This window comes from Schistocerca cancellata, chromosome 3 (genome assembly GCF_023864275.1).
Source record: "Schistocerca cancellata isolate TAMUIC-IGC-003103 chromosome 3, iqSchCanc2.1, whole genome shotgun sequence".
Taxonomy (NCBI): domain Eukaryota; kingdom Metazoa; phylum Arthropoda; class Insecta; order Orthoptera; family Acrididae; genus Schistocerca; species Schistocerca cancellata.
The window spans coordinates 757,483,449-757,555,537 of record NC_064628.1 but is presented as its reverse complement, the minus strand read 5'-3'; positions in this window follow the sequence as shown (position 1 = coordinate 757,555,537).

The following is a 72,089-nucleotide window of genomic DNA, read 5'->3' as shown; positions in this document are numbered from 1 at the left end:
TCTAGTAGACATTAACAAATGATTTTCAACATGTAATAAGATAACTGAGATGCAACGTAAAGTTCAAACATGTCCGGGTAAACTGTTCCAGTAAAAGTACGCTTCAATAACTATGTTGTGAATTAAGCCACACCACACAGTCACTTTCGGGCTACCACTTATCCGCTTCACCACGGTATGTGGGTTCTCCGACCCCTCGTTTGGGTTTGGACAGTATGACGGTTTACCTTCCCGGAGATGTAAGAAATGAGTTCATAGGAGAAACAAACTTTATTAATGCAGTCATTGTCCACATCGATTCGTTCCAACATGTTCCTAGAAAACTCGGCACATGTAGGTGTATCGTCTGGCTGCCAAACTTTCAGGATCTACACTTTATATGCACGCAAATGCAGCCGCTTGTGTAAAATCTTCACCACAACCCCCTGAGGTATGTTTGTTTTCCTAGTGTCATCACTAACTCGAGTCCACAGCTTCTTGCCTTGTCACCAATACTCAGTCTCTTTAAGCTTCTCGTACCATCCTTTGATGCTCTTCACATCTGAGGGGGTCACGACCATAGACACTTGGAAACTGTCGGTGAGCTGAGATGGGAGACGGTGTGTCATGAAGCCACAAAACACACTGCGCTTTCTCATGCATAGATGCCACTGTCACAGCTGCTCTTCTAAATTGCGCTACCCGTAAAAAGAAAGTAAAGAAATCAGAGTGCATACAGTAGTGTATCCATAAAAAAAATTCATGACTTAAGCTACCAAAAAACCGCACAGATATGTGGAAGCGTAGGAATATACATAAAAACTGTTAGTTACGTTATCATTTGCTATAAACCTCATTACAGTATCTAACATAGACCCTTATTAATAAAATTTTGTAGCTACTTAAGACTATATACTCACTCTGTACAATGTGTTCCTCATGAGTTCGTGAGAAGTATGTACTAAAAAGGCTGCAGGGCAAATATGCAGATTATCGCCTCAGTCAACTTGTAAGTCCAAGAAACAAAGAAAATTTCGTAAGAGCGGGGGTATCAGAGACGTATGGTAAAATACGCGCCGACAATACAGACGATAGATCCAAATGTAATGTAGAGCTACTAGACCCGTTGAAAGAAATGATGGCGTAGGTAGCACAGAATATGCCTTAAGTGTCAAGAAAGCTCAGAGTCATGCGACAAGTCGAACACCAACTTTATTAACACCAACATTGTAAACGACACGGTATTGAAAGAAGAAACGAAAGAGTTCTCCTTTGTAGGAAGTAAGATCATTCGGGATGGCCGAAGCAAGGAAGATATCAGAAGTAGGCTGGCAGATGCTAAGAAAGCTTACATCGACAGAAGAACTCTATTGACATCAGACACTGATATGAAATCCGGAAAGAAAGAAGTTTCTCGGAGTATACGTTTGGAGCACAGCATTCTGTGAAACTGAGGCGAGGATGGTTGGAAACACGCAGAATAAACTTATAAGCTTGCCACTCATTTTGAAACTGTAGCTGCAAGCATTGATACAGAATTATGAAGCCGTTTTCTTCCCCGGAATATACTCCTAGACACTGAATATGACGCACTGATAACGCAATCTGATTTCGAAGGTTGGGTCTGGAGGTTGTGAAGCTTACGCAAAGCACAATTAAAGGGAGGGGAAGGTTACTCGTAAGTAACAAACTGAGCATTGAAATAGAACATTAAATGCAAACCTCATACCACAAGGCGACAAAACGTGTTAAAATTGCATCTTATAACGTATATACGTGTAGGACAAATTTTTTTGTCATCTCTTCCAAACACTATCCAACAACCTGAAAACAGTGAGCTTGTGGGGTGAACCCAAAAATGTACGATGACACCACTTCCTCCGCTACATAATTCATAGAACTACTTCAGTGATACTGTCCGTACCTGGATTGCTGAAATTTTTGTTGCGGAAGATAAACTGTAAGCACGCGTAGCGTAGCCCCTGAACAAATTACGATAGAAGTGAATGGAGGAAGTTTTGCAGGAAACTAATATTAAGTATTCTAACATGGAGCTGAGTTACACTTGATACGATTTGCGGCCAAAGGAAGCTCAAATGTGTGAAAAATCTAATATAATACGTAAATGTATCTGATACATAACATCAAACATCATGTTTAAAGACAAACATCAAATCAGAATATTAACATGCTCTCCGAATAGAACGGCAGAAAATACGAAAAATAAATTTACAGACTGGTGCAAAATAGTCTTGCAAGTTAAGAGAACATATTTGTAAGTCATTTGAATTTGCAAATGGTTCTCACGGACGGATACCGATCACTACGTTTTGTGATGCAATCGGAAACGAGAGTAAAGGCACAACATCAACAACAAGTCGTAATGCGAAACGTAACGGCAAAGGAATACTATTATACCCAGCTCCAAACCTCCCGAAGTTAAAAATCATGTCAGTGCAATCCGTATGCTCGCAGTCCATGCAGTATCATTGCGTTTAAAAGTTGCTAGTCGAATTCACCCATATCAAATACACAAGGCAAGAATCTGAGACACTTCTGCTCTGATGTACTGCCCGGGTCGATATACAGGAAACAAATGCTTTGTATTTCAATCTGAATGAGGCGACCAACCGAACTATGCGAACCCAGTGCTCTGATTGCCTGGCACCTGTCAAATCTCTAGCTTTGCTTCAACTGATACATGCTCTTTCCTGCTTGCAATGATATACCTTCTGTAAGTAGGCTGTTTAGGTTTCTGTGTTGGTAACGTCAGGTAGCGCTCTGTATGAAAATCACTAGCTGTGCTGTGTGCAGTCTGTGGCTGGTTGGCATTGTTGGAATATTCGCTATTGTAGTGTTGGGCAGTTGGATGTGAACAGCGCGTGGCGTTGCACAGTTGGAGGTGAGCCGCCAGCAGTGGTGGATGTGGGGAGAGAGATGGCAGAGTTTGAGAGCAGACGATCTGGACGTGTGTCCGTTAGAAAAAGGAAATTTGTAAGACTGGATGTCATGAACTGATATATATATTATGACTTTTGAACACTATTAAGGTAAATACATTGTTTGCTCTCTATCAAAATCTTTCATTTGCTAACTATGCCTATCAGTAGTTAGTGCCATCAGTAGTTAGTGCCTTCAGTAGTTAGCATCTTTTATTTAGCTGGCGGTATTGGCGCTCGCTGTATTACAGTAGTTTGAGTAACGAAGGTTTTTGTGAGGTAAGTGATTCATGAAAGATATAGGTTATTGTTAGTCAGGGCCATTCTTTTGTAGGGATCATTGAAAGTCAGGTTGCGTTGCACTAAAAAAATATTGTGTCAGTTTACTGTTGATCGGAATAAGTAAAGTGAGAAATATTGCTCAGCTGTTTGAGAATCAAATAACGTAGAGGTTTTCCAGCACTGTCATTTATAAATTTTTCTAAGGGGACGTTTCACTTTCCCATGGGCAGTGGCGCTTGGACGAGTGACTAAAATGAAGATTATATAACCAAATTCGCCTGGAGTTGAGCTTGTGAGATTCCTACAATAATTTATCAATAAATGAAAATGCTGAATATTCTTTTTTAAAAAACGTTCACCTCGTTAAACGTGTGCTTTAGTTATAGTTAAACGTGTGCTTTAGATATCGTATTCAACTGCTGAGAAATACTGACTGTTGGTTGGCCCCGTGTGCTGCATGTGAACAGTGTTGTGAAACATAGCTTACATCCAAGTGAAGTGGTGAATTTGAGATAAAAAAAAATTAAATTCTGAAAGAAACTAATAATGTACTGAGTGAAAATTATTTAATTGTAACTCAATACTGAAGTATGTTATGAAGGTTGCGTAACATGAAGTGCAAAGTTACACTTGAAATAGCCACGAAATAAAATACTCCTCAGCTCGGAAGAAAATAACTGTTTAATATTACCAGCACTGTTCACCATTAATTAATCCTGTTAATAAGCACAGTACCTGAAAATTCTGACTACAAAATGTTTCCTCGTACCAATGTAAAGTGAGATCTGCACTGAAATAAAGGGAACTTACCTCACGCACAGCATGTTGTTTTATGTCCGGTGTAATGACGTTCTCGAAAGCAAGTGGTAATCAGCAGATGTAGCAGCTAAAGAAAAAGTAAACTACTCTCTATAAAATTTGTTTTTTGCTTGTCGGAAACAATTTGTGGCTTCATGTGGCCTAAGGCGCCATGCACACGACAAAACACTCAAAAATTTACTGACAATGATGGAGGAGGGATTTACTTTCAAGAAGGTCATTTCTGAAAAATTAAAGCCTGATTGTTGTCAAAAGTGACTGTGCAACATAAAAAGACCCTAATTACGATATTGCCTCAATGCAAAAATTACAGACATTCCAACCAGATGCGTTAATTGTGACAAAATGAAAAGAGATCGAATTAACACTAATCATGAATATTATTAGTAATCTGAGGACAAGGATTTCCTTCAATTAACAAACAAACATTTCGTTCTTGCTCATGCATTGGTTAAACAAGTTTTCATCTCCATAATTAAGTAATCCAGCTAATTTCTCTCAGATTCAAAAATCTCAGATCTTCTGTAAAAACCCACCGCTCGCTGCTGTACCTCAAATAAGAATGCCCTAGAACTGCACAACCGACAGGCGAGCAAGCGAACCGCATATAAACACAAAGTCAAAGACCTCATTCAGTACATTACAGTAAAGATGAATTATTTACAGTGACAGAAAACATATGAAAAACTTACAATTCAGTTGAATTATTGACAATGACAGGAAACATATGAAAATGTTACATTAAAGGTGAATTATTTGCTATGACAGAAAACATATGAAAACTTTACAAGCTAAAATCAGAAATCGGTCACGTGACATCTCTCTTTGGCTATTCTGGAACCACCATATTACATTTGCTTTTTTCTTTGGTTTAAAATTATAAGTTACGTGTTGAGAGAGTGTGCCGATTCAAGGCAACGGAGTATTGAAGATTTATCACAAACACATTACATTTGCACGTGATTTGTTATAATTAAATATCAGTAATGACACATCGGCATAAAAAGCCTTGAGATGATTCTAAGATAAATGATAATAATTCTCACCTTCATCAAAGAAGTATGTTTTGCAGTAGTCGATATCACTTACATATAAGAACACGCTCTCTCAGGAATCAATTTCTTGGTTATCGTGACTTCAGTCTGGTTGAAAAAGCGAAAGATGAAATTGCTTGTTATGATGTTTTGGCCTTTTTTCCCGAATATGTCGTCGACAAGGGATATATAAGACACAAGTGTCTGGCGCAGATCGATTACTGCTGCTACAATGGCAGGTTATCAAGATTTAAGTGAGTTTGAACGTGGTGTTATAGTCGGCGCACGAGCGATGGGACACAGAATCTCCGAGGTAGCGATGAAGTGGGAATTTCCCGTACGAGTGTAACGTGAATATCAAAAATCTGGTAAAACATCAAATCTGCGACTTCGCTTCGGCCGGGAAAAGATCCTGCAAGAACGAGACCAACGACGACTGAAGATAATCGTTCAAAGTGACAGAAGTGCAAACGTCGGCTAATTGCTGCAATTTCAATGCTGGGTCATCAGCAAGTGTCAGCGTGCGAATCATTCAGCGAAACATCATTGATTTGGGCTTTCGAAGCCGAAGGCTCACTCATATGCCCTCGATGACTGCACGACACAAAGTTTTACACGTCGCTTGGGTCCGTCAACTGGACTGTTGATGACTGGAAACATGTTGCGTAGTCGGACGAGTCTCGTTTCAAATCGTATCGAGCGGATGGACGTGTACAGGTGTGGAGACAACCTCATGAATCAATGGACGCTGCTTGTCAGCATCGGACTGTTCAAGCTGGTGGAGGCTCTGTAATGGTGTGTGGCGTGTGCAGTTGCGCTGACATCGCACCCCTGATACGTCTAGATACGACTCTGACAGGTGACACGTACGTAAGCATCCTGTCTGATCACCTGCATCCATTCGTGTCCATTGTGCATTCCGGAGGATATGGGAAGTTCCAGCAGGATAATACGACATCCCACACGTCCACAATTACTACAGAGTGGCTCCAGGAACACTCATCTGAGTTTAAGCACTTCCGCTGGCCACCAAACTCTGCAGACATGTACATTTTTGAGCATATCTGGGCTGCCATGCAAAGTGCTGTTCAGAAGAGATCTCTCCCCCCTCATACTCTTACGGGCAGCCCTGCAGGATGCGTGGTGTCAATCCCCTCCATCATTACTTGAGACTTTACTCGAGCCCTTGCCACGTCGTGTTGCGGCACTTCTGCGTGCTCGCGGAGTTCCTACACGATATTCGGCAGGTGTACGGGTTTCATTGGCTCTTCAGTGTAATTAACACCACACTTATTCACAAATGCACCCACAAATATGTACTCAGAATATAGGTATTTCCAAGTTGTGCCAGACAACATCAATTAGACACAATTTCAAATCTTTTGAAATACGATCAACATCTCTTGGATGGGCACCATAGATGATATCGTTCCACCAAGCTGTACTTTAAAATTGTAATCTATTAATTTTTTAACTGTACGTTATTGACCTGTTATTATGGTTTGTTAGGTAGTTTACTGAGTTGATCATCAATATTTTTCTGGCTACACAGTTTCCTACTATTTGTTAATAAGGTCAGCTTATCGACTGTGAACGGCTTTTCATTTATGCGGTTGTATTTATGGATGCTACGGTCGAGACATATTAACAAGTTGTCAGCTGTCGAGTGTATCGAGCTGATTGCACCAAAGTTCATAGTAAGGTAAATATGATGCGAAAAATATCGTAGAATACCTAGTTTCCTGTGTACGAACTACATCTTAAAATGTAACATTGGAACCCAATATTTAAAGAGTGTATGTATCTGCCGGGTTATCAAAAAGTCAGCATAAATTTGAAAACTGAATAAATCGCGGAATAATGTAGATAGAGAGGTACAAATTGACACACATGCTTGGAATGATATGGGGTTTTATTAGAACCAAAAAAATACAAAAGTTCAAAAAATGTCCGACAGATGGCGCTTCATCTAATCAGAATAGCAATAATTAGCATAACAAAGTAAGACAAAGCAAAGATGATGTTCTTTACAGGAAATGCTCAACATGTCCACCATCATTCCTCATCAATAGCTGTAGTCGAGGAATAATGTTTTGAACAGCACTGTAAAGCATGTCCGGAGTTATGGTGAGGCACTGGCCTCGGATGTTGTCTTTCAGCATCCCTAGAGATGTCGGTCGATCACGATACACTTGCGACTTCAGGTAACCCCAAAGCCAATAATCGAGCGGACTGAGGTCTGAGGATCTGGGAGGCCAACCATGACGAAAGTGGCGCCTCAGCACACGATCATCACCAAACGACGCGCGCAAGAGATCTTTCACGCGTCCAGCAATACTTTGCTTTTTTTGTTTCTAATAAAACCCCATGTAATTCCAAGCATGTGTGTCAATTTTTACCTCTCTATCTACATTATTGCACGGTTTATTAAGTTTTCAAATTTATACTGACTTTTTGATCACCCGGTATATAATCTACAACATACTTGCCATATAGAGAAACACATGTGTGTTTATGTCAAATATATCTGTCACATAGTTAAATTAATCAAATTTAAAAATACATTAGATATGTACAAACGTTAAATAGGTATCATACTTTTCTCTTCCTGAAATTGTGTATTGCATCAATCTCACTGTATTTTATAATTTCCTCCTGTTCTCAGGGCACATCCAGTAACGGGCATTTCAGAGGCTGCTCCACAGTCTGAATTTCACCACACTCGCAATTATCAATATGTATGCAACGCCACTTGCTTTTAAGTTGTTTTGACCGCCCCAAGCCGGTAGGGAGTCGGTGCGAAGTTCTTCAGTCACACCAGTCCAGGCGAGAACACGAAGGAAGAACTACTTCGTTGACGATGTGTGTACGTCCTTGTTGGCAGAGTAACCTTATGGACTCCTCAGATAGCTGCACTTCATTTATCGAACTTCTCCCAGGTTTAAATCGAATGGACACGGTTTGAAACTTGTATACTGAGTGAAGCTTGTCATTTAACTGTTTCTTCCATTCTTTTGAGCACGGGAACGGTCTTCCGATGCCTGGTGGAGCAGTACCCGATAAATAACACAAATGATCCATTCTGGTTGGCTTCAGGCAACCAAATATCTTTCTACAGGTATCTTTAAAGACAGTGTTAGTTTTCTTGGGTGCCGAGATCTCACCGATACAGGGTTTTGGTGTTGCCCAACTATGTTGAGTAGGGGCTTATTTTCCAAGTGTGTACCATTTCAGACGGTGTTTAGTTCCTTTCCTGCCTCACTGTCGTTAAAATGTAAAGACCATACGTGGTTTTCGTGGAGGTCAAGAGATCCTTGATTAGGCCATTCTCAATTACATTGTGAGATTTTGCCTGGAATAAAATTCTCGTATTACCCGTGAAAGTAGAACATTTTGTATTTTTCTTATCAGAGTGGTCATTCGTGTACATACTGCAGCGGCCACAGCATATCGCCTTGCTGCAACCCTTGTTCTCGTTTCGCCACCTGCTTCCCTTGACTTGCAATTCGACTCCGCTACTCAGAAGTCTAAGAATCGAAAAGAAAATGGTGTCATTTTGGCTTTAGGGAAGGTAAAGTCACCAGAGAGTCAATTCTGATGTTGCGATTGATAATGGAAGCAAGACTAATGAAAAATCAAGGCATTTTCATAGGATTTGTCGACCTGGGAAAAGCGTTCGACAATATCAGATGGTACAAAGTGTTTCAAATCATGAGAAAAATAGGGGTAAGGTATAGGGAAAAACAGGTAGTATACAATATGTACAAGAGCTAAGAAGGAATATTAAGAGTTTTAAGACCAAGAACTAAGTGCTCGGATTAAAATAGTGTAAGACACGGATGTAGTCTTTCGCCCCTACTGTTCATTCTATACATCGAAGAAACAATGACGGAAACAAAAGAAAAGTTCAAGAGTGGAACTAAAATTCAAGGTGAAAGGATATCAATGACAATATTCGCTGATGATATTGCTGTCCTCAGTGAAAGTGAAGAAGAATTACAGGATGTGTTGAATGGAATAAAGTCTAACGATTACAGAATGTGGATTGAAACCAAATCGAAGGAATACGAAAGTAATTAAAGCAGCAGAAGCGAGAATAGCGAGAAATTTAATATCATGGTTGGTGATCACAAAGTAGGTGAATTTAAGAAATTCTGCTACCTAGGCAGCAAAATAAGTCAAGACGGACGGATCGAGGACGACATAAAAAGCGGACCAGCACTGGCAAAAAAGGCATTCCTAACCAAGAGAAGTCTGCTAATATAAATATAGGCCTTAATATGAGGAGGAAATTTCTGAGAACGTACGCTTGGAGAACTGCATTGTATGGTAGTGGAAGGTGGACGTGGAAAAACCGGAGAGAATAAACTTGAAATATTTGAGGTGTGATGCCACATAAGAGGAAAGGAATATATGGAAAAAACCGACATGAAGGTATAGGATGATGGGATATTTGTTAAGACATCAGGGAATAGCTCCCTTAGTAGTGGAGGGAGCTGCAGAGAGTAAAAACTGTAGAGGAAGACAGAAACCGGAATACGTCCAGCAAATGATTCAGGAAGTAGGCTGCAAGTGCTTATCTGAGATGAAGAGGTTGGCACAGGAGAGGTATTTGTGGCGGGCCGCATCAAACCAGTCAGGAGACTGTTGACTAAAAAAGATTATTTTAACTAAGTGCCGGCCGGAGTGGCCGAGCGGTTCTAGGCAATTCAGTCTGGAACCGCGCGACCACTACGGTCGCAGGTTTGAATCCTGCCTCGGGCGTGGATGTGTGTGATGTCCTTAGGTTAGTTAGGTTTAAGTAGTTCTAAGTTCTAGGGGACTGATGACCTCAGATGTTAAGTCCCATAGTGCTCAGAGCCATTTGAACCAATTTTTTTAACTAAGTGTTCTCAATTTTACAATATCGAATGCTGATGACGGGTAAACGAACACTCCAGTTTGAAGTACACTCTCAAAACCGTTCTCAGTAAAGTAAGTCAGGTTGTCAGCCTGACATACGCAGGGACTCTCTGGGCGGAAACCTACCTGCTCTTCAATTAAACAACTGCCTACATACACAGTTATTCCTCTTGCAAGTATAGTATGAGGCTAGGACAACAGTGGTAATAACAAGCCACATGAAAAAATATGCTGGGTGTAAATTTAAACGAACGCTCCCTTTTTTCCTAGTTTTTCACTTCTTTTTTCCGAAGTGATGTTATTTCTCTCTACATCTGATACAGAATTTCCAGATCAGCAATACTAGCCCAACAAGTAAGATGGGTTTCGGTGAGAGTACATCCCACGCAAGTTATCTGTCGATAATCGGCATTCGGCAGCGTCTTGGGACGCGGGGGCTCTCGTGATCACCTAGTCCGAGATATTTTACGATTACACAAAAATCCGAGCGTGATATCACGAAACTATCATTATCATTAGCATACGATTATTTGTGGCCCGCTGCCTGAGCATTTTAATGTTATGTAGATGGCTCCATCCCCCGAGGGGGCGAGTGGACGGGGTGAGGGGTGGGGGGCGCAGTCTCGTCTGGCAAATCAGACTGTCAGATACAAATAATCATCCGACCGTGGCTGGAAAGTTCGGAAAGCGCCGTAATGATCGGCTAACAACGCCGAGGGTGCCGGACGGGGTATTAAGGCATATCTGCGGCCGGAATGCAGACGAGCGCCGCTGGAGAGGAGAGGAATGGTCGTGTGTGTGTGTGGAGAGAGAGAGGGCCAGGCGTGATTTCGGTGCGCGGGCGGTGATAGCCGCTTGGATAGGCGGCGCCGCTCTTTATAATTGCTCACGCCGCGGCGCACCAACTTTTATAGTTCGCAAGCGATGCGAAACAAATGCCTCGCCTCGGGCCACCAAGACGAGCGGCCACGCCTCGGGAGCGGACCGGGAACTCCGCTGCTGCCGTCCAGCCGTCCAGCTCGCAGAACGCTGTCTTATTTCTCTACATTCCCGCCAGTCGCACACGTGTCCCCAAATGACGACTCGCCACTTCGCGCCTCGGTAAAGGTAATGGTCGGACTCAAGGCAACTTTTTTTTTTCGTACTGTGGTAGAAGTTAGTCAAACGAAGACACAGTCTGTAAACGAATCCTAGGTCGCGTTAGGCACTTTACCCACATGCTTCTTGATCACACGCAGCAGTGGAAATCAATATAAAGGTGGACTTGGGAGTCGGATAAAATGATCTTCAGTAATTAGAAGTTCAGTTTAGACGCTCCAGATGGATTTCAGTGCGGCTAGCGTGATCTGAGAACAAAGTAGCAGATAAGAATGAGCAGGAATGGTGGAAGCGTTATGATCCTGCCATCATTACGTGCAAAAGGTAAATCGCGCATTGCTTCGGTCAGTACTAGAATGAACTCTTATATGAACACTGAGACGCTAGAGACAGAATAGATTAGAATATGCAACGACCTAGAGGACGAAACTGTAATGTTCCAACAAGGTACTGCATCTGACCAGATTTCTGCACAGCAAAAAGTGGTTTCATGACCAAATACCTACTGCTTGCCGGGCCAGTGCGTAGCCTGGACTTGAGCTCTTGGAAAACCTTTGGGGAATACTTGTAAGGCGAGTTCATCCCAATGGAAGGCAATTTGAGGACGTATGTGAGTTGAAAAGAGTGATACGAATGGGCGACAATTTCGCACAAAGAGCTATAAACACTAACAAAATCAATGCTGAAAAGAAGTTTTGAGTTAATTAGGAAGAACTGAGGTTGGACAAAATACTAACAATGCAATAATACAACAGGATTGTGAGTATACCAATTTCCATCCAGGAAATGCAAGCGCCTTAATTTGATAAACGTGTTACAAAAGAAATCTCGTCATTACTATTTATTTCTTGTATGTATCTACTACTTTCATAAAAATTGTGATAAATGTGTGCTTCTGACATTGTATATTACCTTTCTAGGAGCCCTGTCTTGATATTAATTTTCACTACTTTATGACTATACAGAGCGTAGCTAAAATCGCTTTGTAGACTTTGAGGACACGTTCCTTACACCAAAATAATAAAAAAAATGTCTAGTAAACATGGGCTGTGAAAGGCATAGCTTAAGAGCTACGAGCACTTGTTCATCTCCGATAATGTGGAACACATCTTCTCTGCTGAACAAGTATTCCTAGCTCTTAAGGTACTATACGCCTTTTAGAGCTCATATTTACTACCATCATCAGATCTGCTACAAAATATTAAAAAAAAACTATTCTGAAAATGAAAAAATGAAATGATTGCCCAGGAGACCGTATCTGGGGTTGTTCGGCCACCTAGTATAAGTATTTTTATCTGACGTTATATTTTGATCTGATGTCACTTCGGTGATTTTTCTCCTATCTATTTCTTTGTCATACATCGTCAGCAGTTCGGTGAGGATGTCGGATAATACTCCTCACACATCACCGACGAGAACTTCATTCAGTTTTGTTGTTACAGGGAGAGGCCAGTCCCCTGAGCTACCGTGCCGGCGATCACTAGGCCACGAGCTGCAGACACTACTATGATAATAGAAGTTCAACTGACTGAAGACCAGTTATACAAAAAATTTAAGAATACATAAAAAATAGAATGTAAGAATATAAAAAAAGATAACATGGCTGGCAGCTGTAACGTAATATTAAAAGTATTTCGACGCAAGTATCAACGTCATTTGATCTGTACTCGCTGGTTTATAACGAGTTGTGTAACGCCATCCTATGCTTATACATATACTGGCTACAGCCGGTAGAGAGCACTGGAACCGAAGTACATAAATAATCGGTATCATAGAATCAACAGCTTAAATACAATATTCATATTCATTAATTAAAAAGTTTTCATATGGCTTAAACATTTGTCTGACATTAACACATAAAATAAATACAACGTATTCAATTAAAATCTATAATTGCATTTATTTTGTGATTTACTACATTAACTGTCATCACAACAGCTGGGAAGCCCTACTCTCTTATATAGTAACAGCCTATAACTCAAAAATTCACGAGAATACAGACTTATCCCCACACGATATCGTTTTCGGCCAGAAGATGCCGTCTCCTTTTGAGTTGTGTAAGCCCCATATAATCAGATCAAAATTTATCGAGAAGGTTGAAAAAGATGTGGTGCCAAGTTAAAAAGATTGTAGAACATGAAAGTCTTGGAAACACAGAAAATTGCCGACTTTAAAAAAGCAACATTACCGAAGAACCATGCTGCACAATGGGTGATGCTAACGAATCCCTTTTCATCAAAGGGAAAGACTGAGAAATTTGTAACATGTTACCAAAGACCCCATATACTAACAGAAATGAAATCCTTTGTTAATATTAAATTGCAGTGACTAACCCGCACCTCGGTGGAGCACCTAATTCGCGTTTCTCCTTTTGTTGTTGGTTGGTTTGGGGAAGGAGACCAGACAGCGTGGTCATCGGTCTCATCGGAGGAGGGAAGGATTGGGAAGGAAGGCGGCCGTGCCCTTTCAGAGGAACCATCCCGGCATTTGCCTGCAGTGATTTAGGGAAATCACGGAAAACCTAAATCATGATGGCCGGACGCGGGATTGAACCGTCGTCCTCCCGAATGTGAGTCCAGTGTCTAACCACTGCGCCACCCCGCTCGGTGTTTCTCCTTTTAAAGGAACGCCAGAGGCGCTGTCTCTATTTCCAACAACACTTTCAGAAGGGGTAACGGGAGTGTGTAGAAAAAGGAAAAGAAGGGTAAAATTAGACAAATAAAACAGGATACTCGTATAGTTACTCTGCCTTATAGTTACGCAGTTGGGCCACGAATGGGAATGCGCGACTGCTACGGTCGCAGGTTCGAATCCTGCTTCGTGCATGGATGTGTGTGATGTCCTTAGGTTAGTTAGATTTAAGTCGTTCTAAGTTCTAGGGGACTGATGACCTCTGAAGTTAAGTCCCATAGTGCTCAGAGCCATTTGAACCATTTGAACCACGAATGGGAATAATAAAGTGACAAAAGGACTAGTTGAGCATTTAGGGTATGGTACGACACTACCCCAGAATGAGAGGGAGAGAGAGCAGTTCCAATGCCAGGCATCGAGCTCAGGACGAAGGGGGAGAAAAACGCAGTTAGCCCGCTGTGCTACTGCGGGGTGGCAGAAGCTCACAAGGTACAACCCCTAATTAGTGAAAACATGTTCATACAACAACTGGACGTGATAATTTCAGTTCATCAGTGGACCCTGTTGTTGTCTTGTAATATTTGGGTAATGGAATACGAAATTCAGCAGTTAGAAGACACTTTTAGCAATCTGCGACTCCCATTGCAAAACCAGACAAGGTTCATCGATACGCAGGGAGCACATCAGTAGCTACAATCAGCTTTTACAATATTTCAGAGACAGGAACGTCAAACTACGGAGTCAGTCTCTCGAGTTCGACAAAAAGGGGTTCGCTAGAAACAGGTGGTCAATCCTGAAAACAGTTCTCAATACAGCTGATGAGAGGCCCAAGAAAAGATTAATGAGGCAGTATTACAGAAGGTACAAGTGGATCTAGAAGTCAACCAGCGAACAGTAGGGCGGGCAACCACAGCAAAACTTCGACATTTTTCCAAAGAAAATTCCGCACTGGCTGTATCAATGATTTTTATTAAATCTGCCACCGGTTTCGCACCACTTATCGGTGCATCCTCAGGCAATATACGCTGTTTATAACACGGTAACGTTGAACATTGCCCTGTAGCCACTCCCCACCATTCACGTCCAATATACCGTCATCTGGTGAAACCGGTAGTTAAAATTTAAAAATCCTTTTTCCTTAAATATTGTGCTGCGAAACCGGTCGCAGATTTAATAAAAATCATTGATACAGCCAGTCCAGAATTTTCTTTGGAAAAGGGTACAAGTGTATCTAGAAGTCAACCAGCGAACAGTAGACACTCAACTCACCAGTCTTAAAGAAGAAGTAGTAAACAATACTAGATTGCTACGCATCTTGGCTGCAACGCTGATGCTGCACACTCGGACTTCGGCAGACACCACTGCTCACGACTTGGGTATACTTGGAGATTGTTTGAATAATGTAGACACTCGTGTAACGACTGATACTTCGCACCCTCACTTAAGAGAACCACCGACGCAGCTGTAGAAACCACCGACTACAGATACAATGCTACACGCTGTGCGCGCTGGCTGAACATCGGTTCGTAGGGTTTCGTAAGCTTCAAGCAAAGTTGCACCGTTTGAATTAACAGCAGTGGGGGAAGATTTTTGTCGCTGCACTGTGGTATAGCTACTGTCACTGGCACACAAGAGGGTAAATGGCTGAAAATTCAAATACCATTAACTGGACACCGGATATGAGTGGTACGCCATTCATACTTATGTAGTAGCCTGTAGAACCTCCAAGACACTGTGCATTTGAAACTAGGGACGTTGCCATGCCCAGTTCTCCATGCAAGAATACTGTGCTGCTGAGCAGGACCAGTGGCCAATTACCCTATATAACTGATACGCACGTCACGAGAGTTCACCATTGTTCCATGCCCAGATATCTGCAAGGGAATGTCCTAAAGAGATGATCACAAAAACGGAATTCTTTTAAAGAGTAGGACTGCACTGGTTATACTCTGTGGCAAACACAGTGGTCGTTATTTTTACTTGTTACGAGCAAGGACGTTACAGTGGTGCACAACACGTAAAGGGACAATGCTTATTAAGTAAAGGCAACCGATGCGAAGTTTCGGGACCGATCTTCAAAGTACCCGTCACCATCGCTGTAACTATCGCCCTAAATATCGCTCATTCATTAACGTACCTACCCGATCTAGCCCTACTGAAAACCTTACTTTAATAAGACCTTACACTGGGCTCTGTTCGCCTCCGTAAATCTGATGTTAGCATTTGGCTGAGTCTGAATGGAGCACCTTCTACATCGCGTGAAGAGGTGTCGTACAGAACATCATCGCCAGTTCGTAATAGTAGGAACCACAAACTCAGCTGTCTGAATGATTTTAGCTGTAATAGGTGCTGCTTAATCCTTGTTCAAGGGAAAAGTAACCCAAATTCCAACCTTACCGACATTCAACTTACTGGTTGATTCCAGCAATAATGGTTACAACGAGGAACACTCTGACAAAGGACAGAAGCAATGATGAACCACAGACTCAGTGCTTTTGAGACGATGTAAATAGTGTAAAGAACCAAGTGTCATTGTGAGTGAAGTAGAAGGACACAAAATGTTATTCAGTGCTTATATTGCAGTCAGTTTTCCACAAAAATCCGGAGGGCCAAATTTTTCTATGAAGAAGATTGTGTAGCGGAGCAGAGCCATGCCCGTTCAGCAACTTTAGCATTAGCGGGCCGCTTCCGTACCACCGTTTCCCACGTATCAACGGCCTGAGACCCGACCAATCTTCAGGGAGTTTCCACAGTTCTACCCACTAATGCTAGACAGCCACTGGACCGCGGCCACCAACTGTGTTCTGGACATTTCAGTGCGACAGGGAAAGATGGTTCTTTTCATGGGGTCAGCTCCGGGCAGCTGCATTTAAACCTCCCCGGGACCTGTCCAGGGCCGGCGAACAGCTCGGCAGTAGTATGACTTCCAGTCTTTGCCGGTCAGCGCTGTACTGCTGACACTGCCGTCACTAGCGTCGCTGGGGCTTGTGACGTAACGAGCGCCCTGAAAATATTCTAACTTCGGAGTTGGCGTGGCCTCGTTGTGGCCTCTCGACGGACAGCGGCTCTTCGGCGGCCGCGTGATGCCGAACGTTTGCCGGGGTACATACAAGCCGACCACGTGGCTGGGAATTCCTTAGTGACGCTGTGTCGATTAAAGAGACTTGTATGCCGAGGGTGCCACAGGTGGCGGACTTCGTGAAACCATCATGGCAGACATTTCGCACTTCGTATGGAAATTAATAGTAGCCAGATGAATCGTGATACCTCAAAAAGAAACATGTACGTTACCATTATTTGTACGACGATTCTGATGGTATAATCAGATTTTCAATATCTTTATTAGTTTAAAGTTTAGTATCTGACTGTAAATTATACAAGTAACACCCAGCAACGAATTTCCAAAATCTAAACGGTTCATCCGATTTTGTCGATCGATGTGTCTTTAGAAAGCTATTACTGTAAACCTAAATTGGTATGAATTACAGGCATGTGACTTGAATAGTACATGAATTATTTGTGGTCAATGTGGCCGATTACTATTAATCGTGTAAGGCCATAAGTACTCCACAGTTACACGAAAATACGGTAGAAGCACGCTTATAAATATATTTACTCATCTATGTCTTTTTTTAAATGCGATATATACTATTCATGAAGAAATTGATCAAATATTTACTGTGTTTTAGAAAGCACAGAGACTTTAGACTATTGGCCTACCTTTTGTTCCTATTCCTTTGATATATGTTTATTTAATTTGTTTATGTATTTAATTATATGTGTTAGAGCATGTTTATGGTCCAGCTGTAGGAATATTTATTTAATTTCAAGTTATTTAAATGTAAATCCAGTATTTCTAATGTGTTTCATTATGTTTGTGAGTGTGCATTGGCTTGGAGACAGGGCAGAAGCGCTCTAGCCAATCACAGCGATCGTTCCTAAAAGGACACGTGGAGAGACTGTATGGAGGTGGGGGAGGAGAATGGAGAATCGTTTCGAGAGAGGACAGAGGGAGTTCTAAGGAGTACGGCACAGGACACGGTGAGTCATGGACAGTACAGCACGTCAGATGCACGGTCGCGGAAAAGACTGGGAGAGTGGAGCAGTTTGCGTGTGGTCGTAGATAATAGAAATATTTCGTAGTACTGACTAGTGCACTTGAGAGATTTCCGCGGCTTCTGCAGTGAAGACATAGTATGCGTTTAGAAGTGAATATCTCGCGAGCTATGTTGTTGTTCATAACTAATTACCTGAAGCAGGAATCTATTGTTTGCCTGTTATTCAACTCATATTTCATTAAACTGCTGGACGATCGACACCAATAAGTGTTTTGTAGAAATTTACCGCATTCTCAAAAGTACTTCTACTGTCGTACTTATCATTTAAAGTCGTTAAGATAGTACCTACAGATTTTATTTCATTGCAATCTTTCATTTATAAATTACTATATTGCATTAAAAATTCGCAATTACCGAGTGATAGGAACCTTCGACCATTCGATTCATGTGTATATTCATATTGTATACTGTAGACTCCGCAGTATTTGGCTTGTAATGTGGCAACTACCTATCCCAGCCGCTAGATAACGAAACCAGGCAAAACTTTTAATATTTCACCTCTGAGTCTGAGGGTATGTAGCTGAGGACACACCTCACCATTTCATTTTATTGTATTGGAAAGCCAGTGGCTCAAATGGTTCAAATGGCTCTGAGCACTATGGGACTTAACTTCTGAGGTCATCAGTCCCCTAGAACTTAGAACTACTTAAACCTAACTAACCTAAGGACGTCACACACATCCATGCCCGAGGCAGGATTCGAACTTGCGACCGTAGCGCCTAGAACCGCTCGGTCACACAGAAAGCCCATGGGATCGAACCTCTGTCTACTCCCAAATGACACAGGCAGGTCATCACTCTGCTGTCTACACGGGTATACGACGAGGGGCTCAGCAATACCCACCTCTGCCAAGGTTCCAGTGTAGGGCTCCTTCAACCTTTGTCGCTGGGAGCCAGAGGCAGCCCGCCGCATTCCCGAGGCATCACCGTCCCTCAGAAACCCCAACGACAGTGCACGGTCGGTGCTACAAATGACAAGGCTGGGATGAAGATCAACATGCCAAGAGAAATGTCTCGGTGTGTTTTCTGTGCTCGCCATCAACACTTCCAGCATCCAAGTGTAATTAATATAAACAAACAGCAGTAGAGGGTTTGTTGTGTCCACAGGCTGCCCTCTCTGCTGTACCTGCACCCATCTTCAGCGGAGAATCACTGCCCTCACCTAGGCACCCTACACACCCCGACATATTGTCAACTATATTATCAACAATGTTGGACTGTATTCTCGGGACATGGGGATGGAAAACAGATGGTGGTTCATGTGGTGCATTGCTCCTTGTCTGTAAGCTGTAGAGCGTAGAAAGGAAACAGACGAATGTGTCGACAAATGATCCTTTCTGCTAAATTTTTAAAGTGTTTACTTTGTTGTATCTGTATGTTGACATCTATGAGATTAATAGTGTAACACCATAAAACCATACTGAAATTTCTGCTTGTATGGCAGTGGTTCATATTCCCAAGATCTTCTGGCGCTGTTTACTAGAACCTTTCCATATACAAAGAATATCATCAACATATCTGTGGCGATATCCTATATGTCTCGTCAATTGTTCACTCTTGAGAAATTCTGCCTCCACGAACATTTCTGCTAGCAATGGAGATAAGGTTTGGTCAACTGCCAGACAGTGGCATACTAACATAAGTCAGTGCACCTGACACGATATATCGAGTAGGTTACTAAAAAGTGAGGTGTCAGTTTATCAGTTATTAAAAAGGGTCATACTAGTAGTAGCAGCAGTAGGAGTAGACTAGTTGCAATCTTCATGCTTAGACCACTTTCTTTGCTATTTAGTCTATTTCCAACACATTTTGCACACAATATTCGTATATACCACTGAAAACACGTACAAAAATATATCACTGTACGACCCATAATTCAGGAGATATCAAGTCATAGAGCTGTGTGATAATGAAACTGCTGGGTGAGATCGTCTAGCGACGCAAGTAAAATCTGTGTTTAAATATACGTGTGAAATATGTTAAATATATGTGAAGTATGCAGGGTGTTTCCGTAAGAATCTACAAAAATTTAACAGGACGTAGAGGATGCTCCACTGAACAATTTAGGTAGGGAACCTGGGGTCGGAGAAGCCAGCTTAAGGAGATAATAGGAATGAAATCACATTACTGTGTACGTTTTTATTCACATTAGTTACAGTTAACGGGAAATACCATCATTGGCACAATGAATGTACCCTTTGTACCGTATCTTAGAAAATACGCTGAAACTGACGGCATTCGTCCTCAATGCAAGCATGACATCGGCGAACAAGATGCTGGTGCACCCTGACAAATATTCTTGGTGTGATGCTCATGTAGCCAGGTACCTCGTTTTTTCTTTGCAATGAACCAGTCTCCCGCATTCGTCGATCGAGAAAATAGACACTCATCGTGACGGATGATGCCCGTCAGGGAATCGTTCCCTGTACAGCCTTTCAGCAGCGAGAGCACTGCAGTGTACTTCCCGGTACACAAGGTGCACGTCAGTGAGTTCTGTGAAACTGTACCGCGTTGTACTGTACGTCTCTGAATAACCCTGAGGCATGAACAGATCTGTTGTCGATTCATAGCACGTTCTGTCGTGGGGTAATGTAAGAGCAGTCTTATGGACAAGTAAAGTAAACAAAACCTGCATCATGACTTCCTAGTAACCAGGCTCGTCCTCCTTGTTCTCTTGCAGGAAATAAAGAATGTACATGTAAATAATCAGCAGAGTACGTGTAAACTTGTACAAACGTTAGTTGTAAATAATGTGGAAAACAGTAATGCTAGGCAAAGTGGCAGATAAGTTTACTTACAAATCTCCTGCTGGCTTCTCCGACCCGAGATTTCCTACCTCAAATAACTCAGTGGAGCATTCTCTATGTCCTGTTACAACCTATATGTGACATGTGCGTAAGCGAGCAAAGCCACGGTAGAAAGCTTCTCCTAAAAATCTACATCTACATCTACATACATACTCCGCAATCCACAATACGGTGCGCGGCGGAGGGTACCTCGTACCACAACTAGCGTCTTCTCTCCCTGTTCCACTCCCAAACAGAACGAGGGAAAAATGACTGCCTATATGCCTCTGTACGAGCCCTAATCTCTCTTATCTTATCTTTGCGGTCTTACCGCGAAATGGCGTCAGTAAAATTGTACTGCAGTCAGCCTCAAATGCTGGTTCTCTAAATTTCCTCAGTAGCGATCCACGAAAAGAACGCCTCCTTTCCTCCAGAGACTCCCACTCGAGTTCCTGAAGCATTTCCGTAACACTCAGGTGATGATCAAACCTACCAGTAACAAATCTAGCAGCCCGCCTCTGAATTGCTTCTATGTCCTCCCTCAATTCGACTTGATAGGGATCCCAAACGCTCGAGCAGTACTCAAGAATAGGTCATATTAGAGTTTTTTAAGCGGACTCCTTTACAGATGAACCACATCTTCCCAAAATTCTACCAATGAACCGAAGACGACTATCTGCCTTCCCCACAACTGCCATTACATGCTTGTCCCACTTCGTATCGCTCTGCAATGTTACGCCCAAATATTTAATCGATGTGACTGTGTCAAGCGCTACACTACTAATGGAGTATTCAAACATTACGGGATTCTTTTTCCTATTCATCTGCATTTCTCTATATTCAGAGTTAGCTGCCATTCTTTACAACAATCACAAATCCTGTCCAAGTCATCTTGCATCCTCCTACAGTCACTCAACAACGACACCTTCCCGTACACCACAGCATCATCAGCAGACAGCCACACATTGCTATCCACCCTATCCAAAAGATCATTTATGTAGATAGAAAACAACAGCGGACCTACCACACTTCCCTGGGGCACTCCAGGTGATACCCTCAACTCCGATGAACACCGTCGAGGACAACATACTGGGTTCAATTACTTAAGAAGTCTTCGAGCCACTCGCGTATTTGGGAACCAATCCCATATGCTCGTACCTTAGTTACGAGTCTGCAGTGGGGCACCGAGTCAAACGCTTTCCGGAAGTCAAGGAATATGGCATCCGTCTGATACCCTTCATCCATGGTTCGCAAGATATCATGTGAAAAAATGGCGAGTTGCGTTTCGCAGGAGCGATGCTTTCTAAAGCCGTGCTGCTGCATGGACAGCAACTTCTTGTCTCAAGGAAATTCATTATATTCGAACTGAGAATATGTTCGAGAATCCTGCAACAAACCGATGTTAAGGATATTGGTCCGTAATTTTGAGGATCCGTCCTTCTACCCTTCTTATATACATGCGTCACTTGCGCTTTTTTCCAGTCCCTCGGGACTTGACGTAGGGCAAGAGATTCGCGATAAATGCAAGCTAAGTAAGGAGCCAATGCAGTAAAGTACTCTCTGTAAAACCGAATTGAAATCCTATCAGGACCTGGCGATTTATTTATTTTCAACCCATTCAGCTGCTTTACAACTCCAGGAATGTCTATCACTATGTCCTCCACACGGGAATCTGTACGAGACTCAAACGGCGGTATGCTTGTACGATCCTCCTGCGTGAAAGATTTCTCAAATGCTAAATTTAAAATTTCAGCTTTCGTTTTGCTGTCTTCCGTTGCCAGGTCAGACTGATCAGCGAGTGACTGGATGGAAGCCTTCGACCCGCTTACCGATTTTACGTAAGACCATAATTTCCTTGGGTTTTCAGCAAGATCTTTTGCTAAGGTATGACGGTGGTAGTGGTTGTATGCTTCGCGCATCGCTCTTTTTACAGCAGCACGAATCTTTACTAACTCCTGGATCGACTTCAGACGAACTTGATACTTTTTTTTTATCATCAGTCTTCTGGCTGGTTTAATGCGGCCCGCCACGCATTCCTCTCCTGTGCTAACCTCTTCATCTCAGAGTAGCACTTGCAACCTACGTCCTTAATTATTTTCTGGATGTATCCGAATCTCTGTTTTTGCCCTCTACAGCTCCCTTTAGTACCATGGAAGTCATTTCCTCAAGACTTAACAGATGTCCTATCATCCTGTCCCTTCTCATTATCAGTGTTTTCCACATAGTCCTTTCCTCTCCGATTCTGCGGAGAACCTCCTCATTCCTTACCTTATCAGTCCACCTAATTTTCAACATTCGTCTGTAGCACCACATCTCAAATGTTTCGATTCTCTTCTGTTCCGGTTTTCTCACAGTCCATGTTTCACTACCATGCTGTAGTCCAGACGTTCATTCTCGGAAATTTCTTCCTCAGATTAAGGCCGATATTTGATGTTAGAAGCCTTCTCTTGGCCAGGAATGCCCTTTTTACCATTGCAGTTTTGGAGTCATTGTGCGTGTGATAGCCACGAGAGTGCTTGTGCTCCAGACCGTAACTCCAGGTGTAGGTCCATCGTGTCTAGCACTCAAGGGATTTGGTTGCAGGTCCTCGGCCTGCCTCCTTCTAGCCAACACACGGGCATCACTGGACCAGAGACAGAACCAGCTTTCATCAGAAAACATAATAGACCTCCACGCCACCCTCTAACCCAGGGCTGGCCAAACGCTGCACAGTGTGCAGACGTGCGGAAGTGCTGCACATGTGCGCACGTGTGCGACAGCGACATCTGTTATTAGACATGTGTCCTAAACGAACGGCGGCGGCTCCTCTTCCCTGTTTACGTGATACAAGCAAGAGCGGAACATACCCAGTCTCGTTTACCCCGGTGATCGTAACTTTAACAGAGAAGTACTGAGACATGGCAGGTACTGTGAAAGAGCAAAGGACGGGAGATCTATGTTCTCAGTCGTTTCGATCAAGAATCAGTGATGAAAATCTCCCGTAACTGCTTATGTTTGTCAATGAGCCATGCTTTTGTGCCCGATATTAACTATATCATTTCTCATGACCAGTGATAAACGTGTTTGGATTTATTCCTTTCATAATTAGAAATTATCGTTTACTAACTGTGCATTATTGCCTCATTCTGCTCCATGTTACATTATTTTCAGGAAAATTGGTCATTAAACCGATTGTTGTATACTTAAATTTAGGGTTTTTTTTTAATGTGTTAAGGGCTACGCTCAGCTGAAGTCGATAAAACGTAACATTCATCTAATTGTCGGTTATTACGCAGATTTCAGGCGGAACTGCTGAAAGATGTAGTGATAATGGTATTGAAATAACAGGTGATCATCGAGAGGTCTGCGGTTATCATTCTGTTCAGAGGTCAGTGAGACAGAAATTATATGGGTGTAACTGAGGGCACCGAGAATTAGTTATAGGAAACCTTGCATTGGTTTAATGTTATTTGAAATCATGACTAAGGTTCGTTGGAAGTCGGTTTTTTTTTTCTTTATTGATTTTCAATTCCCCCCCCCCCCACCCCGAAGGGGGCGGGCTGGCAGCAGCTTAGTACGCTGCTCTACAGCCTACAGACTTTTTGTTAAAAAACGGAAGAAGACAAGAAACAAGAAAAACAGGCGATAAAACGATGACTTAAAGTGTAAAATGGCGGAAAAATGCGGAAAGTTAAAACAGAAAGCAAAGGGGTTGGCAACGTTAAGAAAAGACACAGGAATCAGACGAGTAACGTAGTACACACACAATTAAAAACATGGCGACAGTCTGGTTTCTGTTCTCAAGAGATAAAAAGCACACCCAGTGACAGTACGATGGCCGTTCGCAACACTTCCCAAAAAAACACAACACGGAACACTCACTGTAAAACACTCACTGTAAAACACTGCACGAAAATGGCGGCACAAAGATGACATTCCTGAGCCAAAGGCAGATTGGGGGGGGTCCTGGAGGAGGGGGAAGAACAAGGAGGGAGGAAGGAAAAAAGAAAACGTGGGGGGGGGGGGGGGACCAAGGAGCGAGAGGACTCATAAAGGGGGAGAGGGGCAGGGCAGACGCGAGAGGGAATGAGGAGAGGCAGAGGAGGGAAATGCAAAAAGACTTGGGGGAGAGAAGGGGGCAGAGAGAGGGGAGGTGGGAAAAAGGATGGAAGGGTGGGAGAGGGAACCCGGGAAGAGGACAGAGGAAAGGAGGGGGAGTGAGGATCAGAGTTGATAGGAGGGATAAATGGAGGGAGAGAGGGCAACGTCCAGGAGGGGGAGTTGAAAGAAGCCACCTTGGGAAAGGAGATGAAGGGTGTAGAGATGGAGGGTAGGGGGGACACAACAGTGAAGACATGGCAGGGGGCGGGGATGGGAGAGGAGAGGAGCAACCAGGAGGTGAGGGGGATCAAGGCGGTGGGAGGTGTAGAGGATGCGGATATGTTCGAGGAATAGGAGCAGATGGGGGGAAAGGAATGAGATCATAGAGGATCTGCGTGGGATACAGGAGGCGTATACGGAAGGCGAGGCGGAGTGCATGACGCTCAAGGATCTGGAGGGACTGGCATAACAGAGGAGAAGTCGCTAAGTGCTCTCTTTCTTAAATACTAGATCAAAAACATTACGCGTATTTACGTGCCGTCAGTCAAGCTGCTTAATAAAAACCCACGGTTGTTAACTATATTACTTGTCTTACTGGATTAAACTGTTAACATAAAAGTAGACGTCTCAAGGAGTAGACTGTTACAGTATTTTAAATGTTTAATACGCGAAATACCTTCCCACGGTTGGCTTGCAAGCTGTGGAAAGAGCACTAGAATGCGCCGGTACAGAGTATCCCAGCAAGTGGATAAAGCGACATCTGTGCGTAGAAACATGCACTACATAAACGCTGACGGCTGCGGCGTGCACGCTGTGACCCGGAAGTTGCACATGTGCAGGTGCACCGTACGCGTGCAGAATCTCTGGCCGGCCCTGCTCTAACCACTGAAGTTGCAATTGGCAGTGGTTTGGCGTCAGTGGAACGCACGCTACAGGGCGGCTCTCTTGGAGCTGTCCTTGAAGTGGTCGATTTGAAACAGCTCATTGTCTCACTGCCATGCCAGCTACTCCTCAAATTACAGCTGCATATGCTGTATGATGCGCCAGAGCTATACGCCGAAAGGGTAGTCCTCCCTCTAGCTAGTGCCATGTGGCCGTGCGGAGACCGGGTTCCTGCGACCGTACATCTTCGCGACCCCCGCTGCCAGCCATTACGTACAGTGACTACATTCCTCCCAAGCCTTTCTGCAGTATCACGGACGGAACATTCAGCTTCTCGTAGCCCTATTACACGACCTCGTGCCAAGTGAGGTGTTGATAATGGCGTCCTTGTCGCCTTACAGGCATTCTTGACTAACATCAGCTTATCGCGTCGTATCTCAAAGGTAACTAACGTTCACGTCCGTTACAGAGTATATTAAAAGCAAACCTGATCTGCACCCTCATAATGGCGCTACTAGTGCCACTCTTATGTGACTGGTGCGAAATTTGAATAGACATCACCTTTCAGATGTACACTACTGGCAATTAAAATTGCTACACCAAGAAGAAATGCAGATGATAAACGGGTATTCATTGGACGAGCATATTATACTAGAACTGACATGTGATTACATTTTCACGCAATTTGGGTGCATAGATTCTGAGGAATCAGTTCCCAGAACAACCACCTCTGGCCGTAATAACGGCCTTGATACGCCTGGGCATTGAGTCAAACAGAGCTTGGATGGCGTGTACAGGTACAGCTGCCCATGCAGCTTCAACACGATACCACAGTTCATCAAGAGGAGTGACTGGCGTATTGTGATGAGCCAGTTGTTCGGCCACCATTGACCAGACGTTTACAATTGGTGAGAGATCTGGAGAATGTGCTATCCAGGGCAGCAGTCGAACATTTTCTGTATCCAGAAAGGCCCGTACAGGACCTGCAACATGCGGTCGTGCATTATCCTGCTGAAATGTAGGGTTTCGCAGGGATCGAATGAAGGGTAGAGCCACGGGTCGTAACACATCTGAAATGTAACGTCCACGGTTCAGAGTGCCGTCAATGCGAACAAGAGGTGACCGAGACGTATAGCCAATGTCACCCCGCACCATCACGCCGGTATGGCGATGACGATTACACGCTTCCAATGTGCGTTCACCACGGTGTCGCCAAACAGCGATGCGACCATCATGATGCTGTAAACAGCATCCGAAAAAATGACGTTTTGCCATTCGTGCACCCAGGTTCGACGTTGAGTACCCCATCGCAGGCGCTCCTGTCTGTGATGCAGCGTCAAGGGTAACCGCAGCCATGGTCTCCGAGCTGATAGGCCATGCTGCTGCAAACGTCGTCGAACTGTTCATGCAGATGGTTGTTGTCTTGCAAACGCCCCCATCTGTTGACTCAGGGATCGAGACGTGGCTGCACGATCCGTTACAGCCATGCGGATAAGATGCCTGTCATCTCGACTGCTAGTGATACGAGGCCGTTGGGATCCAGCACGGCGTTCCGCATTACCCTCCTGAACCCAGCGATTCCATATTCTGCTAACATTCATTGGATCTCGACCAACGCGAGCAGAAATGTCGCGATACGATAAACCACAATGGCGACAGGCTCCAATGCAACCTTTATCAAAGTCGGAAACGTGATGCTACGCAATTCTCCTCCTTACACGAGGCATCACAACAACGTTTCACCAGGCAACGTGCTGTTTGTGTATGAGAGATCGTTTGGAAATTTTCCTCATGTCAGCACGTCATAAGTGTCGCCACCGGCGCCAACCTTGTGTGAATGCTCTGAAAAGCTAATCATTTGCGTATAACAGCATCTTCTTCCTGTCGGTTAAATTTCGCGTCTGTAGCACGTCATCTTCGTGGTGTAGCAGTTTTAATGGCCAGTAGTGTAGAAACACGGCTACCAACTTCCGTTTAGGTCGCACAACCCGTTCTTGGTGTTGCGATTCTTTTTATTGTAGGCGTGTTTGCTGTTTCTCCGAAACAACCTGCATAACGTACGTGAATTTCAGTTTTGTTCCGTGGGTTTGGTAAGCGATAGAGACTTTACATCTAATTTCAATCGCCGCGGAGAACGTATCGCTGTGGTTAATGCTTGAAGACATTACTTGTGACGAAAACATCACAACTTCATACTTTAGATAATAGGAGTCGCAGGGGCAAAAATGATAAAGACAGAGATTACAACAAACACAACAAATAATTAAGAACGTTGGGCATAGATTCTATTCTGAGATGAAGAGAGAGGCACTGCAGAGAAAATGATAGTGGTTGGCATAAAATGAGTAAGAAGAATGATATCATTAAAGAAATGTCACTTCCAGTTTAAGAATGGTTCAAATGGCTCTGAGCACTATGGAACTCAACATCTTAGGTCATAAGTCCCCTAGAACTTAGAACTACTTAAACCTAACTAACCTAAGGACATCACACACACCCATGCCCGAGGCAGGATTCGAACCTGCGACCGTAGCAGTCCCGCCCAGTTTAAGATACACATAGTAGATTCTTAAGACGGTGCCTGCACGGGTTTCGGGCCTCGATGCATGATTCGTTGCCTACGTTTGTCTGACAACCAATAAAAGCTTCGGTGATGTCTATTGCATACTTCGGTATCTGCCATGTTGAAATGTTTCTTTAATGTGGCCGCTATTTATTATTCAGTTGCGCACCAGGGCAGTACAACATTACGTTTCAGATCACAAAACGTGCGTATAGAGAATTAATGACCTTTATCGTCACTCATGGTAACCTCTGACTGGCTGTCGCTCATTTGGTCTTCTTATTCTGCATCCAAACAAGCAGACGTCTGCAATCTGATAGTATGGTAACGAGTCTAAAGACGTGTGCGCCTCTGCGTATCTCGTGTTTAGCGCCATCATTTGGAGCTCACAGACGGAGTACATCTCTTTTACGTTCGAGAGTTGACGGAAGAGACAGGTGATAGTTCCTTGTGCTTCCTTTACATAACTGGGAAGACGTGCAGCGCAGGGCCGAACCGGTATGTCTTGTCAAGTCGTCAGAAGGCGCAAGCCACCTGTCTCATCTGTCCAACGAGGCCAGCCTTTCAGATGATGGGCGGAGTCACCAACGTTGTTCGCGGCTGATATCTTTAGTCACAGCCGGACAGTAAGCCATCAAGTTACCGTCCTGACCACCCGCTACGTCTTCCGACAGCAAAATGAACTGGAAATATTTTGAACATGCAATATTTCATGATACAGCCATATCTTTCCCAGGATACCGTCACAATCATGCAGTTTGACATAGTGTAGCAAGATTGTTTCCTCAAACTGGTGATTAAATCCTTCAGCAGTGAGTTACCGGTTGCTGTCGAAACGATGTATTGTGAACAGAATGACAAAATCCACGGGAGATACAGTTGGCGAACAGTCTCTTGCGGTTTGTGATATTAACAGCAGTTTTAAGAGAATAGAGTCACATATACGGTGGGCAAAATAGGAGGACTATTTTTTCAAGCTCCTATTGGTGACTAAATTTAGACCACAGTGAAAATGCGATGAAGCTTTTTCGCAGATATGTTGCGCAGTGTCTCTGGCACGCCCGTCAATCGCGTCCCTTCGCACTTTTCATTTCTGAGCGCAAAGTGAGCACGTAAAGATGCTGAGAACGGTACTGTTTCCAGCCATGTGTGAAGTGCATGCTCGAGGGTTCAGCATGATTTCTTGCAGCCAACGTAACGTAACTGTCATGCGTCTCCTTCTTCATGACAATTCTCTGCCGCACACTGCAAGTCGAACAGCGACACTCCTGCAGCATTTTCAGTGGGAAGTACATGGATGGGCAAAGAAAAGTGGTCCTGAGAATAGAGTTTCAGGTACTAAGACTCACAGCAGAGGAAAGTAAATACTATTGAAAGTGACGACCATTCGTCTCTTGGCACTTTTGGGCCCTGATCAGGAAGTTGCTGAAACTTCAGCGGTCTCATTCGAAATATTTAGCTGCAGTTCATAAAGACTATGAGGGTTGTTGCGACACACCTTAGACTTGAGGGCTACCCACACAAACTAATCGTACACTGACAGATACATGAACTGGGGGGACAGCTAGGGACGCGACCAGAGTGACCTCTGCTAACAACTCTTTCAGTAGAGAAGATTATGTAAGTGTGCTGCAAGGTTCGGCCGGCTGCATGGGCAGCTGCTCCATTCTGTTGGAAGTAGCTGTAGGTCTTTTCCTCCTCCACTAATGCTGCCACAAATGGTTTCAAAATGTTGGCGATGTAACGCGGCGAAGCCAGCGTCTATTGAAAGAAGATGGGACCAATAATGCGGCGTGCAGACACTGCACACTGAATCCCACCCTTCTGATCATGCAATGGCGTTTTGTGGAAGTTATGCGGATTCTCCGCTGCGCAGAACCTGTGATTCTGTGAGTTGACACAATCACTCAGGTGGTGAAACCAGCCTTCATCAGACATGATGAACAGATTCATATCCAAGCCATTCACTGTTATCTCACTGAACAGCCACTCACAAAACTGGTGGCGCTGAGGAACATCTGCTGGTTGTAATGCGTGAACAACAGACACTCAGTAGAGATGCATGTACAGGTCCTGGCGGAGTAGCCGGCCGCTGTGGTTTAGCGGTTTTAGGCGCTTCAATCCGGAACCACGCTGCTGCTGCGGTCGCAGGTTCGAATCCTGCCTCGTGCATGGATGTGTGTGATGTCCTTAGGTTGGTTACGTTTAAGTAGTTCTAGATGACCTGAGATGTTAAGTCCCATAGTGCTCAGAGCCATTTGGAATCATTCGTCCGCACGGTCGACGTGATATGCCGGTCTCTTGCAACAAGCGTCGGATTAATTTGGTAGGACTCTGAAGCATTTGCTGGTGAACTGTAGCCACGTTTTCTGGTCTGCGGGCACGTTTTGGAAGTCTTTTGACTTGTTCAAGAAAGATCCTGTCTGATGTAATTTTCGTATTAAGCATTGTGTGATACACTTCGACACCATTCAACTCGTCAGCGAACAACTGACCACAGCGTTTCCACGACTCTGTCGTTACTTAACTTTCCACAACGAACACCCGCTGCTCCACTATGAGTACCGTCGTCTCCTTTGCACTGCCCAGTCACACTCAAACAGCCCGCACTACGCTATGAACCAGTGGGTATCACGTGGCGGGGGTACATTTGGAGTGATCGTCACGGGTTGTGGTTATATGCACACATTCACGTCCAATCGTATCCACTCGTCTGGGCCACATTTATTTGTCCCTCCCTGTATTTGATCCCCTACCACACAGCCGGGACTTGGCTCCCTCTGATTTTCACCTCACTTGAACAGTTGGCATTGACAGTACCCTGGCAATGATAACAAGCTGTAGAGCAGCGTAAGGGACTGGCGGAAACCACAGGAGGCTGTGAGGCTGTCTTCTATCACGAGGGATTGAAAAGTCTGTACCACAAACGCGGAGACTTGGTAAAGAAGCAGCTAGGAGGTAGAGCTAAATGTTGCGAATGAAACACTTTTTTTTATTTTTATTGTCGTTTCCATTTCGCTGCCGATGGGAGCTTGAAAAAAAATAGCCCTCTTAAAACTGACATGAAAAATATTTTATTAACCTCAAGATAGGCAGCCAAACTTACATCATCCACAGCCAGGTCAGCTGATGTAAGTTAGATTGCCTATCTTAATGTGCATGTAACATTTTTCAGGCCAGTTTTATTTTGTCCATCCTGTACAGTTACAGTTTCAAGGCGCATGTAACAGAAAAATTAGAGTGCATACCAGAATGCACATCTCATTTACAGAATTTCCCATATCCAAATGGACACATTCTGCAGCCAAATTTATAGCATGTAATTTCAGTTGGGAGTTTTATGTTTGTTCTCGATTATTCGAGTACACAGCACTGTTTCACTGTTGAGTGGTAATCATTGCCTTTCTCTAAATGTGGTGGGATCAAATGCTCCCCTCAAAACATGGAATTGGGGCGACGCGAATGGTGAATCTGAGACTTCTGCTGGGATGGATACTACAGCACTGGGTTACCGTCGTTTCTTTCTTTCCGTTTTACTTCCACACAGAGGCAGTCATCAACCTTATACACATTCGGATCTAGAATTTCTTCGCTTACAGTATTTATTGCCTGTTTATGGTTTTTACCCTCATTATCTTTTACCGTTTTCTTTCCTTGATTCTTTAGGCACTACAAAATGGTGACGTCATCAAAGAATCTCTCCAAAGCGCTTCTATTCGAAAACTAATCATAGAAACCAAAAATACAGTACATGATGTTATCTATTTCCTCTTCACCTCTGCGGTATAACGACACATATAAAAACATGTCTGGACTTAAGCCAGTGTAAGTCACTTTCAGCAGTTCGTGCCGCATCTTGTAGTTAACAAATGAAGAAGACGCAGGCAGCAGCAATGTTCGTGCTCAAGGAGAGCATCATTGATTGGAAAAACATTGCAAGAAGACGATGTGACCATAGTCAGATCGCGCTTGAGATTATTCTGAACCCAGAATCTCGATCAGTTAACTGGTGGATACTGCTTGCAGGTGATTTATGGGATTGTTGGTTAGGATACCGGAGCAATTTGGAAACGGTTTGCTTTCTCCGCACCCAATGGCCCCTTTCCATGCAATATTTGAGAGTTGGATCTTAACTGTATCCGCTGTGTGTAAGTGATTGTACTTGGTGTGTGTATAGGGTGGTGTAATGTTTCTGTTGTGCGACGTTGAGAGAATGGAGAGGGCGAAACCCGGTGCTACATATAGCCTATACCACCTGGTTAGCGCCGAGGAAATCACCGTGCTCAACATCCTCATCTGGCGGAGAGATGACCATAAACAATGACACAGTCCCATACACCATGAGACGTAGAGATCTGTAATTTAATTTAGGACATTGGCACAAAGTCTGATGAGCGGGAACTTTACGCCACCACTACTTCTACCCTTGCCGCCCAGACACTGGAGGAGAATTATTATTTTTTTTCCCCACAAGCTGCGACATGGTCAGAGATTAAAACAGTGATCGAGGAAGTGTACAATAAATGTCTTTTATTTTCGTCAGTGATCACAAAACTTTCGGTCCTTAGACTACCTTTCGGTCAGCATCTTCAGATCTGCAGCTAAACGTGGTTAATGAAACACACTAACGGGCAGACTACATCTTAAAACAATAAAATATGCCATAACGAAAAATTATTACGTACATGGATGTGGAAACATGCGCTTAAAATATGACAAGGCGTACCTGCTTGTTTTTTTTCCATCAGCAACTCAGAACTGAACGCCACCGCCTGGGTTAGCGACTGCGGCTACGAAGGCGCGGTGCGCTGAAGTATATATGAAAGAAGGAGGAGGAGAATAGTATTTAACGCCTCGTCGACAACGAGGTGAGTAGAGACGGAGCACAAGTTCGGCTGTTGCCTTTCAAAGGAACCATCCCAACATTTGCCTGAAGAGATTTAGGGAAATCACGGAAAACCTGAATGAGGATGGCCGGAGGTGGATTTGAACCGTCGTCCTTCCGAATGCGAGTCCAGTGTGCTAATCACTGTACCACCTCGCTTGGTAGCATATGGACGGGGGTAGTTCCGTTAATATCAATATTTATCTCATGAACGCTTCGAGATAAGTTCATTTAATCTTAGACTGAAGTTGTTGTTGTTGTGGTCTTCAGTCCGAAGACTGGTTTGATGCTGCTCTCCATACTACTCTACCCTATGTGAGTCTCTTCACACCGAATAACTGATGCACCCTACATCCTTCTGAATCTGCTTACTGTATTCGTCTCTTGGTCTCGCTCTACGACTTTTACCACCCACACTTCCCTCCAGTACTAAATTGGTGATCCCTTGCTGTCTCAGACAGTGTTCTGCCAATCGATCCCCACTTTTGGTCAAGTTGTGCCACAAATCTATTGTCTCCCCAATTCTATTCAGTACCTTCAGTTACGCGATCGACCAATATAATCTTCGGCATTCTTCTATAGCACCATATTTCGAATGCTTCTATTTTCTTTTTATCTAAATTGTTTATCCTACATACACTCCTGGAAATGGAAAAAAGAACACATTGACACCGGTGTGTCAGACTCACCATACTTGCTCCGGACACTGCGAGAGGGCTGTACAAGCAATGATCACACGCACGGCACAGCGGACACACCAGGAACCGCGGTGTTGGCCGTCGAATGGCGCTAGCTGCGTAGCATTTGTGCACCGCCGCCGTCAGTGTCAGCCAGTTTGCCGTGGCATACAGAGCTCCATCGCAGTCTTTAACACTGGTAGCATGCCGCGACAGCGTGGACATGAACCGTATGTGCAGTTGACGGACTTTGAGCGAGGGCGTATAGTGGGCAAGCGGGAGGCCGGGTGGACGTACCGCCGAATTGCTCAACACGTGGGGCGTGAGGTCTCCACAGTACATCGATGTTGTCGCCAGTGGTCGGCGGAAGGTGCACGTGCCCGTCGACCTGGGACCGGACCGCAGCGACGCACGGATGCACGCCAAGACCGTAGGATCCTACGCAGTGCCGTAGGGGACCGCACCGCCACTTCCCAGCAAATTAGGGACACTGTTGCTCCTGGGGTATCGGCGAGGACCATTCGCAACCGTCTCCATGAAGCTGGGCTACGGTCCCGCACACCGTTAGGCCGTCTTCCGCTCACGCCCCAACATCGTGCAGCCCGCCTCCAGTGGTGTCGCGACAGGCGTGAATGGAGGGACGAATGGAGACGTGTCGTCTTCAGCGATGAGAGTCGCTTCTGCCTTGGTGCCAATGATGGTCGTATGCGTGTTTGGCGCCGTGCAGGTGAGCGCCACAATCAGGACTGCATACGACCGAGGCACACAGGGCCAACACCCGGCATCATGGTGTGGGGAGCGATCTCCTACACTGGCCGTACACCACTGGTGATCGTCGAGGGGACACTGAATAGTGCACGGTACATCCAAACCGTCATCGAACCCATCGTTCTACCATTCCTAGACCGGCAAGGGAACTTGCTGTTCCAACAGGACAATGCACGTCCGCATGTATCCCGTGCCACCCAACGTGCTCTAGAAGGTATAAGTCAACTACCCTGGCCAGCAAGATCTCCGGATCTGTCCCCCATTGAGCATGTTTGGGACTGGATGAAGCGTCGTCTCACGCGGTCTGCACGTCCAGCACGAACGCTGGTCCAACTGAGGCGCCAGGTGGAAATGGCATGGCAAGCCGTTCCACAGGACTACATCCAGCATCTCTACGATCGTCTCCATGGGAGAATAGCAGCCTGCATTGCTGCGAAAGGTGGATATACACTGTACTAGTGCCGACATTGTGCATGCTCTGTTGCCTGTGTCTATGTGCCTGTGGTTCTGTCAGTGTGATCATGTGATGTATCTGACCCCAGGAATGTGTCAATAAAGTTTCCCCTTCCTGGGACAATGAATTCACGGTGTTCTTATTCCAATTTCCAGGAGTGTATTTCACTTCTGTACATGGCCACACTCCAGACAAATACCTTCATAAAAGCCTTCCTAACACTGAAATCATTGTTCGGTGTTAACAAATTTCTCTTCTTCAGAAATTCTTTTCTTGTCATTGTCAATCTACATTTTCTCTCTGTTTCCGGCATCATCAGTTATTTTGATGCCCAAATACAAAAATCATCTATTACTTTCTGCGTGTAGTTTCCTAATGTAGTTCTCTTAGCATCACTTGATTTTCGACTACATTCCATTATACTTGTTTTGCTTTTGGTGGTGTTCATCTTATATCTTCCTTTCAAGACATTATCCATTCCATTCAGCTGCTCTTCCAAGTTATTTGCTGTCTCTAATAGAGCTATAATCTCATTGGAAAACCTCAAAGTTTTTATTTCTTCTCCGTGGACTTAAATTCTTATTCCAAATTTTTCTTTGGTTTCCCTTACTTTTTGTTCAACGAACATATTGAATAACATCGGGGATAGGCTACAATCTTGTCTCACGACCTTTACAACCATTTTCTCACCTTAAATGCTCTCTATATTATACCCCTGCTACCTTCAGAATTTCAAAGAGTGTGTTCCTGTCAATATTGTCGAAAACTTTTTCTAAGTCTACAGATGCTTTAAACGTAGTTTTGCCTTTCCTTAGCCAGTCTTCTATGAGACGTCGTAGGGTCAGTATTCCCTCGCGTGATCCTACATTTCTGCAAAAGCCAAATTGACCTTCCCCGAGGTCAGTTTTACCAGTTTTTCCATTCTTCTGCACAGAATTCGTGTTAGTATTTTGCAAGCATGACTTATTAAACTGATAGTTCAGTAATTTTCACATATGTCAGCAACTGATTTCTTTAGAACTGAAATTACTGCATTCTTCTTGAAATCTGAGGGTATTTCGACTCTCTCATACATCTTGTACGGCAGGTAAGAGTTTTGTCATGGCTGGCTCTCCTAAGGCTCAACGCTGTCCCATTGCCAGTATCCGGGAAGCCAAGGACGAATTGTGGGCCAGCTTGCTCAGGAGAGAATGCAACAGATTCGGTACCCTTCCCAACCGAAACAGAGAACCCAAACAGACCAGAAGAGGTGTGACGTCGTAATGATAAGTGGACTCATATCGGCAAGTTTTACCTACGTTTGGCTGGATTTCGTGATTGCTGAAATTATATCGCTTACCTTCTCAGTCCATTGCAAGAACACTCCACTCGTACTAAACCTCCACAAATGTTTCCGTTTAGCCGGTGAGTCTGTAGATGGTGGTATACGGGGTGTACAGTATAACTGGCCACGCTTCTCCACCCGAGTTTTGGGATAATTAAGCCAGTCCGTCTTGGAATTCTTCCAACCTGTTATATGGAGATTCTGTCGTAGTTTTATGTCCCCTTGCAGAGCAGTAGCAGAACCGTCGGATTCTGAAAGTGCGACACTACTGTCTATGTTTTAAGTAATTAAGCGGGAAGAGTTATTTCTGCTAATAATTTTTAAACTGGATGCCATTATGGTGAGTTTGTTTAAGAAACACCGTAAAAAGGAACTTGTTCTCAATCATTATAAAGTAACTACCAAGGCATCCTATAGACGACTGCCGACTATGACGCACAGTCTGTAACTTGAGAGTAGAATCGGTATAGTTCGTGTAAGATCGTACATCTTCGGTTATGGCAAAGTTATTCACTTGTTTATTAATATCAACGTTTCCTGGCATTGTAAAATTACTGAACGATAGTATTCACAACCCGTAGAGTCCTTCTCATGTCTGAGTGGCAAAAGGCAACTTTTGTTTGCAAATATTTATTAATAGCCAGTGTGGGAATCTTTTGCTCGTTTCTTACTCCATACGTACTGGAGAGCTAATACATTCACTTCACGTATGTGAAATAGCAAAACCGGAACTATTTTCAAGGGTTTCAGATTGATTCTGTATCTCTGGAATTCTGGAAGGCTTTTGACACTGTACCACACAAGCGGCTAGTAGTGAAATTGCGTGCTAATGGAATATCGTTTCACTTATGTGACTGGATTCGTGATTTCCTGTCAGAGAGGTCACAGTTCGTAGTAACTGACGGATAGTCATCGAGTAATACAGAAGTGATTTCTGGCGTTCCCCAAGGTAGTGTTATAGACCCTTTGTTGTTCCTTATCTATATAAACGATTTGGGAGACAATCTGAGCAGCCATCTTAGGTTGTTTGCAGATGACACTGTCGTTATTGACTGATAAAGTCATCAGAAGATCAAAACAAATTGCAAAACGATTTAGAAAAGATATCTGTTTGGTGCGAAAACTAGCAGTTGACCCTAAATAACGAAAAGTGTGAGGTCATTCACACGAGTGCCAGAAGGAATTCGTTAAACTTCGGTTACAAGATAAATCAGTCAAATCTAGAGGCCATAAATCCAACTAAATACATAGGAATTACAATTATGAACAACTTAAGTTTGAAGGAACACACAGAAAATGTTGGTAAGGCTAACCAAAGACCGCGTTTTATTGGCAGGACACTTAGAAAAAGTAACAGACCTACTAAGAAGACTGCCTACACGACGCTTGTGCGTCCTCTTTTAGAATACTGCTGCGCGGTGTGGAATCCTTACCAAATAGGATTGACGGAGTACATCGAAAAAGTTCAAAGAATGGCAGCACGTTTTGTATTATTGCGAAATAGGGGAGAGAGTGTCACTGATATGATACAAGATTTAGGGTGGACATCATTAAAACAAAGTCGTTTTTCGTTGCGGCGGGATCTTCTCAGGCGGCCGTTGTGGCAGAACGGTTCTAGGCGCTTCAGTCTGGAGCGGCGGGACCGCTACGGTCGCAGGTTCGAATCCTGCCTCGGGTATGGATGTGTGTGCTGTCCTTAGGTTAGTTAGGTTTAAGTAGTTCTAAGTTCTAGCGGACTGATGACCTCCGATGTTAAGTTCCATAACGCTCAGAGCTATTTGAACCTTTTTGAATATTCTCACGAAATTCCAATCACCAACTTTCTCCTCCGAATGCGAAAATATTTTGTTGACACCTACCTTCATATGGAGAAACGATCACCGTGATAAAATAAGAGAAATCAGAGCTCGTACGGAAAGATATAGATATGCGTTCTTTCTGCGCGCTATACGAGATTGGAATAATAGAGAATTGTGGAGGTGGTTCGATAAACCCTCTGCCAGGAACTTAGATGTGATTTGCAGAGTATCCACGTAGATGTAGATGTAGAGATAAAGTAAAATGCGCTCTTATCTGCAAATGTGCGGTACCTTACACCGTGAAGTTGCATTTGGTTCCCTCCTTCCCTTCTGGGTGCTTCAAATTTTTTTATGAAGTGCCTTTCAGTAATGAACATCGTCTGCTCGTTCGAGTGCTCCATCTGAGATGTAGATTTGATCTAGTAGGATTATCTCCGGTGCATGTTATGCCAGTGCTTCCTTTTTAGGAACGTTAATGGTGAGTCCATTGATCATATGAAGTCTTGCAAGAGTTTAATACTTCTTGCAGATTTTTGGTGTGAGATCATGGGTTATAGAGTCGTCTAAGTGTTGTCGCTCAGTTAATTCTGTAACAGTGATTAGTTCATTGCAACGAAGCATAGGTAAAATGAGCAGCCATCATGTCTTAATAACAGCTGAGGTCAATTCCTGCAACATCTGTTGATATTTTATACCCATCACAGAGAGATACAGCTACGTACCTTTTTCAGGCCTTGAGCAAGCGAAAAGTATTTGGATGTGTTATAAAAATGCAGGAAGTGTCCACTGATATAATTAGGAAACGCCACATTGCGGGTGTCATCATTTAAATGCAGTCTGTACCAAAGAAAAATAGGCTCAGTTGTAAACTTGAGAGCACTAATTATGTCAAAGCTAAATGGATCTCCATAAAAGTTTTTGAACATAAAGTGAGCAGTTCATTTTTAGCGACCCATGTAGCAAAAAATGGTTCAAATGGCTCTGAGCACTATGGGACTTAACATCTGAGGTCATCAGTCCCCTAGAACTTAGAACTACTTAAACCTAACTAACCTAAGGACATCACACACATCCATGCCCGAGGCAGGACTCGAATCTGCGACCGTAGCAGTCGCGCGGCTCCGGACTACAGCGCCCAGAACCGCACGGCCACCGCGGCCGGCCCCATGTAGCATTGTGCTGTTCATTTTTCATCAAGGTCGCTTCTTGCATGACTTTATGTCGCTTCTTAAGAGAACCAGTTGTGCTTTTGGCTAACGGGTACAATACCGTGGCTTGGGAAGAGTGCTCTCATACATATTTTTAAGCTGATGTGTCTCCGGGCTCAGTGGATAACTTCCGGAATAGAATACCAAAATATCAGATGTTTGATTCTCGGCACGTCCAAATACTTTCCTACTCTACTAGAGTAAGATTGTAGAAAGAGTTTATCTACTGTAACACATAGCATGGGAATGCCACAATAATTGACACGGACTATGCGATCACCCTATCGAACATAGAAATTATAGCGGCATTTTTAAAGTGACCAAGTATCCACTTTTCGAAATGGGGAGATATGCGGCTGAAAGATGCCATGGCATCGCTCCTACGGAGCAGACAAATAAGATGATACTAAACACGCTGACTATAGCTATCACAAATATAATGATAACGCAGTCGCCAGATACGACATTTCTTTCTTTCTCGCCTTCTCACAAATCAAATAAACACCAATTTATCCACTCAGGGAGATGTGAATTTGTCAGCTGCTTGTATCTGATACCATTTGATCCTGTCACACTCCATGGATTTCAAATTAAAGATACAAATGACGTAATACTAAAATCAGTATTACGTGCTCACCTTTTTATGATGTGTAATTTTTTCACAATTCCATGATCATACAGTATTCAACTTTACAAAGACAGTGTTCGTAATTTAAAAGTAAAGCGTCTGTCAACGCCATTCATCAGCAACCGTAAAAAGTTTAGCTACACATAAAGTTCTGTTTGAAACAAGCCTAAAGGGCTTCATCTACATCTACATCTACATTTATACTCCGCAAGCCACCCAACGGTGTGTGGCGGAGGGCACTTTACGTGCCACTGCCATTACCTCCCTTTCCTGTTCCAGTCGCGTATGGTTCGCGGGAAGAGCGACTGCCGGAAAGCCTCCGTGCGCGCTCGAATCTCTCTAATTTTACATTCGTGATCTCCTCGGGAGGTATATGTAGGGGAAGCAATATATTAGATACCTCATCCAGAAACGCACCCTCTCGAAACTTGGACAGCAAGCTACACCGCGATGCAGAGCGCATCTCTTGCAGAGTCTGCCACTTGAGTTTGGTGAACACCTCCATAACGCTATCAAGCTTACCAAATAACCCTGTGATGAAACGCGCCGCTCCTCTTTGGATCTTCTGTATGTCTTCTGTCAACCCGACCTGATACGGATCCCACACTGATGAGCAATACTCAAGTATAGGTCGAACGAGTCTTTTGTAAGCCACCTCCTTTGTTGATGGACTACATTTTCCAAGGACTCTCCCAATGGATCTCAACCTGGCACCCACCTTACCAACAATTAATTTTATATGATTATTCTATTTCAAATCATTCCGTACGCATACTCCCAGATATTTTACAGAAGTAACTGCTGCCAGTGTTTGTTCCGCTAACATATAATCGTACAATAAAGGATCCTTCTTTATATGTATTCGCAATACATTACATTTGTCTATGTTAAGGGTCAGTTGCCACTCCCTGCACCAAGTGCGTATCCGCTGCAGATCTTCCTGCATTTCGCTGCAATTTTCTAATGCTTCCAGGCCAATTCCTTCTGCTTCATTGACATATTTACTAACAGAACCAGCTGATGTGTTGTACGTTATATTATTGTTGTTATTATTTCTGCTACTTTTTTTATTCATATCACATAATGAACAAAAAATCTGACGTGTTCTACATCCATGAGGAGCTGCTCTACAAGGACCCACTGAACGAAGAGCTCGTCTGACCTAGCCTAAGCTAATCTAATCCTTCTAGCGCAATACCTGAAAGTGGATTTCGCGGCGGAGATTAGCTTCGAACGAGCTTCCAAACCAATTGGATAATAGAAAGAAATGAACCAACGATTTTTTTAGTATAAACGACTTTTTTCCGACTGGTTGTCGTTTCATCTTTGCAATGCCGTTGTTTCGATACGGTATGGAGGGGCGTGCAGTCCACATATCCCTCTCTCGGTCGTTGTGGGCTTACCAGACCAGCGGGCCGCTCCTTCTGTCTCCTCATCTGACACCAAGTCAGATTGCATGCCGCTTCAGTTCTCGTGTGTAGGAAAACATCCGTCGCACAACCGGAATTAAACCCAGGTCTTCTGTGTGGTAGTCACACATAGCACTCGGTGAGCTACGGACACAATAAAAACAATAAATTGATTTTATCCTTCATGTTAGAAGGGAGAACCGATAGAGGTACTGAAGGTACCCTCCGCCACACACCGTCAGGTGGCTTGCGGAGTATGGATGTAGATGTAGATGTAGATGTTGTTGACATTCAAAACAGTGGCTTTGTCTATAAATTAAGCTTTTTTCTTTTTGCTACTAGTGATGATTTTCTCTTAATTTATATTTTGCAAGACGCGTTTTGGAAAATGATTCTCGTTTTCAAGTGCGTTTTCCGTGTGCTGTACCGTAAATGATGTTATACATACGTGAGGTGCTGCATTGTTCTGTTGTCTCTACTGCAACGTAGAACAACACGGGCAATTTTTAATTAACGAGCGATCATTATGTGGAGTTAATGGAGTCTTTCGAAGGTAGTCCTACTTAGCTTTTATTGTGGTCCAGTTGAGCAGAAAGTCACGCTTGTTAAACATCACACAATATTTCCTTCAGGTTTTTTTAGTTACTTTCCAAATGAGTGGAAAAATAGGGCAAATTGCCGAGGTATTTCACCGATTAAATAATTGTCGTAAAATGTATGTGTTGGAAGAACCGGAGGTATATTCACATCACAAAAAAACATGAAGACAAAGTACTAAACGAAAAACTGGAAAGCGAATCAGTGAATATCTTGAGATGCTTGGATAGTATAATTAAATAAAAATAGTGATACATTGAAATAAATAACTTTGCAAATGAACACAAGCAAATAATGATCCACATTGGCAAGATAATAACTCTCTATATGAAAGAATATATCATTTTGTTGACTGCATATTGAAGTATAAACAACATTCTGGGGAGGGCAACCACAGCTGAGAGACTCATTGTGAATAACGATAGAAAGCACTCGGCACTCAATAGCCATTCAGATTACCATAAAAATAACAACCATCAAAAAAGTCAAGAATGATGAGATGTTTCCAAAAAACGCATAGGTGAATGAAGGTGCCTTATTCGCAAACTATCGGTATGACATAGTATAGACGCATCTTCGGAGTCTATAATCGTTATATTTTCATAATGTAGATGGACAATTACATTTTTTATAATAGTCTGAATGGTTATTGAGTGTTGAGTATTTTTAATTGTTATACACAATGCAAAAATATCTTTGTTAAGTATTTTGTTTTTGTGTGTTTACTATTGTCACTGTGTCCTGTGCACAGAAAATTGTGTGTGATGTATGTGTTTCTGCGCAAGTGAACCAAAAGACTAAGGTAAGTAGATCTTCTGTCGAAAGTCACCGTAATGGAAATAAGCGTTTGGCGTCATTGGATGCGAGGCCCCTTACGGGGCAGGTCCGGCCGCCTTGATGCAGGTCTTATTACATTAGACGCCACATTGGGTGACCTGCGGGCCGGATGGAGATGAAATGACGATGAAGACAACACAACACCCAGTCCCTGAGGGGAGAAAATCCCCGCGCCAGCCGGGAATCGAACCTGGGCCCGTAGGGTGGTAATCCGTCACGCTGACCACTCAGCTATCGTGGCGGACGAAAGTCACGGTTAACGCTATATGAAGGTCTATAGAAAAGTAAAAATTGAGAGTTCAAAAATGTTCAAATGTGTGTGAAATCTTATGGGACTTAAATGCTAAGGTGATCAGTCCCTAACTTGCAGACTACTTAACCTAAATTATCCTAAGGACAAACACACACACACCCATGCCCAAGGGAGCACTCGAACCTCCGCCGGGACCAGCCGCACGGTCCATGACTGCAGCGCCCTAGACCGCTCGGCTAATCCCGCGCGGCAAAAATTGAGAGTGTTTTTGTATATATCATTAAGGACAACGGAACAATGCAGCACTTCACAAATTGAAAACGTCAAGAATGAATGGCACAGCACACGAAAAACTCACTTGAAGATGGGAAACCTTTTCCGAAAAAATGTTGTGCGAAATATAGAGAGAGAAAAAAAAAAAAGAGATCGTGACCGGGAGCAGAAAAAGCTATTTTATAAACGAACGTAAAGTAATAAATGTCACGTTTTTTAAATGGAAGTCGGGGGAGATGTGTCATTACGTACCATGATTTCGGAATGTGTGGAAGGCATTACCAAAGTAGTAGAAGGGATCTGTGTTGTTCTGAAGAAGTGGAGACTGGTAGTGTGGTGGCTGTGCAGACCATGTTGACCTGGATACGGGAGCGCGTGGGTGTGGTGGCGGGCCCGTGGAATGCGGCTGGCAGCGGTACGGCGCGGCGTGGCGAGCCGAGCTGAGGTTGTTGAGCGGCTGCGTCCGCGGCATCATCTGGGACCGCAGCCTCTATAAATAGCCGGGCCGCCCGAAGGCCGGGCAGCGAGTGGCGAGCAGCGAGTGGCGAGGAGGCGAGAGGTGGAGGTGGAGGCGGAGGCGCAGGCGCGCCTGTTATGCAGATGAGCCTCCAGCGCCAGCCGCCGCCGCCGCGTGGGCCACGGAACAATTAAACAAAACAATCTCGCCTCGGCCGGGCTGGCTCCGGCCCGCGCCTGCCCCCGCGGCGACGCCGATCAAACACGCCAGCCGACACGTCGGGCCGAGCGTGGCCGCCGCCGCGCCGGCTCGCATACCTGCGGCCCTGTACTCGCTCGCTGAGCCCGCACCGGCAGTGGTAGTTGCCGTCTGGCATCTGCCACTGACCGGGCACCGGCGGTCAGCAGTATTACGGTTAATAGTTAAATCGTTACACAATTAATTTAGAGGGATCCGCTTCCGTTGTAGTAACTACACTACTGGCCACTAAAATTGCTATACCAAGAAGAAATACAGATGATAAACGGGTATTCATTGGACAAATATATTATACTAGAACTGACATGTGATTACAAAAAATGGCTCTGAGCACTATGGGACTTAACATCTATGGTCATCAGTCCCCTAGAACTTAGAACTACTTAAACCTAACTAACCTAAGGACATCACACAACACCCAGTCATCACGAGGCAGAGAAACATGTGATTACATTTTCACACAATTTGGGTGCATAGATACTGAGAAATCAGTACTCAGAACAACCACTTCTGGCCGTAATAACGGCCTTGATACGCCTGGACATTGAGTCGAACAGAGCTTGGATGGCGTGTACAGGTACAGCTGCCCATGCAGCTTCAACACGATACCACAGTTCATCAAGAGTACTGACTGGCGTATAGTGACGAGCCAGTTGCTCGGCCACCATTGACCACACGTTTTCAATTCGTGAGAGATCTGGAGAACGTGCTGGCCAGGGCAGCAGTCGAACATTTTCTGTATGCAGAAAGGCCCGTACAGGACCTGCAACATGCGGTCGTGCATTATCCTGCTGAAATGTAGGGTTTCGGAGGGGTCGAATGAAGGGTAGAGCCATGGGTCGTAACACATCTGAAATGTAACGTCCACTGTTCAAAGTGCCGTCATGGGAACAAGAGGTACCCGAGACCTGTAACCAATGGCACCCCATACCATCACGCCGGGTGATAGGCCAGTAGGGCGATGACGAATACATGCTTCCAATGTGCGTTCACCGCGATGTCGCCAAACACGGATGCGACCATCATGATGCTGTAAACAGAACCTGTATTCATCCGAAAAAATTACGTTTTGCCATTCGTGCACCCACGTTCGTCGTTGAGTACACCATCGCAGGCGCTCCTGTCTGTGATGAAGCGTCAAGGGTAACCACAGATGTGGTCTCCGAGCTGATAGTCCATGCTGCTGCAAACGTCGTCGAACTGTTCGTGCAGATAGTTGTTGTCTTGCAAACTTCCCCATCTGTTGACTCAAGGATCGAGACGTGGCTGCACGATCCGTTACAGCCATGCGGATAAGATGCCTGTCATCTCGACTGCTAGTGATACGAGGCCGTTGGGGTCCAGCACGGCGTTCCGTATTACCCTCCTTAACCCACCGATTCCATATTGTGCTAACAGTCATTGGATCTCGACCAACGCGAGCAGCAATGTCGCGATACGATAACCCGCAATCGCGATAGGCTACAATCCGACCTTTATCAAAGTCGGAAACGTGATGGTACGCATTTCTCCTCCTTACACGAGGCATCACAACAACGTTTCACCAGGCAACGCCGGTCAACTGCTGTTTGTGTATGAGAAATCGGTTGGAAACTTTCCTCATGTCAGCACGTTGTAGATGTCACCACCGGCGAATGCTCTGAAAAGCCAATCATTTGCATATCACAGCATCTTCTTCCTGTCGTTTAAATTTCGCGTCTGTAGCACGTCGTCTTCGTGTTGTAGCAGTTTTAATGACCAGTAGTGTATTTATTCAAACCATGACTGGTTTAGGCATATGAGACTATAACATACGAGGTCTGTTCAAAAAATTCCGGAACATTCGTAATTTCGCGCCAATGGTGAGTTGGAGCGAAATGCGGTAGGCATCCCTGCACACGCCTGTGTTTCATATGTAACCGCTAGAAGTTTCATTGTTGTATGTCCGTTAGTCGTTGCTCAGTGCTGTATTGAGTACAACGTTGTGTCGCACAGTTTTGCGAATTTCGAGATTGCGGAGTTAGAGGAGCAACGTGGACCTTAAGAAAGCCTGTACAGAGACACGCCAAATCATGCAGGAAGCCTACAGTGATGGATGCCTAAGCCGTTACTCCGTGTTACGAATGGTTCATAGGGTTTAAAAATGGCCGAACGAAGGTTAAGGATGACCCTCGTTTAGAGCACCATTCGACTTCTATCGGCGACGCTCATGTCAGGAACGTCAACGAAGTTGTTTGTGCCAATCGAAGGCTGACTGTCCGAGAGATTGCAGAAGAATGTAACATTTGAGTATTATCATGTCATGAACCGCGACACAGCATCTTGGAATGCAACCTGTTGCCTCCAGGTTCGTCCCACGGAACATGAGTGAAAACCGGAAAGACCTTCGCCTCGCAATCTGTGAAGAGCTTTTGGGTCGCGCAAATGAGAACGAGATGTTCCTTTAGGGAATCATAGCTGGTGATGAACGTGTGTCTGCGTTATTATCGTGATACCAAGATTCAATCTTCACAATCGGTCGAGAAAGGTTCTGCAACACAAAAAAAATGCTCGTCACGTCAGGTCAAATGTTATAGCCATTTTCATAGTTTTCTTTGACTTTGAAAGACTTGTCCGTCATTAATTCGAGCGACAGGAGCAAACTGTGAATCGATGGTACTATCGCGACGTGTTGCGACATCTGCAAGAAAATGTGAGAAGGAACCGGGCTGAAATGTAGTGAGACAACTCATGGCTCTTGCTTCACGATAACACACCCACACATTCATCCCTGTTGGTTCGTGACTATTGCACAAAAACAAATCACTGTGCTGCCTCATCCTCCCTACTCTCCACACCTGGCCTCTGCGAATTTATTTGCATTTCCAAAGTTGAAAATCCCGTTCAAAGGACGAAGATTTGCAATGACGGACGCGACAAAAGAAAATTTGCAGATGGCGTTTCGCGCGATCCAGAAAGAGGCGACCCAACACTGCTTCTGGAACTGAAAACGGCATTGAGAGCGGTGTATCAATTATGGAAGAGAGTATTTCGAAGGAAACCATGCAAAAGGAGAGCTAACCATAGAAAAATTTTGTGAACAAAGTTCGGCAATGTTTGGAACAGACCTTGTACAAAGGAGGGGAGGCAAGAATATAATGCAGCATATATGCGTAAAAATGGAAAAGGGCAAACTGATCAAACGAAGCGACTTACTTATTGTACAGAGTGACTCAACACAATGGGACATTTTAGAACGTGTTGTGGCAACGCTACGCGGTAGGTGGCGCCGAATGACGTGTAGACTGCTGCTCGCACTGTCTTGCCATTCAGTAAGTAGTAAAGACGGAGCAGTGGAATGGTGTGCAGCGAGCCTTTGCGGTAAAAGCATATTACAAGAACGGAAATCTGGAAGCCGTGCACTGAAATGTAGCTGTTGTACAGGCTGAAGTGCCGGCCGGAGTGGCCAAGCGGTTAAAGGCGCTACAGTCTGGAACCGCACTACCGCTACGGTCGCAGGTTCGAATCCTGCCTCGGGCATGGATGTGTGTGATGTCCTTAGGTTAGTTAGGTTTAAGTAGTTCTAAGTTCTAGGGGACTTATGACCACAGCAGTTGAGTCCCATAGTGCTCAGAGCCATTTGAACCATTTTTGAACAGGCTGAAGTCCAGAGTACAGCTACGCGAACTATTGGCGATCGTGCTGTGTACTCAGTGGCACCCACAGCATGATGCCAGGTGCTCGTCCCTATATGGACGACGATGCAGTCTGCCAAAGTTCGTCCTCCTCAGAATTTTTTTTCGTTTGTTTAATTTCGATTCCTCCCCCCACCCCCAGTCCTCCAGAGGGGGCGGGGTGGCGGGCTGACAGCAACTTAATACGCCACTGTACGGTGATAGAAGAGTTAAAAAACATAATGGGAAGATGACAAACAACATGTAAAGGTAATAAACGGTGACTGTGTTAAAAACAGTAAAATGGCGGAAAGTTAAAATAGAAAAAAACACAGGGTTGATGATGCTAATGAAGACACACAGTATGTACGCAGGCACAATTAAAAACCATGGCGACAGTATGGAGGTAACACATCACAGCCTAAAGCAGATGTGGGCGGGGGGAGGGGGCGGGGAAATCCGGAGAGATGAGCGGAAAAAAGCGTGGGGAAAGCAAAAAGAAGGGGGAGCCGATGGATGGAGAGGACACAGGAAATTGGGGTGAGCAGGGTGGACACTTGAAAAGGAGTGGGGAAGACAGTGGAGAGGAAAGAAAATGGACTCGGGGGGGGGGGGGGGGACAGAATGGGTAGGTGGAGAAAAAACTAGGGGGAGAGGGAGCCTGGGAAAAGGACAGAGGGAGTGAGGGGAAGGTGAGGATCAAAGTTGATAGGAGGGATAAATAGAGGGACAGAGAGCATCATCCAGGAGGGGGAGTTGGTGGAAGCCACCTCGGGAAAGGTGATGAAGGGTGTAAAGGTGGAGGGTAAGGGGACACAACGGTGAAGGCACGGCAGCGGGTGGGGGTGGAGAGGAGCAGAGCAACCAGGTGATGATGGGGATCAAGTCGGCACGAGGTGTAGAGGACGCATGTATGTTCTAGGAAAAGGAGCAGATGTGGGAAAGGAATCAGGTCATAGAAGATCCACGTGGGGGACGGGAGGGTTATATGGAAGTCGAGGCGGAGTTCATGGTGCTTGAGGATCTGGAGCGACTTATAGAATATGGGGGGGGGGCGGATATCCAGGCAGGACTAGCATAACAGAGGATGAGACAGATTAAGGATTTGTAGGTGTGGAGAATGGTAGAGGGGCTCAAACCTTATGTGGCCAGGAGTTTAAGGAGATGGAGGCAGTTGTGGGCTTTGGATTGGGTAGAGCAGAGATGAGGGATCCAGGTGACGTGACGGTCAATGGTAAGTCCAAGGTAGGTGAGGGTGGGGGAAAGGCGGACAGGATGGGCGCAGATGGAAAGGGAAAAATCAAGGACCAGAAAGAGCGAGTGATGCAACCTATGATGATTGCCTGGGTCTTGGGAGGATTGATTTTGAGGAGCCACTGGTCGCACTATGTGGCAAAAAGGTCGAGGTGATGCTGGAGAAGGCGTTGGGAGTGTTGAAGGGTAGGAGCGAGGGCAAGGAAGGCGGTGTCATTGGTATACTGCAAGAGGTGGACCAGAGGGGGGTGTAGGGGCATATCTGGGACATAGTTGATAGCAAGGGCGGAGGTCTGGAGTTTAAACAGGAGACTGAGATGCCATACACGATCGTAGGCCTTTTCGAGGTATAGAAAGCCAAAAATGGCGGAGCGACGGGAGTTAAGCTGGAGGGAGAGAAGATGAGTGAGGCGTAGGTCATTGGCGGAGAAGAAAGGTCGAAAGCCACATTGGGTGTTAGGGGTCCTCCTCAGAATCTCCACACACGGATAAGTCCATCGTGATGCTGTAGGCAGAAACGGGACTAGTCTGAAAAGACGACGCTATGCCACCACCGTGTCCTCAGTGCATAAGCACGTGCACAAGGACCACTTCTGCCTCAACAATGAAAACGTGTGGACGAATAATGTTGTATGTTACATTCTGACATTTTGAAGAATCGCGTGGAATAGTGTTGTACACGGCTCTCTGCAGCAGCTGATGTAATAGTTGACACGTTTACCGTCCGAGGGCAGCACTAAACAACAAGTAGACACACGCAGTTCTTGCACCTCTGCACAAATAATGCTGTAAGTTACAAGAATGGCGGAGTGTAGCAAGCTGACGCAAAATGTGCCATACAGCGTTATTCATGCACATGCTTTCTTGGTCGCCGTAGTGACAGCCCGTGCTCCTCCAGAAGTCGCCGCACTGTCGGTGTGCATGCTTGTCCTGATGCAAACTAGCCCTCTTCATGCCTCAAGCTACGAGACTGGGTCAGCCTTGTCTCTCGCGTGCTAATCGGGTGAGACCCTTCAGATCCTGCAAGGCGTTGAGTACGGCCCTCCTGAACCCATCGATTCCATATCTGCATGACAGAAGTCCGATGCCGACCAACGAGAGCAACAGCATCGCAGTAGCAGGATGTCTGCTCTTATACAAACAAACAGTTTTTCATCACCTCGGTTCCCAGAACTCCTGAAGATACGCGTTGACTGTGAATATTGTATCACAGATACAGTCCCATTGGCCGTTCAGGGATGTCACTAAACCCACCTTAAGACGTAAACAACCATGCATGAGCAGCGCCTATTAGACGGAGGAGGTCCGACAGCCGATCAGTTCCAGTCATTCCACCAGGAAGGAGGTACACGGCTCATGTTGTCTGTAGTTCAACCATGCCTAGACGGTCAATACCGCGGTTCGATCGTGTCCGCATTGTTACTTTGTGTCAGGAAGGGCTCTCAACAAGGGAAGTGTCCAGGCATCTCAGAGTGAACCAAAGCGATGTTGTTCAGACATGGGGGAGATACAGAAAGACACGAACAGTCGATGACATGCCTCGCTCAGGCTGCCCAAGGGCACTTGAGTGGATGATCGCTACCTACGATCATGGCTCGGAGGAACCCTGACAGCAAGGCAACCATGTTGAATAACACTTTTCGTGCAGCCACAGGACATCGTGCTACGACTGAAACTGTGCGCAATAGGCGGCATGGTGCGCAACTTCACTCGCGACGTCCATGGCAAGGTCCGTCTTTGCAATCACGACACCATGCAGCGAGGTACAGATGGGCCCAACATCATGCCGAATGGATCTCTCAGGATTCGAATCACGTTCTCTTCACCCATAAGTGTCCCATATGCCTTCAACCAGACAATCGTCGGAGACCTGTCTGGAGGCAATCCGGTCAGCCTGAACGCCTTAGACTCACTGTCCAGCGAGTGCAGCAAGGTGGACGTTCTCTGTTGTTTTGGGGTGGCATTATGTGGGGCCGACGTACGCCGCTGGTGGTCATGGAAGGCGCCGCAACGGCTGTACGATAAGTGAATGCCGTCCTCCGACCGACAGTGCAACCATATCGGCAGCATATTGGCGAGGCATTCGTCTTCGTGGACGACAATTGGCACCACCATCGTGCACATCTTGTGAATGACTTCCTTCAGGATAACGACTTCGCTCGACTACAGTGGCCAGCATGTTCTACAGACATGAACCCTATCGAACATGCCTGGGATGGATTGAAAAAGGCTGTTTATGGGCGACGTGACCCACCAACCACTCTGAGGGATCTACACTGAATCGTGTTGGGGAGTGGAACAATCTGGACCAACAGTGCCTTGATGAACTTGTGGATAGTATGCCACGACGAATACAAAAATGGTTCAAATGGCTCTGAGCACTATGGGACTTAACATCTATGGTCATCAGTCCCCTAGCACTTAGAACTACTTAAACCTAACTAACCTAAGGACATCACACAACACCCAGTCATCACGAGGCAGAGAAAATCCCTGACCCCGCCGGGAATCGAACCCGGGAACCCGGGCGCTAGAAGCGAGAACGCTACCGCACGACCAGGAGCTGCATACACGACGAATACAGGCATGCATCAATGCGTGCTACAGGGTATTGGAGGTACCGGTGTGTACAGCAACCTGGACCACTACCTCTGGAGGCCTTGCTGTATGGTGGTACAACATGCTATGTGCGGTTTTCATGAGCAATAAAAAGGGCGGAAATGATGTTTACGTTGATATCTTTTCCAATTTTCTGCACAGGTTCCAGAAATCTTGGAACCGAGGTGATGCAAAACTTCTTTTGATGTGTGTATAATTAGCTGTACCGCAAGCTGCGTTCGCATGTCAGTAAAAAACCCCGTTTTGAGATGTTGGGCAGTTTGGTGCAAGTCTTTTTTTACGTCAGTTCAGCGACTTGAACATAGCTGATGATAAAATAATGATAAAGACAACACAAACACCCAGTCCCGAGCGAAGGAAATCCGATCCGGCTGGGAATTGGGCGGCGATCAAGGGTCAGCAACGCTATCCAGAAGACTACGAGATGTTGACGCTTATCTGTAGTCTTTTTATGATGAGTGATGCTGGCGGTACTAAAATCAAATGTGGACTTCCTACAATTATTAAATAGCGTTAAATTGACGAAGAAAGAAGACGCATGTTACCTGCGGCTGCTCTTGCGTACCGTGATCAAATGCAGCCTCACTGAAAGCCTCCCACGCTCTACACATATAGGCACGACGTGTCTCCGTTTGTCGTATGACATTTGAAGGACGTAGTTGTTGTGTGTCTTCAAGCGTCTCAGAAGCTATAAAAGACGCATGACGCTCAGCGGCTCAAATTTGAAGGGCTTGTGACTGAAATTAGAGTAAAAGTGTGGGTTAAACACGTTGTAGATCGTGTAAGTATTGTATTTATTACATCGGATCGTATTATATAGAACATACCAAACAATAAAAGCATATTCGTAAATATGACAAAGCTCAAAAGTCAAAGAGTAAATAGTTTTCTCCACATATCATATTATATTCATCAAATCAATAATTATCTTGTACTAAACACTCTCTAAAGTAGCTTGTATTCTTCGTCTGTGTTCAAGCTGTCTTCGTATTTCATCAAAATCGGTTCAGCAGTTTAGTCGTGAAAGCGTAACAGACAGAGCTACTTTCGCATTTGTGATATTAGTATGGAAGTATGACTCAAACAGAATTACATATGTTCGTTATCAAATCACAAGGTACGTGCATACGTAAATGTTATTCCTCATGTTATAAAACCACAGCTGTAGGTTAAAGAACTCCTTTCGAACAAATGGTTTACCGATCAGAATGTAGATGCATAAGAGGAAAGAAACTGAACGTTATCACAATACCTTGACAGACCAACAGAAATATGTTACATGGGTGTGTGTTATTTGCGGTGTGGTTATCATGTATGATGAAATACGAAATAAAAGTGCCAGACCCAGGATTCGGGATCCAAACACATCAATAAAGAGTACCGGACAAGGGGTTGGAAGTGAACTGACCAAGTTAGGCAACAGTGAAGGGTTAGGACATGAAGTTGAGCGCTCTCATTGGAGAAAACCAGCTACAGCGCGTGAAGTGTCACGTATAAAGTAATTTTAATCAAACTACAGCATCCTACCCCTAGCCCCTACTGTCATCAACATTAGCACCTAACTAAAATACAGAAAGGAAACAATTTTGTTTGATCACTTTCACTTTTAAAATTATGAAGTAAATGTTTTGTTTGAAATCTTCCCGTCGCCTCTATATCTGTTTTGTTATTCAACTTGCCCTTCTACAATAACCTATGAAACCTTCCCTTAGGATTTCTATCTCTTGCGTAATAATAACAAATGAAATCTTCCCTTTGAAATTAATTTTCTTTCTCAATAATAATAAGTGCAATCTTTCCATACAAATTTAAATGCTGCGTATTAAAAGTGATCTGCTGATTATTTCGAAGAAACATAGAATGTGTCGTCGTCGTGGCCCTCAGTCGTTACCTGCAATAACCCAAAACTGTTCCTTACCTTTTGTACTGTTACTGGATTGCCATCTGACTGCTACATCCAACTGCGACATGAATATACTTACTCTTTTTTACTATACTCTATTAGCTGCTGGTGGGCTGTCATAATAAGTGGCTGTATTTATTACCGAAGCTGACGTTATTCTTTAATTAATTTGACTGAAGTTACGTAATTCATAGTTAAACTTTTTCTTGACAACAATAAAATTTTGCAAAGTTTTACGTTGATGGTTTTTGGGATGGATTATAATTAGTAATGCAACATCGCTGGCAAAAATGAATTATATTCTGAAAACGTTTCTTCAGATATTTACCGTTGGTAATGAAATGATTTTACAAACGTTCAAGTGGGACTTACTTTTTATAATAATCTTACAACTAGCATTGTGCAAACATACCTTCAGTAGTCTTGAGTTTCTCAAAAAAAAAAAAAAAAAAAAATAATTCAATAACATTAGTTCCTCTTATGATAATAATTAGCTGATGTCTCTGTACATCCGTTTATAATGTCTTGTAAGTCATAGCTGGTGGCTGGCAGGCACACCGCTCCTCTCAGCCTTTCGCTTCAGACCTGCTACCGACTCGCTTCACATCTCGCTTACTACTGAGTTCCTACGAACGCTAAAGTGCGGTCTCTCCCGACAACAATGCGGTCTTTCCCGCTCTTTTCTTAAAATGTATCCATACGCGGTCTCTCCCGCTCTTTTTAAAATTATATCAATGTGGGATCTCTCCCGCCAACAATACTTTGGTGCAGAAATTCCCTGCTACCACAGTTACTTCCAAAGTGACAAATATTAATTATTCCTACTTAATCCTATTAATAAAATATAAACATCTTTCATAAATTGTGGTTTGGCAATAGACAATAGAAATATACACGTCTAACATGTTTTTCTAGGTGTTTTACTAATCCATGAAGTAATCAGACAATGAGACAATGGGTATGGTTTATTTATAACAACTTTTTTGTACAGGATAATGGAGCAATTGTCAGTGTATTGCGAATGTTACCTAAAATGCCTTCCCGGAAAAGAAAGCTAACTATCCACACTGAGCGGGGACCCTTGTTACAGAACTTTCTTCTTCTTCGCCACTCCTCTCCCTAGAGTCACTTGCTTCACTCACACCCTGTGCCTCCACTTAAAATCTATCAAATTAATACGTTTTCATACCAAAAGGAGGGTCGGCATTGCTCGTTGAAGTAGAAATCTTGATTTCTGTTGCAAACCGATTTCCATCACTGCGTGACCAACAGGAACAAAATATTCAAACTGCACTATGACATGCTACGGCTGACTATGTAATCCAACAGATTTTTACGTTTAAGGTTCTTGATGTGTGCATGGATTAGATACTATACTTCGATATGTATTCTATTTTCATTAATAAAAGATTTTGTAATCAAGGTCATTAAAGAGGGCACTGTTGCGTCCGATGTTGGCAATGAGCTGGTTGCATTTGTACCTCCGGGCTGAAGATTCAGTGATATGTGAAGAGACTGCAGTTTTTCTGCTTGTATTTACGAGTCCACGGGGCCTTAATACTAGGTTGTTAATGAAAACGATCTCTTCTGTACGTTCTTACTTGTATAGCTGAACAGATGTTGTAGTGGAGTCTGATTATTTTATTCCTGTTTTATCTACAATGCTGATGATGGTCAAGCAGTGATTCAAATATGTGTGCAACAGAAATAAAGATTTCTACTCCAACGACCAATGCTGACCTCCTTTTCTTATTAATACTGGTATGGTGCTCTGGTGCACGCAACTCCTGATGGAGTCCCCATTCAAATTAAAGTGTGTGTGGTATACTTAGGCGTACGGTTTGTAAATCCTTGCTTGTGAACTGGGCGAGACTAGAATACCTTAGACCATCAATGATTTGTCTCCGACGACTGCTACTACTACTAATAATAATAACAACAACTATACAGAAGAGAATCTAAAGGTCTGAGATGAGATGCTAGAGAAAAACGTAGAAAATTAGGTGGGCTGATTAGATGAGGAATAAGGCTGTTCTTCGCAGAATCGGCGAAAAAATGAACATATGGAAAACACTGACGAAGAAGACATCGGCGAATTACTTCCATGGTAACAGTGGACCGTACAGCGGTATAGTAGCCATTACGTAGTCAGTGTTGTACTGTCAGTTAGTTCGTTTATTGTTGCCAAGTGAATAATGCATCAATTTCTAATCTGTTGTGAAAACTATCTGTAAACTGACCAGGCGTCCCTATTTTGTCGACACAGTCCCGGTTTTCACATAAATGTCCAGGTGCCCCGAGAAAATCATTCGGGAAAATTAATTGTCCCAGTTTTCAATCGAGAAACTAAATGCGTGCAATAATATTTCTCTTTAATTAAGCATTTATTAAAAAGAAATTTCCTAGAAGCAGAACGTTATACAAATATGTATTTTCACAGCATATAAGCCTGTCACATTTGGTTTAACTAGTCTTACTCCTAAAGAAAGAGTGAGAGATACGTTGAAAACAAAAGAATGTATTCACCTACCCCATCTGTAGCTTATCGACCTGCCACTTAACGGCCCTCGAGACAAGTAAAACCAAAACCAAACCATTTCTCCCAACGGGACTGCAACTGTACGGCAGTTAATTTTGTGAAGAATGTGAGCAATGTATTACTACATTGCTTGGCTGTATGCACGCTTGTGCTAGCGGTTTGCAGTCAAACGAAATTTTAGTATGAAATGTATAATTTTTATTTATTATTGCTTAATAAAATAAAAATGTAAATGTCGTGCGACTAGGGCCTCCCGTCGGGTAGACGGTTCGCCGGGTGCAAGTCTTTCGATTTGACGCCACTTTGGTGACTTGCGCGTCGATGAGATTGAAATGATGATGATAATTAGGACAACACCCAGTCCCTGAGAGGAGAAATATCCAACCCAGCCGGGAATCGAACCCGGGCCCTTAGGATAGGATTGACATTGTCGCCCTGACCATTTTTTTCTTTTTATTTTTTTTATTTTTGACCACTCAGCTACCAGGGGCGGACATTATTGCTTAGTAATACTATATAGTTTTTCGGCTAAACAAATTGTGCCTTAGCAAGTAGAAAGTAAATATTGCAGCAAAAGTATCTAAGAGATTACTATAAGATGTATATATCAGCGTTTTCTTATTTCTGAAGACAGGAATTTTATTTATTTGTAACGCAGCTACATTTTCCTTTCCAATTCACAAAATGAAAGTACACTCTTGCTATGGGTTTCCCAGCTGCTGCATCGTCATAGGCCTATTATCAATTTCGAAATACGACGGTAACTTACAAGAAAGGAAGCCAAAGTGTAGTAATTAGGTCAGGTATAAACACAAATGTCCCGGTTTTTTCTCTTTGAATTCTGGTCAGCCGAACTATCCACAGCCGGCCGGAGTGGCCGAGTGGTTCTAGGTGCTACAGTCTGCAACCGCGCGACTACTACGGTCGCAAGTTCGAATCCTGCCTCGGGCATGGATGTGTGTGATGTCCTTAGGTTAGTTAGGTTTAAGTAGTTCTAAGTTCTAGGGGACTGATGACGTCAGAAGTTAAGTCACATAGTGCTCAGAGCCATTTGAACCATTTTTGAACTAACTATCCACAACTCAGAGATACTTAAGCATATGTGTTGTGTATACTCAATTTTAGCGCCACAGATGCTTAGTACAAAGTACGCATGTAGTAGGTAGACTATTGTGAGGAAGGTGATGGTTATACATTAGTTTCACAAAGGATAACCCTCACAGTATTCTACATCTACACTTACATCTGTACTCTGCAAGCCACCATGAGGTGCGTTGCAGAGGGTACGTGCCACTGTACGAGTTATTAGGGTTTCTTCCCGTTCCATTCACGCTCGGGAAGTATGAGTATTTGAATGCCTCTGTACGTGCAGTAATTGTACTCATTTTATCCTCATGATCGCTATGTGAGCGATGTGTAGGATGTTGTAATATGTTCCCACAGTCATCGTGTAGTACATAATAACAAAATTGTATTTTTATCTCATACTTTCTGCTTTACGGTTCCCCACATCCTAAATACTATAGAATGATTCAGAATTCTTTAAATCCATGTTCAGCTAACTGTCAATGAGTTGTACACATGGAAATATGGTGCAAATGGCAGGTATTACTGACTTGACTTGCAATTTTTTTAATAGGCCCTGGTGCAAAAAAATTTACACGAAAAGTTTCCCAGGATATTCAGTAAAAAAACACATAGGTAAATTCTAGATTATGAAACACATTTCTGAGCAATGGGTTGAGAACCTAACAGGTTACAGATGAACTCCTCACCACCGTGCCGAAGACCTGTGCGCTACTTTATTTCGTTCTTTATGATCATTTTATATGCCTTGTTAGAAGCAAAGTTCATTTAATTTTGCCTTCAAACATGATTTTCAGAATCAACTGCTGGCTTTTCCTGACATATTTTCGTGCTTCAGTGTACCACATGGGATCTAAAATAAAATTTCTAAAGATTATTAACATTTTATAATAAGTGACATCTTAAGAGTGTTATCTCACACACAGAAAGCATAAATCTAGCAAACATTTGAAAAGAGGTGTGAATTCGTTTAAGGGCATTCCAGTCATCAGTATGTCTCAGATTTATAAATTTGAGTGTTAAATTGTCTGTTGTTTTACTGAATGTACTCAAATCGATTTATGAAGATCGGATCCTACACCTTGCTTGAAGTTTATGCAGTATTTGCAGATGCGTTAGATTTTCTCTCTTCAATCGTAATCCAAAACATAATTTTCTTTTAGGGTGTTGGAAACAGCATTTAAAGACAAGAAATACCTCTTCAGAATCATTGTAAATATTAAATTAACAAAATTATGCTTTGCAAAATGTGCTGCATTATTTCTCGAATATTTCACAAAGGAAATGTTATCGCATTGCTTATGTGGCTTTTCTGAAAAAAATTTACTTCTTGCTGCTTTGCAGAAATAGTGGGCGGCAGATACCAAACTAAATAGGACCAACGACACGCACACATTCAAGATCAACTTTTCTGTTACGTTGTTAACATATTCTTTAATCGATAACCATTTGCCAAAGGACACTGGAAAGAAGGGGTCGTTAACACTGTCGTAGCGGAGCGAAGCAAATTCATTTTGTTGCACAATAACAGACTGAGATATCGAGACGTCAAACAAATGTAAATTAAGAAAATAATAAAGTATGTGATAGTTTTCACGCTAATACATTCCCAAGAAAGAACAACGTGATCCCGCTCAGTGATGCAGTCGTTACATTCTGAGCAATGGGAACATTTTATGAAAGAATTTTGACAGCAGCGAGGGTAATACCAGATTCTTTGCACTGCTGTGTTCGAAACAAAATCGAAATCATAAAACTTGTTTTCCTCAACATTCCAACGGAGGGGATGAGTTACTATAGTCGTTCTAATCATCGGACTCGGCACTCAGTAGTTTTCAACCGACGTAAAAAATATCTTGACTTCTTGAAGCTGTACAGTTATCGTTGCCAAGTAGCATTGCCAACTAGTTTAAGTAGATTTGCAGTAGTAACAATGCATAAACCAAAAAACTTTGTCCAGTTTCTTCAAGACCTCTTTTGTCACATACGAAACCAGTAGTGAAAACAGGACTCCAAACACTGGAAATATTTTCAGCATCTGTACACGACTTCCATTCGTACTTGCACTCGCTTTCATTGTAGCACTGTCATGCTTTAAAGCTAGTATTCGAAAAAAAATGACTATTGATAACTTACGTAGTCAGTGTCAAAGTCTCCCAAAATAGTAGCAACAGTAATGATCTTTTAAAAGTAACTTAATTTCTTCGGGACGAAACACGATCGAACCTTTTTCTTTTTACCTCTCAGAAAATTAAATTTGCCCCTCAGGGAATAATTACCTCTAGTTGGAACCACTGCGCGAGAAGAATGTTTCATGCTTTTTGCTGCCAAAAACCTCCAAATACTCCTAAAACGGATAACTAGATGTAAGTACTGTCTCGCAGCTAATTGTTAGCCACATGGTTATTAGTAAAGGTAGTTACTGTGAAGGCTGGAGATTGGTTAACAGTTACATGTCGAGAATAGATATTATGATTGAACCCATCTTGAACTGAGATCAGTTGTCGCTCGCGATAACTGTGGACTTTGCTGACTTGGGCACCTCGCGCTCGAACGATTACCGTTGTTGCTGTGCATACAATGGCTATCAATCATAGAAGTAAATCTGTGTTTGGACACGATTCGTTAATTTTACGCACAGTTCGGGAACTCTCGGGTTCTATTCCATCGTTTGATCGGTCTTCGATCTAGTGACTTTTGTTGCTACTGTGACAACGACCTGACTTAAAGCTTTCAACGCATTATCGATTTTAACAAAAAAAAAAAGAAAAATAATCAGATGTCAACAGACATGGATTGAAATCGTTTTTCGGCCTCCCAAGAATATGAATAAGATGTTTCGGCCCTGTGAAGAGTACTCATCGCCTCACAGTACTACGTGTTTGCTGTGTTCCACGTGAACGTGGTAGGTGTTTTGCGCGGGACGAATCATCAGCGGCACTTGGCGTGCACAAATCCAGGAAATCAGTCTTTGTCGAACATTGACTAACGATTAAGCACAACGACATAGCCTGCGATCTAGTCACTTTTTTTGGAACTATCACAACGACCTGTCTTAACGTTTCCAATGCACTATGAATTTTAAGAATTAAAAAAATTGTCAAACAAGGACACGCGTAACAACGGGAACTAACAACTAAATAAAAGATTGCAACCATGATTCTGTGTAATGACCGAGCTTTTGGTCGTCCCGCGTATCAGACCTGATCGTATCAGCTCCATGACGGGTCATTTCCCTGTAATTCATAATCACGAAAAAAATTACAGTCACTTTATTACTATACACTTTGTTTGTTCGGTATTTAATTTATGATTAGTTGTCTTTATCATTTCATCTAAATAGTGCCCGTCTTGTTTTCAAACTGATTAAAAATCTGTTGTCGTTTTTACCTGTTATTCAAATACGTGAACAGGGAATGAATTGGTCCTTAGCGATCAAATTGGTAAATCATTATCGCCTCTTATAATCAAGTAAAAATATTATTCTGGCTTCAGTCAAGCAACATTTTTTATAGGACAATATTTTCGCCTTGGTTACCTTTAGTTAAAAGTCGGCATAAATGTTTATATATCCATACATACTGTACGAGCACTCATATTTTAAATTTGTTCCAACACAGTAGGAGTTTGTGCAGTGGGTAGGATTTAATTCTGATTCCTCCAGTGTTTCACGAAATTGTGAAATTTATGCAGAGCCATAGCTTATTGCCGTGGCTAGTTTTTAGTTTCTTGCGCATCCTTTGGACTCGTGCCGCGTGAGTCAAATGTCACGTGATTGTTCGAATAATCTCGATACAGATCCGAACGCTGCGGCGTATCGGAAAATCTCGAGCCCGTTCAAACGCGGGTGTCGATTGCCCAGCCCTAAATAAAAATAACCGTGGGACAAGGACTGTAGTATCTCCTAGGCTACAGGACAATTAGCAAATAAGTTCTTAGTAAAGGACCAGTCCAATTTCCCAGGTTTCGCTCATCCGACGATCTGCGTCGGTTAGTGCACTGCTTCCACAGCAGGTGTTGTCGTTACAATTTATCCTCTCGATCGCATTTATAACCAGCTTAATACGATTTATTTCCTCTATTAGGCATTTAATTCTTGATTCATTTTCTTCCTTCCTTCAACTGATACAATCTTGTTTTCACGCTGATTAAAAGCTAGTAACTTCTTACCCATTATTGTAATATGTGAACAGAGATTGGGAAGGTCATTGTTTGTAACCCACATAGTAATAATTATAGTTTCTAATAACCACATAAAATATAATACTGGGTTGAGAGTCAATTGTTGTTGTTGTGGTCTTCAGTCCAGAGACTAGTTTGATGCGGCTCTCCATGATACTCTATCCTGTGCAAGCTTCTTCATCTCCCAGTACCTACTGCAACCTACATCCTTCTGAATCTGTTTAGTGTATTCATCTCTTGGTCTCCCTCTACGATTTTTACCCCCCACGCTGCCCTCCAGTACTAAATTGGTAATCCCTTGATGCCTCAGAATGTGCCCTACCAACCGATCCCTTCTTCTAGTCAAGATGCGCCACAAATTTCTCTTCTCTGCAATTCTATTCAATACCTCCTCATTAGTTATGTGATCTTCAGCATTCTTCTGTAGCACCACATTTCGAAAGCTTCTATTCTCGTCTTGTCTAAACTATTTATCGTCTAGGTTTCAGTTCCATACATGGCTACACTCCATACAAGTTAATATATTTAAAAAGCAAACATTTTCCTCTTTGATTGTCAGCATCACTTAAGTGATCACCGTAAATGTTTATTTATCCATACGTACACCGACTTAGAAATGTCGTGGCATAGCACCTGACATAGCGTGGGTATTCCTCTGACCCTGCGGACTGCAGTGGGACGCCGTGGAATTGAGTCTGCAAGTGCTTGATACTCCTCTGGTAGCAGATGACACCAAATCGTTTGCAGAACGGCAGCCAGTTCTGATCTGTTCGTGGATGCAAGACCCATGGCACAGAACCTGCATTCCACGAAATCACAGATATGCTCGATGGGGCTTAATTCTGGGCCCTGGGGTGGCCATCTCAGTCTTTCGACCTCTCCTGCATGTTCCTGAAACCATTCCCTGGAAACGTGGGAGTAGTGTAGTGGCGTGCTGTCACCTTGAAACACCGCGGAATCGTCAGGGTGTTGGAAGACGAACAATGAGATAAGATGGTCGCAGAGCAGCTCAACATACCGCGAACTATTCAAAGTTTCTTTCAGAACAACTACGGCGCCAATTCCATACTAGGAAAATGCAACCCAGACCATAATAGAGAAAGCACCGCTTGGTTCAAATGGTTCAAAGGGCTCTGAGCACTATGGGACTCAACATCTGAGGTCATCAGTCCCCTAGAACGTAGAACTACTTAAATCTAACTAACCTAAGGACACCACCCATCCATGCCCGAGGCAGGATTCGAACCTGCGACCGTAGCGTTCGCGCGGTTCCAGACTGAAGCGCCTAGAATCGCTCCGCCACACCAGCCGGCGCATCGTCTTGGACCACACCTGCTTGGCAGATGGGATCATCGACTAAGATGGTCTTGTGTCAAGCACGGTGCCTCCCACAGGCATGCTGCAGTTGAAATCGTGATTCGTCCGACCATATCACGTTACGTCATTGTTCCTGTGTCCATCATTGGTGGCTCGCGACGAATGCAAGCCGTTGAGCCCGATGACGCTTGGTTAATAGTGGCACCCGAGTGCACCGCCGGTTCCCATACGCCATGGAACCCATGTCCCTACCAAATGCCTACTGAGAGACGCGTCTAACACGTCCTGTGTTGAACTGAGCCGTGGTTTATTGCACTGTTGCCCTTCTGTCATTCCTGACGACCGTCTCAGATGCCTCCGGTCACAGTCATCGAGGGCAGCTGGACGGCCTATAGCTCGTCTGTTGCCCCTCATTCAGCCATTCACAATACAGCCTGTTGAACGTATGAAGCCGAATTCCTGCACCAGTGCCGAAATCGGAATTCCCATCGTTTCGGGTGACCGTCATACGCCGTTCGAATAGTTCACGACGACGTTGTATGTTACACATATCACTTACACAACCACTTCTCAGAAGCTCTCTTATACAACTGCAGCTGGCACATATGCTGGCGCATATGCGTTGAAGCGCATACAGCACACTTGCACCATCTGTGTCGCACCATCCCATGACATTTGCTAAGTAAGTCTACTGTATATCATATCGCAAATTTGTTCAAATACAAGTGTGTACAGTGGTAGAATTTAACGCCAATTTCTGCTGCATCTCAGGAAATTTTAAGCAGACCACTCATGTTGGGGTTAGTTCGTACTTTCTCGGTTATCAATTGCACTCGTGTCACTTGATAGATGGTTCGAGCAGAATCGATACCTTTCTGAACTCTACGGTGTATCCATAATTCTAAAGTTCGCTAGTTTACAGAATGAGATTTTCACTCTGCAGCGGAGTGTGCGCTGATATAAAAATTCCCGACAGATTAAAACTGTATGCCGGACCGAGACTCGAACTCGGGACCTTTGCCTTTCGATGGCAAGTGCTCTACCTACTGAGTTACCCAAGCACGACTCACTACCCGTCCTCACAGCTTCAATTCTGCCAGTACCTCGTCTTCTACCTTCCAGACTTCACAGAAGCTCTTCTGCGAACCTTGCAGAACTAGCACTCCTGGAAGAAAGGATATTGCGGAGACATGACTTAGACACAGCCTAGGGGATGTTTCCAGAATTAGATTTTCACTCGGCAGCGGAGGGTGCACTGATATGAAACTTCCTGGCAGATTAAAACTGTGTGCCAGACCGAGACTCGAACTTTGGACCTTTGCCTTTCGCGGGAAAATGCTCTACCATCTGAGCTACCCAAACAAGACTCACGCCCCGAGTCCAGCACACAGTTTTAATCTGTCAGGAAGTTTCGCTAGTTTCGTTTGCTCAGCCCCAATAATTACAGCAGCTGAGCGAAAGTAAGACCTGATGACATACTTCATTCAATGCACATACTGTCAGGTGTAGACTGCTAACAACATCCGCTGCAGCGTTCTGTGATTCCTGGAAAAATCACTACTTGAGTCTACTGAACACTACGTGTTAAGTGTGTCCTTACTGTTTCTTTAAATCTAGACTTCAATAACGAAAAAATAAAGAACCATGTCATAGAAAGCAGTTCCTTCATTATTGCCAAATATCAAATGATGATAAGTTAATTACGAAACAGAGACTAAGCAGTTACATTATAATGACGCCCCGTATGTTCTAAGAACATTTATTATCTCTGGGCCTCCGAAAAGGGAAAGGGCGAGCACTGTGATAACTAACTGCACACATATAGCGCCATAGAGAAATAGGCAGATGTTTTGCGATATAGATTTTAGGTAGGAATTTAGTCGTTTGTAATAAAGGCAGAAAATTTTTCACTTATAACGCTGCCTGTTTCAGTTACAGCTATTTGTGGCACGTGTATTATTGCACATGAAAGGTTTTAAGTGTTAAGATATATACCGTATATCGCTCAAAAGTGTATTATCATCGTCTGAGTTAGAGTTGTCATTTCGTGAGTTACAAAATAACGTGAAGGAATCGCTCACATTAATATGATGCAAGCAAACCGTATAACGATATTATTTACGTCCCTCTCCCCTCCCTCCAAACTTCCCTCCCCCCTCTCCCAAGACATGGGATTAAGATAGGGGGATTAGCGGGCTAGTTGCTAGTTGTGGTGCAATAGGGTATTCGCAAACCAGGAACGTGTGCGTGCGTGCCCTGTAAATACGCACGTTAGCCAGAGAGGAGCATACTCTTCATGTACAAGAAAGGGCAACACTTGCTCACCGACACTGCTGAAATAAACATCTTGCTTCACTGAGGATTAATCTTCTGAGTCGTTAGGCCACACCATACAACTCTTCAAACTTTTCTCTCCCCGACGTTTCGTTCCGCATTACTTAAGACCTTTTGTTCGAAATGCCACATAAAAATGTCAGCCGCTACAGTCCACAAAGGTGCGCACACTGCCATCCCTTCTCACTGTTTGTAAACTTCCATCTTATATTTAGAACAAATGCACCGCGAGCATAATTCGACCACGTCACGCATATATTGAGCAAGTTTACCTCGAGTGATCTCCATGGTACCTGCTACAGGGATATTAGCAAATAAAGATTTTGCATCGAAGCTCATCAGTACGTCGGTTGCGGATGCTTATCCTGTGCGCAGTACTTTCACATTTTGGATCCTTCACAAAATCGTTAGTTTTTCCGACAAGATGGTTCAGTTTTCTCGACAAATGTCTAGCTAAAAAATATGTCAAAGAATCAATCCCAGGTCTCAGCGTATATACATCTTTATGAACTTTCGGCACAGCGTATGTTCTGAAACACATGAACGTTATTTTCAGACTCAAGTTAATAAAGTCCTTCATTTTGGAGTCATATCAGAGTTTTCAGGACTACATTTTTCAGTCGACATTAGATAAAATACTTCTTCCGACCTACAACGAACATGCTCGACTACCTGCAGCAGTGAACCAAGAGAAGTATTGTTACGGCAAAGCGCATTTCAGTGAAAGTGGAAGGACACTAAAATACACTCCTGGAAATTGAAATAAGAACACCGTGAATTCATTGTCCCAGGAAGGGGAAACTTTATTGACACATTCCTGGGGTCAGATACATCACATGATCACGCTGACAGAACCACAGGCACATAGACACAGGCAACAGAGCATGCACAATGTCGGCACTAGTACAGTGTATATCCACCTTTCGCAGCAATGCAGGCTGCTATTCTCCCATGGAGACGATCGTAGAGATGCTGGATGTAGTCCTGTGGAACGGCTTGCCATGCCATTTCCACCTGGCGCCTCAGTTGGACCAGCGTTCGTGCTGGACGTGCAGACCGCGTGAGACGACGCTTCATCCAGTCCCAAACATGCTCAATGGGGGACAGATCCGGAGATCTTGCTGGCCAGGGTAGTTGACTTACACCTTCTAGAGCACGTTGGGTGGCACGGGATACATGCGGACGTGCATTGTCCTGTTGGAACAGCAAGTTCCCTTGCCGGTCTAGGAAAGGTAGAACGATGGGTTCGATGACGGTTTGGATGTACCGTGCACTATTCAGTGTCCCCTCGACGATCACCAGTGGTGTACGGCCAGTGTAGGAGATCGCTCCCCACACCATGATGCCGGGTGTTGGCCCTGTGTGCCTCGGTCGTATGCAGTCCTGATTGTGGCGCTCACCTGCACGGCGCCAAACACGCATACGACCATCATTGGCACCAAGGTAGAAGCGACTCTCATCGCTGAAGACGACACGTCTCCATTCGTCCCTCCATTCACGCCTGTCGCGACACTACTGGAGGCGGGCTGCACGATGTTGGGGCGTGAGCGGAAGACGGCCTAACGGTGTGCGGGACCGTAGCCCAGCTTCATGGAGACGGTTGCGAATGGTCCTCGCCGATACCCCAGAAGCAACAGTGTCCCTAATTTGCTGGGAAGTGGCGGTGCGGTCCCCTACGGCACTGCGTAGGATCCTACGGTCTTGGCGTGCATCCGTGCGTCGCTGCGGTCCGGTCCCAGGTTGACGGGCACGTGCACCTTCCGCCGACCACTGGCGACAACATCGATGTACTGTGGAGACCTCACGCCCCACGTGTTGAGCAATTCGGCGGTACGTCCACCCGGCCTCCCGCATGCCCACTATACGCCCTCGCTCAAAGTCCGTCAACTGCACATACGGTTCACGTCCACGCTGTCGCGGCATGCTACCAGTGTTAAAGACTGCGATGGAGCTCCGTATGCCACGGCAAACTGGCTGACACTGACGGCGGCGGTGCACAAATGCTGCGCAGCTAGCGCCATTCGACGGCCAACACCGCGGTTCCTGGTGTGTCCGCTGTGCCGTGCGTGTGATCATTGCTTGTACAGCCCTCTCGCAGTGTCCGGAGCAAGTATGGTGGGTCTGACACACCGGTGGCAATGTGTTCTTTTTTCCATTTCCAGGAGTGTAATACGATAAAGAGTAGGAACGGCACACATGTTTAAGACAGAGGGAATAATCAGCGGTAATGGAGCATCAAGCAGCACGTGACCAGCTTATGGATTTTAAGAACATAGGGATGCTAGCCAGAAGAAGTAATATGCATGTTAGTAAAGCCCGTGAAGCAGTCTAAATGCCGGCCGGAGTGGCCGAGCGGTTCTAGGCGCTACAGTCTGGAACCGCGCGACCACTAAGGTCGTTTGTTCGAATCTTGCCTCGGGCATGGATGTGTGTGATGTCCTTAGGTTAGTTAGGTTTAAGTAGTTCTAATTTCTAGGGGACTGATGACCTCAGAAGTTAAGTCTCATAGTGCTCAGAGCCAGAGAGGGAGAGAGAGCAATCTAAATATCGAAGAATGAATACAGGTTCAATTGAGATGATTGATACAGCCTTCCGCCTTCGTGGCTGTCACGGAAGTAAACACTCAGCCACGGCTAGTGAGCGACATAAACGGCTACCAATGAACAACCGAGGCAGCAAAACAACGATAATATTTTGGATTTTGTTTTCAGTGATAACCCAGTGACGACCCTTCACCAAAAGGAGCCGGAATATTTCATCCAGTAACTCCATTTCTCCGAAAATGTGCGGAAAATAACAGAATACTGTCTTTCGACCTTGTTCAGCCATCCGGAGATACCAGTGGAACCTGAAAACTATCGCAGCAGAGGAGTCGAAAAGTCGATCAATAAAGATGTCTGACACAGCCTAACGAATCATAAGGTTCTCTCATCAATGACAGCGGCCGCGAAACCCTGTTGTTATATCTTGGTTCCAGTTCACGGTAACATGATGAATGGACTCAAGTCATGGTACACAGTACAACACTAAGTCATCCAGCATGAGCTACACCCCCCACTCGATACCAGGGGCTTCATTGGCCGTCTGTGCACCCAATGCCATCCTTCACTTGAACAGAAGCAAAATCGCAATTCGATGGGCTAATGTACGCACATTCAATAAGCTACTGTTTAGCCTGTCCGCTTTGCGCCCAGTCACCGTGCGACGGTGCGGTGCTCGCCCCACACGCAAGTAGAAACATGGGTGTGGGTGCATGCCTCTTCCTCAACCCGTGCGTGTGAGTGATTACCTTCATACCTGTGTTCACAATGGACACCTCCATTTCCGCGTGGGGCAAGCTACAACAGCATGGCGACCAGCCGCAAGGCGCACAATTGTAAACGCATCTTAAGGGGAAGTTTACTACACTACTGGCCATTAAAATTGCTACACCAAGAAGAAATGCAGATGATAAACGAGTATTCATTGGACAAATGTATTATACTAGAACTGACATGTGATCACATTTTCACGCAATTTGGGTGCATAGATCCTGAGAAATCAGTACCCAGAACAACCACCTCTGGCCGTAATAACGGCCTTGATACGCCTGGGCATTGAGTCAAACAGAGCCTGGATGGCGTGTACAGGTGTAGCTGCCCATGCAGTTCAACACGATACCACAGTTCATCAAGAGTAGTGACTGGCATATTGTGACGGGCCAGTTGCTCGACCACCATTGACCAGATGTTTTCAATTGGTGAGACGTCTGGATAATGTGCTGGCCAGGGCAGCAGTCGAACATTTTCTGTATGCAGAAAGGCCCGTACAGGACCTGCAACATGCGATCGTGCATTATCCTGCTGAAATGCAGGGTTTCGCAGGGATCAGATGAAGGGTAGAGCCACGGGTCGTAATCCACATCTGAAATGTAACGTCCACTGTTCAAAGTGCCGTCAAAGCGAACAAGAGGTGACCGAGACGTGTAAACAATGGCACCACATACCATCACGCCGGAGGATACGCCAGTATGGCGATGACGAATACACGCTTCCAATGTGCGTTCACCGCGATGTCGCCAAACACGGATGCCACCATCATGATGCTGTAAACAGAACCTGGATTCATCCGGAAAAATGACGTTTTGCCATTCGTGCACCCAGGTTCTTCGTTGAATACACCATCGCAAGCACTCCTGTCTGTGATGCAGCGTCAAGGGTAACTGCAGCCATGGTCTCCGAGCTGATAGGCCATACTGCTGCAAACGTCGTCGAACTGTTCGTGCAGTTGGTTGTTGTCTTGCAAACGTCACCATCTGTTGACTCAGGGATCGAGACGTGACTGCACGATCCGTTACAGCCACGCGGATAAGATGCCTGTCATCTCGACTGCCAGTGATACGAGGCCGTTGGGATCCAGCACGGCGTTCCGTATTACCCTCCTGAACCCATCGATTCCATAGTCTGCTAACAGTCATTGGATCTCGACCAAGGCGAGCAGCAAGTCAGTAGATTAACTAATAAGGTTTTCAAATATTTGTGGGTTAAGGAGTCCACAACAAGCTGGGTCAACGAAGTAAAAAAGGATTTAGAAAGAAATAATATAAAATTTAAGATATAAACAACATAGAAGCCTTTCGGGTAAAAGTATTGAACAGATGGAGCTATACTGGCAAAAAATAAAAAAACAAAGAACGAAGAACTGAAATTGGAACATGGTCCTCAGATGGCCTAGTCGCGATAAAAAAAATCAAAATATTAGCTGTGATTTTTATCCCATTCACAGTACCGGCAAAAGGACTAGTCTCTAGGAGAAAGGGAAGATTTGTGTATCGTACCTGGCTTTTGACACATATCACAGCTTCTAAAGAAAGCAATCACAAAGATTCAGAGAGCTCTTTTTTTAGTTACTTATAGCCTACCATTCCAAAGCAGCATCAAGATCATTGATACAAATTCACGGTGCACAGTTACAGTGCGTTCACGTTAGATTGCTAAATCAGTGTCATAGCAACAGGATTAATTTACATATTCAATTAATGTGCTCGTAATATGTTTGTAAAATATGATAGAAATAAAACCAGTTACAGTTTAGACTTCCTCTAAGATTTGTTTCAAAAGGTGGTGTAATTACGATCACACACGTGTATTATAGGCTCATTTAGTTGAGTCATTTATAAATGAAATGTACACCAACCACACATAAATGAAACGATATGCAACAGTACGTAAAGCCCTTCTCTTTCGGCAGGAAAAAGAAACTTGCAAACTCTTACAATTCCAATAGCTGATTACAGCGATGTTATCCTTCAAGGTCTTTCTCAGGACTGCTCACTGCACCTGCAGTTAGTTATGAAAGTGTGTGTTCGATATATCCGTGACGTTCGACTCTGATCATAATTCGCCATACGATGCACAGCTATCCTGGATATGTGCAGACAAGCGCAGAGATTCCGATATTCTTTGTCCGCTGTAACTGTCTTATATACACATACTGTCCCTCATACCTCTTCTCGACGTCAACACTCTTATCTGAACGACACAGCAAAAAAGCTGGTTCCCATCAGAGTACAATCTTTTCTGTCCCACTCCATCACTCAGACGCTGTCTCCATGTCTTTTTTAGTATCACGAACAGGAGTTTAGAATGACCCTCCTCATTATACAAGTGAACTAAATAACATCACCAGCTTCAAAAGACAGTTAATGATATTCCTACTGAAATAACTATAACGTCTACAGTACGTTTTCGATGGTCTTTAGCCACAGTCATGCAATATTTTTTAAAAGAGCAAACCGCTATTTGACTGTGTATTACTATACGATGATCATCCAGAACATTATTACCTAATAGCAGGGACGTTCACCTTTGGCACGGATAACATCGGCGACGCGTCGTAGCATGGAAGCAGTGAGGCCCTCGTGGATCGCTGGAAGGAACTAGCATCACATCTGCATACACAAGTCACCTAATTTCCGTAAGTTCCACGGAGGGGGACTATAAGCTCTGACCCGACGTTCAATCACATGTGTTAGAACGGGTTCAGACCTGGCGATCTGGGGGGCCAGCACATCAATTGGAACTCGCCACTGTGTTCCTTGAACCACTCCATTATACAGCTGGCCTTGTGATATGGCGCACTATCTTGCTGAGAAATACCACTGCCGTCATCATGAAGGGGTGAACGCGATACGCCTTGTGCCTTGCACGAGCTCCACTGTACCCACGGATGCTCGACTGAATGTTCCCCAGAGCATAATGAAGCCCTCGCCAGCCTGTCTCCGTCCCGCAGCACTGGTTCAAGGAGCTGTTCCGCTGTAAGACGACTGATTCGCCCCCTCCCATCGTCACGATGAAGAGGGTACCGGGATTCATCAGACCATGCAATGCTCTGCCACTGCTCCAAAGTCCAGCGCCGATGGTCACGTGTCCATTTCAGTCGTAGCTGTCGATGACGTGGTGTTAACATTGGCACATGACGTCGGCTACGGAGGCCCGTCGTTAGGAGTGTTCGATGCACTTTGTTTTCAGACGCACTTCTACTCTGCCTATCATTAAAGTTTGATGCTAGTTCCGCCACAGTTCACCGTGTGACGGTACAAACCCCCGTTACTAGATGATGATTCGCGGACGCGCGTGGCGCTCCCGCGCGAGATTTGCAACGGTCGGTCTCCGTGGCCGGGCGACCAATTGGCCTGCAGTTTGGGACATCGTTTGATTTTTCGCACATTACGCGAAAACTATGTAACTTACGGTGAAGAGCGATGCGGCAGTGGATTGTGGTCAGCAATATGCACCTTCTGAAAGATCAATCTTTATTTCAAGTCACGAGACGCAAAAGTTATAGTAAACTCAAAATCGTTAATATCACGAATACTGAAAGATTAATAAAAATAGTAAATAGCAACTTACAGCACTCGTTAAAAACGTTTCGTCATAGCAGATTGAGTGCCGTAGTCATATGTTAAGATTCATAAATAATGAAGCCCGTAAAGAGCAATAAACAAAGTTTGACGGAAAATTGTTTATAAAATTCAATAGAAAATTCATGACGTAAAGAACGGCACTATATAATATTTTGGGTGGCATCATACGTATTTTAAACTAGTTAAGTTATACTATACACTTAACTTGCAATAGTTTTCATTGTTTGCAAATTATTATTAACATTTATCGCCCATAATTAATTAATTATTATATATATGAAGATTTTGAGCAGCGAAATGTGTAGATCGCTATAGATTACGTCTAAAAACGGTGCTATGTGCAGTTCTGTGTTAAAATTTTGCAGCGCAGATGTCAACAA